This window comes from Equus quagga, chromosome 3, assembly GCF_021613505.1.
Source record: "Equus quagga isolate Etosha38 chromosome 3, UCLA_HA_Equagga_1.0, whole genome shotgun sequence".
Classification (NCBI taxonomy): domain Eukaryota; kingdom Metazoa; phylum Chordata; class Mammalia; order Perissodactyla; family Equidae; genus Equus; species Equus quagga.
In genome coordinates, this window is record NC_060269.1 from 42,111,473 (window position 1) to 42,183,561 (window position 72,089).

A 72,089-nucleotide genomic window follows, 5' to 3' on the forward strand; every position below is an offset into this window, starting at 1 on the left:
ATTTCCATCTCTTTCCCCAGATTTGGGAAGTTCTCTGCTATTATTTCTTTGAACAAGCTTTCTGCTCCATTCTCCTCTTCCCGCTCTGGAATACCTATAATCCTTATGTTCCACTTCCTAATTGAGTCAGATATTTTTCTGAGAGTTTCTTCATTTCTTTTTTGTCTTAGTTCTCTTTTTTCTTCCCTCTGAAACATTACTATAGTACTTTCCTCTAAATTGCTAATTTAGTTCTCCATATTGTCAGTTCTTTTGTTTAGGGAGTCTAGATTTTTCTTTATCTCCTCCATTGTGTATCCATCTCCAACAATTCTAATTGGTTCTTCTTTATAGTTTCAATCTCTTCTGTGAAGAAGCGCCTGAATTCATTAATTTGTCTTTCTATGCTTTCTTGTAACTCGTTTTCTTGTGATAGATAGTTTGAATTCTTTGTCATTTAGGCTATGGATTTCTGTGTCTTCAGGCTTGGGTTTCTGAGTACTTGTCATTTTCCTTCTGTTCTGGAGATTTAATATACTTTCTCATACTGCTTTATGGTGCGTATTTTTGCCTCCACATGGTGTTATTATCTGGTTGCAGCTGCCACGTGCTGCCACTGGGTGGGGACTAGATGCTGTGTATTCTGGGCCTAGCATGATCAGGGGCTTCCCAGCTCTGGCCACTGACTGCTTTTCTCTCTGTGTGATGTGCTGGCCAATGGAAGATCTTGAGCACTGGGCAGGGGGAGGGGTGTGCATCCCCCAGCCTCTGCTTCTCTTTCTGTGCAGAGCTCTGGGAGATCACAAGATTGAAGTGCAGGGGAGAGGAAGGTGCAGTTTCTTACACCTGTGTGTCTCCCCCAGCCACTGCCTCTCTCTCCCCTTGGTGCTCTGGGTGTTCACAGGGCTCCACTAGCCACTGTCTCTCTCTCCATACCATGTTCCAGGATATCGTGGGGTTGGAGTGCCAGCAGAGATGGGGCGCCTCTTTTCAACTGCGCATCTCCCCCAGCCACAGCCGCTCTCTCTCTGCACCACACTCTTGGTGACCGTGGGGCTCGTGAACTGGTGGGGATGGGGTGCCTCTCACCTGTGCACCTCCCCCAGCCATGGCCCCTCCCTCTCCACAGAGCCCCTGCCAATCAGCTTTCACTTCCAATGGAGAATCCAGCCCAACCACTGCCTTCACATAGATGGCTGCATGGGTCTCTCAGACATCCTATGCCTTATGTGTATGTCCTCTGTTGGTGTATGAATGTCCTTTTGGTTGTATTTTAGAGAGGAGAGTCCAAGGAAAGAGCTCATGATGCTGAAGTCATTCTGATATCTATCTTTTAAAATCTATGGAGACTTAATTTGTGGCCTAACTTATAGCCTATTCTGAAAAATGTTCCATGTGAAATTGAGAAGAAGGTGTATTCTGTTGTTGTATAGAGTGTTCTGTTCTTGTATATGTCTATTAGATCTGGTTGGCTTATTATATTGTTTAAGTCCTTTATTTCCTTACTATCTTCTGTCTGGTCATTCTATCCATCATTGTGAGTGGGCTACTGAGGTCTCCAACTATTCTTCTAGAACTATCTATTTCTCCCTTCAATTCTGTCAGTTTTTGCTTCATATATTTTGGTGTTCTGTCATGATGTGCATAAGTGTTTATAATTATTATATCTTCTGGCTATATTGAACCCTTTATTAATATGTAATGTCTTTCTTTGCATCTTGTAAATTTTTTTGACTTAAAGTTAATTTTGTCTGATATTATTATAGCCACTCCTGCTCTCTTTGGTTACTGTGCATAAAATATCTTCTTCCATCCTTTTGCTTTCAACCTGCTTGTGTTTTCTGGCTCTCAAGTGAGTTTCTTTTAGATAACACATAGTAGGATCATCTGTTTTTATCCATTCTGCTAATCTCTGTCTTTTGACTGGAGAATTTAATCCATTTGTACTTAAAGGAATTATTGATAAGAAGAGACTAACTTCAGTCATTTTGCTATTTTTCTATATGTCCTAAAGCTTTTTGTCCTTCATTTCCTGAATTACTGTCTTTTTTTTGTGTTTAGTTTTTTTTTGGAAAGAAATGTTTAAATTTCTTTTTTGTTTCATTTTATGTATATTCTACAGCTATTTTCATTGTGGTTACCATAGGAATTTCATTTGACATCCTAAAGTTATAACACTCTAATTTGAATTTATACCAGTTTAAGTGCAATAACATACAAAAATTCTGTTCCTTTATAAATTTGTCCCCATTCCTTTTGGTTGTTGATTCCCCCAATTTATAATTTCATATATTCTGTGCCCCAAAATATAAACTAATAATTCTTTTAAATGTAGTAATCTCTTAAATCATATAGAAAACAATATTTGGAGTCACAAACCAAAGTGACAGTAATAATGGTTTTTATGCTAATAAATAGAGTTTTTTTTTAAAAAAAAGTATTAGTCCCAAATCATGTAGAAAATAAAAAAATTAGCTATAATCCATTGTTACGATTCTACTAGCTTTGATAATTGCTCATGTATATACTTTTTGTGTGTGTGTGTGTGAGGAAGATTGGCCCTGAGCTAACATCTGTTGCCAATCTTCCTCTTTTTGCTTGAGGGAGATTGTTGCTGAGCTAACATCTGTTGCCAATCTTCCTCTTTTTGCTTGAGGGAGATTGTTGCTGAGCTAACATCTGTGCCAATCTTCCTCTATTTGATGTGGGATGTCTCCACAGTGTGGTTTGACCAGCAGTGCTAGGTCTACACCTGGGATATGGACCTGTGAATCCCAACCAGGTCACCAAAGCAGAGTGCATGAACTCAACCACTACACCATGGGGCCAGCACCCCCATGTATATACTTTTACTGAGATCTTTATTTGTTCATTTGGCTTTGAGTTACTGTCTGGTGTTCTTTCATTTCACCTTGCAGGACTCCCTTGAGCATTCCTTTCAGAGCAGGTATAGTGGTCATGAGCTCCCTCAGTTTTTGTTTATCTAAGAATGTCTTAATTTCTCCCCCACTTTTGAAGTTTTGCCAGATATAGGATTCCTGGTTGACAGCTTTTTACTTTTAGCTCTTTGACTATATCAGCCCACTGTCATCTATCCTCCAGAGTTTCTAATGAGAAATATGCTGATATCTCATTGAGGATCCCTCTTATGTGATGATTCACTTCTCTTTTGCTACTTTCAAGATTTTCTTTTTGTCTTTTTTTATTTTTTGAAAGTTTGATTACAACATGTCTCAGTGTGGATCTCTTTGAGTTTATCTTACTTGGAGATGATTGAGCTTCTTGGATGTTTATAGTCACGTCTTTCATCAAATTTGGGAAGTTTGGAGTCATTATTTCTTCAAATATTCTCTCTGTCCCTTCCTCTCTTTGTTTTTCTTCTGGAACACCCATGATGCATATTTTGGTCTGCTTGATGGTGTCCCAAAGCTCCCTTAGGATTTATTTGCTTTTCTTCAATCTTTTTACTTTCTGTTCCTCAGACCCAATAATTTCTGTTGTCCTGTCTTTAAGTTCATTGATTTGTCTGCCTGCTCAAATCTGCCTTTGAATTGCTCTAGTTAATTCTTAATTTCAGTTATACTTTTCAAATCCAGAATTTTTTTTTTTTGGTTTATTTTTAGGTTTTCCCTCTATTGATATTTCCATCTTGTTCACAGATCATTTCCTTGGCTTTCTTCACACCTTTTAGTTCTCTGAGCAGCTTTTTAACAGTTATTTTAAAGTCTTTGTCTAGTGTATCCGCCATTAAATCTTTTTCAGGGACAGTTTCTGTTGACTTGTTTCCTTTGAATGGGCTATACTTTCCTGTTTCTTTGTATGTCTTATGATTTTTTTTGTTGACCACTGGATGTTTGAATCTAATAATGTTGAAACTCTGGAAATCAGATTCTCCCTCTTTCCCAGGGTTTCCTGTTTTTGTTATTGTTTTGTTTATTGTTTTTGTTTTTATGATTGTTGTAGGCTGTCTCTGTGACAAGTATCAGCCTGAAGTATAAACTTAAGGTCTTCTCAGATCTTTTCTGAAGCTTTCTCTGGGCATGCACAGTCACTTTCTAGTTTTCTTCGTATAATGGTTGTTTTTGAATGTCTTCATCTTTAGTGTCTGGCTCCTGAAAGGGGAAAAAGTAAAAAATGAAGAGGGGAACAAAAAGGTGCTGGCCCTTTAAATTCCCTGGAAGTCACTTCAGCCAGAGATGGAGAGGCTTACAACAAAGAGGGGAGGTGCAACAGGAGTAGCTGCCAGCCCCTTTGTCTGTGCCTCTGTGATCAGAGGCAGCACCAGTGATCAGATCACAGATCCCTGATATTTGGAGGACAGGATCCTTTTTCCTCACCTCTGGCTCCTGCAAGCTGTGTGCAGGCTGCTCCAGAAACATGTGCACAGCTGCCTGCCATGTGGCTGAAGGTGGAGGATGGGCAGCTGCTAATGTGCTAAGAGCTGAAATAGATCAAAACTAACCACAATTTACTGTCCAAATCTTCCCCTGAAAGTCACAAACCTTCAACAGAACCCAGAGTTCCAAAATAGTTAGATCAGACATATTTTGCCAGTGCAATTGTTATCTGGATAGGAAGACAAATTCCTAGTGCTTCCTACTCTGTCATCATCTTAGAATCCTTCCCTTCAGTCATGGGTATTTGGACAAGAGAAGTGAAAATATATGTCCACAAAAGGCCTTGAACAAAAATGTTTATAGCATCTTTATTCATAATCACCAAAAATTGGATGCCCAATGGATAAATCAAGTATATAGTCACACAACAGAATACTGACTTGTATTCTACTCAGCAATAAAAAGGACCAAACAGTGATATATGTAGTGACATAGATGAATCTAAAAAATGTTAAATTGAGTGAAAGAAGCAAAAAATAAAAATGGACATACTACAGATTTCCATTTATATGTAATTCTGAAATGGCCCAAACTAACTGTGATGCTAGAAATCAGATCAGTGATTGCTTAGGAGGCAGAGAGAAGGTTTTTGGCCTGGAAAGGACACAAGAGAATTCTCTGGAATGGTGGAAATGTTCTGTGGGGTTGTCAGGAGGGTATGGTTGCTCCAAACCAATTAAATGATATTCTTAAGATCTGAGAATTTTATTGTATGTAAACTATACCTCAAAAGGAAATACATTTTTTTTAAAGCTCATTAAAGGTTACCCATGTAAATTGTATGTGATCTTATTTATCAGTTGATTTTGAAAAATATGTGTGGATGACCGCTACTTGTGAATTGAAAACGTTAAATAAAGGGGTCAAAATATGATTTTTTTTATAAGTTTGAATCCAAGTCATTCAGTATCTGTTTCATTCAGATTAGATGTGTATAAAGTTGAGATACTGATATTAACCAAACTCATTGTTGTCTGGGATGTCTGGAGAATAAATTAATTGAAGATCTTTAAAACACTTAGCAATAAAAGCAAATTATTCTTTATATGCTATCTAATTTAACGTGACATGTAAAATGAAAAGTCATCATTCTTTTCCACAGTTTTTACCTTAATTTATGCTTATCTTATCTTATCTTTATCTTATCTTTAGAGAGGTAAGACTGTGTAGGCTGTATGTAAAAGTGGAGAGAGGTCATTTTGGTTTTTTTTGCATAATTGCTTTTGGTCATCCTAGAATCTTCTTAGAGGTTAATTTGTGTAAATACTACAGAGTCTTGGTTATAAAAAATAGAAAACCAATTTATTGAGTTAAATAGCTGGGAGAAGGGGAAAAATTGCTTCACTGAGCAGGCAGCAGATTGGCATCAATTGCAAGCTTGTGGAACCATAAGAACATTTGGCCAAATACCATTTTGTATAGAACCAGAGGAGAGTACTGTCCCTAATACCAGGACACAGAACAATAGAGAGAAAACCTAGATAGTGACAGAGAGCAGAAAAGTAAAGAAGATCAGATGTGATGTACACCACAGAGCACATCAGAGTATTGCCCAATTCCTTATGAATTACATTCAGATAAAGCAGAAATATCTGAAGTTGTTTATACAACCAATTATTTAGAAACAAAGATAATTTCACCTACAATAATCCTGAAATTCACTCCAGGTTCTAAAAGGCCAAAGACAGTTGGCAGGTATATAAAGAAAAGGATATTTAGGAGGGAGAAACTGACATTCAGTCTATTTAAATAAGTGACATCAAAACACATTGTCAAGCCTGTAAATGGATGTGATATGATTAATCATTGACACAACATAGTTTCAGAAGTACTATTTAAAAATAGAGTTATGTCCCAGAACAAAGAAGGATTCCTAGCTCTAACACTTGTTGATCTGTTTTCTTGGGCAAGTTACTTAAACTCACTGAGCCTCTGTATCCCTGTCCTCTATGGATAATGATAGAGCATAACTCATAGCACGTTTGAGAAGATTAATGATAAGATACAAGCAAAATATTTAGCACTGTGCTTAGAATAAAGGTAGTGCCCAATAGATGCTAAAATCTAATATAAATATAGATTTAGGGGCTGGCCCTGTGGCCGAGTGGTTATGTTCGCACACTCCACTTCTGTTGTCAGAGTTTCACCTGTTCGGATCCTGGGCACGGACCTAGCACTGCTCATCAGGCTGTGCTGAGGTGGTGTCCCACATAGCAGGGCCAGAAGGACCTACAACTAGACTATACAACTATGTACTGGGGGGCTTCTGGGAGAAGAAGAAGAAGAAGAAAAAAAGGAAGATTGGCAACAGATGTTAGCTCAGGTGCCAATCTTTAAAAAAATATAGATAGATAGATATAGATATAGACATGCACATGTTGTTATTGTTAGTGCTGCCAACTCAATTCCAACTCCTAGTGACCCTGTGACCAGCAAAGCAGAACCCTGATCAGGTCTTTTTGCACTGTCCTCTCACCTTCCAGCACTGTATCAGACAATGCTCTGCTGCTTTTCATAGGATTTTCACTGCCAATTTTTTTGGAAGTGGGTGGCCAGGTTCTTCCTCCTTTTCGGTCTTAGTCTGGAAGCTCTGCTGAAATCTGTCCACCATGGATGATTCTGCTGGTATTTGAAGTACCGGTGGCACAGCTTCCAGCATCACAGCAACATGGAGCCACCACAGTACAACAACCAACAGATGGGTGATGTGGTTCCATGACTGGAAAACCAACTCGAGCCATGGCAGTGAGAGCACCGAATGTTAACCACTAGACCACCAGAGCTGGCTTATATGCACATACATATATATGATTACAAATATTTGGCGAAAGAAGAGATAAATTTGACAGATATACATCAAAGCTCTACTTGTTATTCATGGCAGAGACAGACTGAAGATTCTTCAAGTCTTCTGCCCTTTCCTCCTGGATCTATAGCTAGCTTACTTACCCTAACCTCCCCTGAAGCGAGGCAATGCCAGGTACTGAGTTCCCACCACCGGAATGGGCAGAAGGGATGTGCTCCACCACTTCCAGGCCTGGCATACAAAATCCTTCATGAATTTCTCTAAACGTTCTCTTTTCCTTCTGCCAGCTGAATATTAGGAATCGTTTGCTGAAGGATGGTAGAACCTGGATCTCTGACTGCAAAGACTGAGTGCCACAACCATCACCATCTCCACTCCCCTGACCCTGTGTCCAAGAGTTTTAAGTGAGTGAAGAATAAACTCCTACAGCATTGAGGCCACTGAAATTTGGGACCCAGCCTATTGGAACCAGCATTACTTTGACTAACATATTAGGATATACTGAATGCAAATATTGTGTCTATTGTGGAACATCAGCTTCACTTTTTTGCTGTGTGTATGAATAGCACAAGAGTGTGTCAGTCAGAATTCTATTTGGTTCCAAGTAATAGAAAGTCTATTTCCTGCAGCTTTAAAACCCAGGGGTTTATTTTTCTCATGAGAACATAGATCCAGAAGTAGCAGTTATTGCCTTATTTTGGCAGCCAATATATCCTGGAATCTCTTGCTTTTCCTCATGACTGCTGCAGCTCCCACCATCATGTCTATATTCGAGGCAGGAAGAAGATAGAAAAGCTCACTGCATCTGTCTCTAGTTATCAGTTATAAACTTCTCAGCAGATATCAACTCCAGTCTCACAGGCAGAAGTGTGTCATCTAGTCACCACCAGCCACAGGAAGGATGGAAGTCAGTATTTACCTGGGCACCTTGTTACTCCAGACATACTATGATTCTGTTATCAAGGAAGAATCGAGGAATAAATATTGGCTAGGTAAGTGGCATTGTCTGTAACTTATACGGGTAACAATGAACTCTAACTTGTCTGATTTTGGTTCTAGGTATTTGTCTATACAGGGGATACAAAAACTCAGAAAAAGTCAGAAAGAAGTCTACTTATACCAAATGCCGAAAGGTAACAAAAATAATCATATCTCTGGAAAGATTATATATTGTCACATGTTTGTAACTTCTGCTTCCATGTGGAAGACCACTTGCCACTGAAAACTCAGCTCTGTTCAAGTGCTTTGTTCCTGTTCTTCATACAATGAGAAAGTGATAAAAACAAATATGTGTACAAATGCTTTTAAAATGGTGGTGGAAGGAAAAGAAAAAGTACACATGAAAGTGTTCTGGGATAAAGCCTCGAAATCTCCTATGTATCTGTTCATTTAATCAAATTTTCCATTTTAATTTAACTTAATTTTAATTTTTAACTGATCAGTTAATAATCTCCCTGGTTACTTCGGGTGCATAATGGCAACAAAGAATACGCTAGCTTCTCTTTCAAATTTATCTTACCGGGAGTTTCCAATTAAGCAATTCTCCTGTATGATTCATAAATAAAACATACTTTTACCCAGTCAAAAACATCTGGAAGTAGCTTTTATATATTATATTTATGACAGATTTCACTTGCTTTCATGACTCATAGATGATAATTATCATTTATTTGAAAATTGACATTTTCTTTCTTTTTTTGATTTGGGGGTAGTTTAAGCTGAGACATTCAGCAACTAATGAAAATTTTAATGTAGTATGTATGAATACATAGTACTTATATATTCTATTTATTTTCCTTGTGTTTCTTTCAACATAAAAATTAATTGTGGATATATTTATTTAATACATTTTCTGTGATTACATGTTAATCTACAGTGAATTATAATTATTTAAATGAATTTCCAAATAGAAATATTTGTTACTTAGGGAATTTTATCAAAAGCTTTGCACTTTTTGTCTGTAAATATTTCAAGTAAACATTCAGTATTTCCAACTTTTATGGCTGATTAATATAAAAAAAGCAAGGACAGAAATGTGTAACATTGACTTGAAAGAACCTTGACAGACATCAAATCATTTCTATGATACACAGGCATTGCATTTTAATTTTATTACTCAAGATATTTTTTTCTTATTAGATTGTGCTCGCTAAGGTGGAAAAATACTAACATTATTGTCAGAATGGCATGGATAATTTTTATGTAAATTAGTTAATTTCTACAATATGTACTGCCTGTAAAAGCACACGTCACAATTCTTTTCCATTTTTGTTAAATAATTGTTGCAAATAAGCTATAAATTCTCCATGATAAAAACAGATAAACCCAGGCTTGACCCCACATCCCCTTCAGTTAGGATGCTTCCTCCCATTTCTCTGGTCCTGGACACAGCAAAGCATACTCAAAGAGTGGTTTCTACTTCTAACCTAGTGTCCTCTCTTCCCTCTTTCTTAGAAACATTCTAATCAGGTCTTCATCCCCATCACTCTGCTGACATCTTATTTTTTGGTCACACTGATTTTCCTTTTACAGGATAGGTCAATTGTCAGTCTCTTGATCCATCAGAAAGATTCGACGCTGCATCATTCCTCTTCTGGAAACATTTTACTCCATTGATTTCCAAGGAATCCACCTCTCCTGCATTTCCTCTTACCACTCTGGCCCGTCTTTCTCAGGCCCAGGTGCTGGACCTTTCTTCTTTCTGAGCTTGAAATGTTGGGTGGCCTTAGGGTCTAGTCTAGGACCTGCTTTTCTTTTTTATCTATACTCACTTTCTAGGTGATCTCACCTAATCCCATGACTCCACACCATACCATCTGTATGCTGATAATGCCCAAATGTACATTTCTGGAGCATCCCTCCTTTGATTTGAATAACCAAATCAAATAGCTACATGATCTCTCCTTTTGGAATTAACATTTACAGCAAAGAACTCTTCATTTCCCTCCCAAACTTGATTCTCCAGTGTTCCCATTTTGATAAATGGAAGCATCATTCACTCAGCTACTCAGCCCGTTCTTGATTCTTCTATCTTTTCCATATCCTCATCCAACTCGTCAGTAAATCCTGCAGCTTCTCCCTCTAAGCACATCTGGAATTTGATGACGTGGCACCTCTTTCAAGCACGATCATCTTTCTTCTGAACAATTGCAATAGCTTCCAAATTCTTCACTCTTCCCTCCTACAGTCCATTGTGCACCCAACTGTCTGAGGAAACTTTCCGTATCATAAGAACTTGTGAGGTCACTGTTATTAACTCTCCAATTTTATACCATGATACTTAATGTAAAACCAAAGTTGCTATCACACCCAGTGAGTTCTTACGGGTCCGAATGCTGTTCCTCGAGGTACACACATGGTTTGTCATTCACTCCTTTTAGGTTTTTGCTCAGACTTCTCTTCAGACAGACCTCTGATAATCCTTCATAGCAGCCTCTATCACTCCTCTCCTTACCCTGCTGAGAGGTTATTGTACTTGGAACTGATGGATGTGACATTATATATGTACTTGTTTGTTCAGTGTTTCTCTATCCTATTATAATATAAACTACATGAGGTCACAAACTTTGCTTTGTCCATTCGGGTATACTCATTACCTAGACCAGCACTTGGCACATCCAGTCCACTTACTGGGCTTCCATATTATGTAGACTCATTAATATTGCCCAAGACATCCCTATATCTCACAACAATGCTAATTTTTCTGTCTTTGTAATTTTTTATTGTTTGTCTATTACTCAGGGTGATTAAACATCTTCTCTTTCTTCTTTTAACAAAAAAAGTCACCATCGAAAACTTTGCCATCCACCTCTATAACTAGCATGGAGAAAATGAGTCGACCTGGACAGATCTTCTTTGTTCTAGAAGAATCACAACTCTGGTTATATATTTCTGAGACAAGAGACATCCAATCATGAAGAAGGGTAGAGCTGTGTTTCCCAAGATATTTCCTATGGCGTCAGAGACAACAGTATTATTATTCATGACCCTGAGTGTTTAAGGGTGCCTGTATCTGGTTTGGTTAACAAAATTAATTGTATTTTCTTTACATAAAAGTAAAAAATATAAATTAGAGAATAAATTAAATAATGAACTTGTATAAAGTTTCATAATAAAATGTTTTAAAATTTAAAATGAGAAACTTGAATTTGCTTTTGTCGACATGACTTTTTCCTGTCAGGTTTTATATTTGAGTTGTCCATATGCAATCCTTATGATGACATTTAAACAATCTCATCAAACTCTCAGTCATCCTTGTGGATGAGACATATTGTTAGCATAAATAGTTGATAAAATTTTTGAAAAGATATTTTGTGCCTTACAAATTGGTAATTATTTGTACTAATTTGATTGGTACATATCAAAATCTTACAATTGGAATTGTATTTAAAGCACCAAACTTCTTTTCGTTTTGAACAATTATAATGTTAAAATTTCTTGTTACAGAGTAAAGGGACTTCAAATCATATTGACTATTTTCATGTGAAATATAGTATATCAAAATAAACATGGAACTCTGGTTTGCAGAATGGCACCTGAGTGATTGGAATGGTCAGAGCCGTCACCCTGAAGTTAGATTGTACTAAAAGCTCACAGAAACTATGAAAGGGAGCATATAGTTGAAGACAGAACTGTGCCTCCAGGAGACTCCAACTGGCCTCCAGGCACATCCAACTTCCATTGGTTCTACCTGGGCTGCCCACCATAGTTGTGCTTCTTGTGTACCCAAGATATGGTCTCCTCCAGCAGTTCATGGACTCTTGTCCATGGGAAGGGGCCTACTATGCAGCTGGCTACTGAAATAGATTCCATATGGCTGAAGATCTTTAGAGTTGAGACAGAGCAATGACTTCCACTGTTCCTCACTGTGTAGTAATCTGCAGGTACAGAATGGCATATCAGCAAACCCAAGTCATCTTGTGGCACCCTCCTAGAAGCCCATAGGAAGTAGTCTGCACTGGAGATGATTGCTCAACCAGTGTTCTGTCCCAAGACTCCACTGACTGCCGTGACAAAGAGAGACAGACCTGCAGTATTCGTGCCACATCAGCGTGCTTTGGCTTATTCACATGTACCTTAACACACTAGTTTAGAATTTGGAAAGAAAACCACCAGAGCTCTTTCATTTGGACCTCACAGTGTTAATCAACTCTAAGAGTTTTGTTTGTTTAGTTGATGTAGTTGTTGATGTTGAGAAACACAAATTCATCAAATATGTAAAAATATGAATTCTGTTGCTGAGAAAGAGCCATGGTCCAAAAGTCACCTCATTAGCACAACAAAAGACATCTACGTTGCTCTCATCATTTAGTAAATCCAAGGGTTTTAGGAACTCTGTGGAAGAAATGTGAACTAAGACTGAATATGTATTTCTTATTATAAATCACAAATATCACATTTGTGAATTCAGTACTTTGTGAATCTATCAGCTATTAGCTCTGGAATAGGATGTTAAGTTTGTGTTTGTGTTTTGCTTGACAAACACTGATCTTCCCATATACTGATTGATATACAAAATTGGAAAGTTGCTGAAAAAAGTGAGAGTGAGAAAAATGCCACAGGGGCCAAGCAACTTTCTGGAAGTAAAAACATAGAGACACCATCTCTTTCATTACCCCTTGTCATGATACACTGAAGTGGCCCCTACTAAATATGGTGGGAGAAGACAGAAAAGGCTTACCAAACAGCAAGGGAAGTGGTGATTGGACTTATGATTGGGTTCAACACCAGGCATAGGTCATCATGGGATGTGATGGCTCCCTGCACACATCATGGCCCAGGCTAGCAGTGCCCCTTGAACTGAACCTTCTGGAATTGTGAGTGTGTCATGGGGTTCTGCATGGTATGTAAAGAGCAAACAGAGTCAGCCATATACTCAGGTCAATCAACATCTCCTTCCCCTAATCTCTTCGCTAGACTCTGAGACTTCTAGGACTAATCCCCTCAAATCTGTTATCTGCTCCCCACTTTTGCACCCCCAAATCTGTCACCTTTAAGCCTATTTGAGTGAAGGACGTCACCATCCATCTATTCTCTCAGGCTATGATGAAACCTTGAAGTCATTGATGATTTCTCTTTCCTTCATATCTCATATTAAATCCATTGAGAAAGTTTGTTTTTCTATCTCCCAAATGTATCTCAAATCCAACCACTTCTCATTATCTTCACTGCCACAAACCCAGACGAGGACTCCATCAATCTTTACATGGACTGGTAAAGACGCCTCCCAACAAGCTATCCCCCACATAGTAACCTAAAAACTTTTAAAAGTATGAGTTAGATGACTTCCCTCCCTAACTACAACCCTCTCATTACACTTAGAATAAAATACAGACTCCTTAAAATGGCTTCCAACTTGCTACATAAGCTAGAGTCTACTTACCTCTCTGGCCTCATTTCCTTCCTCTCTGCTCCTTGTTCATCACCAAGCCACGGTGGCTTTTCCCTCCTTGAAGCCTTTGCACTAGATGTGCCTTCTGCTTGGACTGCTCTTCCAATGTGATCCCAGTGTTGTTTTTTCCTCATCATTTTAGGTCACAACTCAAATGTGATTTACTCAGAGAGGGCTTCTCTAATCTTAATGCTAAAAAAAACAATCTTCTACATGCCAATCATGCTATAACACATTAAACCATCTTATCTTCTTCATAAAATTTATCAGAGACTGAAATTATTTTATTTGCATGTTTGTTTAGTGATTTTTGTTTGTCTCCTCCCAAACTGATGTAAATTCCTTGAAGGCAGGGATTATGTCTATCTATTATTATTATTATTATTATTATTATATGGCAATCCATATCCATAAGGTTCATAGAAGAGCCTGGCACATGGCAGCTTGTTCACTGCTTGATGAACTAACAGTTTTGATATCGAACAATCAACGTCTAGCAGCATTTGTGGAAATCGCAATCACAAGCTTTAAAGGTATAATAACTCTGAGCTCAAGATCTAGTAATGAGATAACAGTAGCCACAGAGCGACCACGCTCTCCACTCACCAGGTTTGACACATCACAGCAGAGTCTGATTTCAGCATCCACACTTGGGCATATCTGAATTTCAGCTCTAGTCAAAAGATAATTCTACTTGGGATTCATTCTTTAGACTGAGCCGTGGGCTGGTCTCCTTTTTCCTTCCTTCCTTCTTTCCTTCCTTCCTCCCTTCCTTTCTCTTTCTTTCCTTTTCTCTCCTTCTTTCTTTTGTTCTTTCTCTCTGTGTCTTTTCTTTCTTTCTTTCTCTTTCTCTCTCTGTCTCCCCCCTCCCTTCTTTCCTTTTTTCTTCCTTTCTTCCTTCTTTCCTTAACTTTCTTGTTGCATAATACACCACAGGAAGAAGGACACCAAGAAAGAAAGAAAAGAGTTCTCTCAATAGGGCTCAATCTATTTAATTGTAAATATTAGAATATATGTGAGTTTTTCCAACTTAATGCAATCACACACAATTTTCCATTTAAAAAATTTTTGTTTTTGTTTAGGACTGAAAAAAATACGTAGTATTTAAAATAAAATTTTAAACTATTTGCAATAGTTATTATAATACTCAATTTGTCACACCATTCTTATAATTACATCAAATACTAGAGTCCTTGTTCATATACATACTATATAGTCATCACAAATACACGTGCACTCTTTCATATTCTATTTTTAACTTGCTCATTTATCAGCCACGGAATATTTATCCAGAGCCCACTGATAAACTAGAAATATCAAGATGTATAAAATACAGTTCTTGTCCTCATAAAGCTCTTATTTAAAATGAGGAAATACATACATACACCTACAAAGCTGAGGCATCCAATAAGTTATTTGGGGTGAGGACACAGTGTAGAAAAGAGAGTAACTAAGTTACTCTGGGCGAGTGTAGGATGGGTTGGGCTCACAGTAGACTTCCCCCAAAGGGAATCCATGACTACCACAGAGTTAATTATTTTAAAAAGTTAAACTGCTACACATACAAAAATATAAGTGAACTTAGCCTTTGGAAAGGGAGTGGTCTCATCCTACCTTTTTCAAACCAACAGATTTTCTTATTGTGCCTGGTTACTGCAATTCTACTAAAAACCATAATTTTGCTTTAAAAGCTTAAAAAGAACTCTAAAGCTTATCTCAAAAATTAAGTGGGCAAGAATACCCAAGAAAAAAAACATTTGAAAGGAAGAGTTATTGAAAGCCTTAGTTGAATTGTTGCTTTCTTACTCAACATTCACTCTAGGTGTAAGCCATTAGCATATGATTCTTCTAGCAACTGTAACGGAATCAAAGATGTGTCATCTGTCTGAGCTGAGCAAATTGATCTGACAGACTAAAAGAAAAGACATATTCTATAATTAAGGGAGAAGTTTTCCCTGTATCCCTCCTATAGATGAATGAGTAAGCATTTTTGTTTGTTTTGCTGTGCAATTTTTTTAAATTGTGGTAAAATATACATAAGACAAAAGTTACCATCGTAACCATTTTTAAGGGTACTGTTCAGTAGTGTTAAGTACATTGACACTGTTGTGCAGTCAATCTCCAGAACTCTTTTCATCTTGCAAAACTGAAATTCTATGCCCGTTAAATGACTCCCATTCCATGTCTTGTAGTTCTGGCAACTTAAAAAGGTTTCTAGTTTTATTTATGAAATTTCCCTTATTTATCTATGGCACTAATGTGATCTTACAAAGTGATCCACGACCTCTTTCTTCTCTTGCACACACATTGCAGCAAGAAGGTTAATCCTCAAAGTGTGAAACCTGCTGAGGGACTATCTCACAGCCTACGCTCCATAACCTGCTAGGTTTTCTGACATTCTAATACTAGATACAAGACTGTTAGTTAGTTAGTTAGTTAGGAGTTACTGTGACTAACTCCTTAAATATTATGAATTCTTTTTTCATTTTTGAGATTTAATGAGGTTCCTCACATCTTAAAACAAGCATACCGACTACAAGGATGATGAATGGATTGTTACTTACTATAGTAAACATTTGTAAGGAAACAAACTGCCCAAAAATAGGTTAGTTTCAGCATCAAAGATAATTAGAAAGGTATAATAACATGAAAATATGTTCAACATATATTGTTGAGTGGGAAATCTGGTTACCAAACATGTAGTTTGATCTCATTTTTATTTTAAAGAATAAAAATATATATGTTTGAATATATGTATATATGCACGTTTGTATTTTATATATACATCATATACACATGTATGTACACACACATATAGGTAGCATGGGAGAGACAGAGACAGAGACACAGAGACAGAGAGACAGAGAGAAAAATAGAGGGAGACAGAGTGAACTGTATCTCTATCCTTTTCACTCCCAGCTGAATTTGAGCTTCAGGGAAACATGCACTGGAAACTAAAAACTGGAAGAGTACATAATACATTAACTGTGACTGTCTTTGGGAGATGACAGGGCAGGTAATTTTTGCTATTTGCATTTTCTAATTATTTGATTGTTATATAATTACATTACCTTTGTAATCTGTGTACTGTTCTAGGCAAAAAAAAGTTTTATATTTAAATTTTCAGTCATTTCTACTAAAAGGTATATCAACAAAATATGATTATTTCATCTTTAGCCTACAAATAAAATTCATACCACATTTCCTATCATTATGAAATGAAATTTTGGCAGTCAATAAATAACTTCACCCAATAAATCCTGAATGGTTCACTTTAATTAAGCATTACATGAAAATATGCTACTAAAAAGCAGACATTAAGTATATCTCCTTGAATAATTCTTAAAACATCCTAAATTCAATTCCACGAATTTAGTTCACACAAGTTCACATTATACAATTACATGTAACATATATGTTTCAAAATAATCGAATCACATGACATTTTAAAGTAAAAAGAATTCAGAGAAGTCTCCAGTTAAGCATTTACATAGCATTTACTATTTTGTCAACGTACCTAGGAAGCAGGAAAGCTTGTAACATCTTTGCTTTGTTTAGAATGGAAGCGTATGGGTTTAAATACTTTTTAATATAACACTTGAAATCAGAGCCAAGATTGAATCAGGGAAATTTGTTTCCTGTACTACTTTATTCTTGGAAACTATTTTGACTAACATGCAATTTCTCCCATTTTGTGAAATTCCTTTTTTCTACTGTATTTTAGCCCATGACTCAGGATTTAAGAAACTTGAGTATTTCCCCACACCTTAAGTAGGAGAGTAGGTGCCCAACCAGCTTAGATCCGTGGACAGTTATGGAGAAGGCAGTGGGAGAATAAGGAAACGTCTGAGAGGATAAAAATCAGCTGAAGTCAATAATGACCACAGTTACAAGAGCCGGGTGAAAGTTTTATCAGATTATCACATTTGTGGATGGTGGGCAGAGCACAACGGGGATGCCCGATGCCTGAGTTCTCACTCTCGATTTCTGATGCTAAGTCGTGTCTGAGCTTGAGCAAGTCAAAGGCTTTGGAAATCAGTTTCTTCAACTAAAAACAGAGTTTGGGGCAGGTTTGTTAAATTATTAAAATTCCTTTCTGATGCAGCGTTCTATCACTTTGAGGTACATACAACTGCGAACAACTATCAGGTCCTGCTTTGGCAACAGTGAAAAATAGCAGATTAGCGCTATTTAAAACAATGAGTGAACTACTCACATTTTCAAATGTGATGCGATACAAACCACTGGAATGTTGTTATCCCTGAACATTTCTTATTTTCTTTCATTAAGAAAACTTCAACCTTCTTTTGATCTAAAATGCCACAGTTTCTTTTTATTTACGTAACACTACTATTTTCTTCGTTATTATGGAACTTAAATTCTGTATAAAATTAATTTTTTTAGTATTAATATTTAAATTTCTAGGGAAATTGTTCTTTTCAGTAATAAAATATTCATTAAATTACTATTTCCTTTACTTTGAAGTGTCAGCATTCTTCAAGTTCAATACAATTTACAAAACTAGAAGTTTAATCTGAAAATCTATAGGTTTTTAGTGTCCTCAATTTGAATTAAAATTCCCTCATACTATAAATTAATGACAACTTAAAGAACAAATGTCTATATTGATATTTCATACTTTTTAAGGAAATATGGGGAAATCATAGCCCTTAAACAGAGAAATAGATTCAGAGAATATTATCAGGCTTGATTCTCCCCTTTGGATCCCAGAAAGTGAACAGTACTGCATTGTCACCCAGCTCTCAAAACTCAGTTTCCCTGCCAAAGGGGAAGAGATTTCATTCAATTACATAATTAAAGCAGCACAGGTTGCTGTAAACAGGAAATAAAATATTACTTATCATAGTAAGACAAAAATCCTCATTTGAGGGAAATGACTTGTTGGGTCTTTGCAAACACCTCAAATTCCCTTTTCATCCTTTCTCACAAGCAATGCTAAGAAACGAGTGTTTAGACTTCTTTTCAGGAAGTCTCTAATACAGGCAACCTCTCTATTCTCTTCTGAGAGCTACAGCCCAGATGGGCCAGAAAAGCAGAGATTTCTTCTTGCATGCTAAAAATGTGTAACATCAAATAACCCCATCATCAACCCCATCTATGTTTACCTTTTTTTCACACACATGAAAATGGGGAAATGTAGGGCTTATGGTGGTAAATAAGTGCAAACAATGAACATTTATCAAGTCATTACTATGTGCCATATGCTTTACGTTAATTAGCTAATTTCACTCAATTCTCACAAGTAAGAAGTGATAACGGTAAGCCACTAAATACAATAATGTAGAAGAAAATGATCAGAAGTTTAGGTAAATATTTACTGTGAAATTTATGATCTTACATCCCTAAAAGTAGTAGTACTTTCTTCCATTTTTCCTTTTACTTCCCTGGAATTTGAAAATGTCTTTTTAGCTCTGAATAGCTAATTGGATACAATCAGCATTGCGCTTGGCACTAAGGGGGACACACGGATGAATAAGAGAGGCCCTAAATCCCTTGCTGATAATACGTATTGTTGGTAATAATTACAATTTCATGAAGTATTCTAGTGTCGGCAATATAGAAAGGCTTCTAGTTTCATTTATGAAATTTCTATTATTTATCTATAGCACTAAGGTGATCTTACAAAGTGATCCATGACATCTTTCTTGCATACGCACTGCAGCAAGAAGGTTAAACTCAGTGTGAAACCTCCTGAGCGGCCATCTCAAAGCCTCTGTTTCATGACCTCCTGGGTTTTCTGACGTTCTAATACTGGATACAAACTGTATGACTAGCTCCTTAAATAGTATAAATTCTTTTTTCATCTTTTAGATCTCATAAGGTTCACCATCTCTAATAACAAAAGCTATTTCTTTTTTTTTTCTTTTTGGTGAGGAAGACTGTCACTGAGCTAACATCTGTGCCAATCTTCCTCTATTTTATGTGGGATGCCGCCACAGCATGGCTTGATGAGTGGTGCACAGGTCTGCACCCGAGATCTGAACCTGCGAACACCAGGTCGCTGACGTGGAGCATGAACTTAACCACTACGCCAGTGGGCTGGCCCCACAAATGGCTATCTCTTAAGGGACAGATAATCTCCAGATAGAAAACATGATTTTAGGATCTGGGAGGTAAAATATGTTTGTAAGGTTGATATAACACAGAAGTCTGGACAGAACTTACAATTCTCTGAGGCCACATGAGAACATGAAAATGCACATATGGATTCTGGAGGGAGATAGACTTAATCAGTTCTAATCTCGACTCAGTCACATGCTAAATATGTGGCAAGTTATTTGATTTCTCTGAGTCTCAGTATTTTTAACCACAAAATGAGGCTAATAACACCTACTCTGAATAGTTGTTGTAAAGACGAGAAATAACACTTGTAAAGATCCAGCAGAGAGGATACAAGAGATGCTTAATAGTGACTGTGTATTCTCATCCATCATTGCATTGCAGCACTGGTTAAAGTAACTGTTTTACTCCGAGAGCACACGTTTGGTCTGTGCTAAACTAGCTGACCAGTTCAAGTATGAGTCCCATTAATACAAGGACATGCAGAGATCAAACAAATAAATGAAGATTCTTTGGATAATGTCTACAAATTACCTTCCCATACAACTGTCTTCTAAATATAAGCTATAAGACTCTGGATTAATTAAGAAGACAAAAATTGCCTTTATCACCTATTTATGGCTTTAGTCTGCAAAATAATAATAGTGATAATGATCTTGACTAATGCGAAGTATATTACTATCATGAAAAGGATATCTTTTGGTATCACTGAAATAATAAAGTGAGACAGAATTTAGAAAGACAAATTTCAGAGGTCTGCTCATTATATAGTGCCTATGATTGTCACGTAAGCCTGGAACAGATAAAATACACTCATATATAAAATGTAAGGCAAATTCTTAAACAAAATGCCTCTACAATTAGAGTTCTACTGAACTACTGCCTCAATTGACCAAAATTCTATCTTTCACAGTGCAAATGCAACTGCTTTGAGCTAAAGATCTGTTTTAGGAGAAATATACATGCATACTCCCCAGCAACTATTCATTTTAAAACCTGAAGCTAGATGCATAATTACTCCCAAATTCAATTATTTCTATAATTATGGTACCTAGATGGTTTCCTTTTTATTATTGGGAATAAACATACTTAAATAACATGCACAGCTTAGTGAAAGTGATCATGGATCATCCAACTGTAAGAATTATCAGGACATGATAAAGGTTATATATTAACGGTAAGAGCAATCTGATTATTAGCTTTTCATTTGAGGCAGTTTATCTACAGTTCAAAAAATGCTTTCAGTGATTAAACTCCAAAGCATCTTTTTCACTGTGAGCAGAAGTAGTTGGCATTTAATTAAAATAGACTCCTCTAACGGTAAATAATTGAATGAATAGTTTTAAACCTATGGCTAAAATTGGCAAATTGATAAATAACTAAATGTAAGAATTGGAATTATCAAAACACTTTTGAGAACACAGTTCTGCTTGGAGGGCTCCACGGGGGAAGTGCCTCATTTTCAAGAAAGGAATGACGTTTCTTTTGTTTCCGTTCAATTCTTCCCTGCCTTTCCTTCTTTTCCTAAAGAGAAAAATAGAAAACTATAAATTTATATACATATATGAACATTACTTTCAAATTAAGTTGCATGCTGAAGAATAAAATAATCTATTAGAGGATATTTAAATGTCATTTCCTAGTTTAATTGGTTATAAAGGAACAGCAGCTAGGGAATATGGCTAATTACCAAGTATACTACCAACAGGTATTAATGCACCGCTTAATTTTGTCAATATTAAAAGTGATATTTTAAAATAATTATGTAAAATAGAAACAAAAGACCTATAATTCCACACTGCAACAAAAATAATTATTAGAAGTTAGTGAGAACGTTCTGAGAACACATTCTCAGAATTTACTGAACGCAAAGCTTGAACATGCCACAGCAGCACGGGATACTACAAATTCTTTTACAAATAGTTGAAAATTGAGCTTCCTGTTTCTTTGCTTATTATTGAGCTTGAGCACATTTTCATTACTTTAGCCTTTTTGTGAAGTTTTTGCTCAATTATTTGGCTCATCTAACTGTATGTGTATGAGTGCTTTTACTTTTTAGCAATTTGAGTATTTTCATACAATAAATATTATTTTTGCAGGAAACATTTTATCTATATTACTTTTAGCCCTTAATTTTAACAATAAAATTAAATATTTCAGCCTAGACAACTGTTCAAAGAGTAATGTAATGAAAACCTGTGCACCCGCTGTCTGACTTATGAAATAAAATATCGCCAACACTTTCAAAGCTCCGCGTCCACTCCCTCATCGCACCTTCCTCTCTCCACCCTACTGAGGTAGCCATTACTCTGAAGTTGATGCTTATCATTGCAGTGCATCTCTTAATACTTTAGCTACACATGTATTCATCCTCAAACCACAAATAATTTTGTTTTGCAGGTTTTCAGAATTCGTACTAAAATGTATCATGCTATATATTCCTTGTAACGTTTGTCATCATCATATTTCTAACATCCATCTATATGGATCTGTAGCTCTAGCTTACTGATGTACTGAATTCCAGCATATCAACATACCACAATTTATTAATCTTTTTTTTTTTGTTGAAGACCTGATATTCACATTTTTTTCCCCACACAAAGACAATGTCGCTATAAACATCCCTGTGTGACTCCTTGTGCTTAAAGGCCAAGATTTTCCCTTCATGTACATGCCTAGGAGTGAAATTCCCAGTTTGTAGGGTATGCATATGTTCAACGTCGCTGGACAATGATGATTTATTCTCCAAAGAGGCTACAGGAATTCACCCTTCAACCACCGCCTACACTGACTTTTTATTTTGCTATATGAGTGATTTTAAATTCAATATCTATTCATCTTTTCCTTTATTTCTTATAGCACTTCTAGGTTAGAATAGCATCTCATCCTCATGAGATTTGATAAATGTTAAGTTTAATATTTTCGTTTGGTTCTTCCATTGCTTGGCATTTTATATTTAATGCTTTAATTTTTCTGGAGTTTCTATAGCTGAGGGTAATTCTTTGAGGTGATTTTATGTCCTAATGTCACACAAATAATCCCAACTGTTATTTCCTTGCACCCATTAATTTGTGTTACTTTATTATATAACACATCCTTACTTGTAATTGGTCCCGAGGTGTCCTGTGGGTCTATTATTCTACTGATACTATACTGTTTCAATTTCTGTTTACTCATCCGTCTGTTATGAGCTGAGATCCCACTCTGGGTCCAGCAGCATAGTGGGCGCCATGCATAAGGTGATTATAAAACCCAAACACACTGATACAGTCCCTGTCCCTTAGGGAACTTTCAAAATGGACAGTTGATAAAAAAGTAAATAAATAACAGATAATTTTAAATTGTGTGAATCGCTATGAAACATATAAACAAACTGTTGTGATTCATAACGAATAAAAGGGAGTACTTACTTTCAAAGAAAAGTGGACTCAGGGAAAGCCACTTTAAAGTGAGACATGATGGGTAAGAGAAGCCCCTCATAATATGCACTGAGGAGAGAGCATTTCAAGCAGAGAGAACAGTGTGGAGGGCTCTGACAAGTGGAAAAATCTTGGGATGTGAGAGGAAACAAGAGTGTCAGTGTGACTATAATCTGGTGGGAGATGGAAGAGGAGTACCACGGGAGACCAAAACGGTAGATGAGTAAGATTATATGGAGCCTTGCAGGCCACGGCAACATTTAGAACACAGGTAAAAGAAGAGACGTCGACAAGTGATTCAGAGAAGGAAGGGAGAGGGGTGAGAGAGAGGCTGCGGGAATATGACAGCCAGAGGAAAAACAGTTGCAAGCAGAAGGGAGTCAACTGTGCAGAATGCTCAGAAGTCGAGAAAAAGAGTAGAAAAGAATACATTTGATTGGCTAGAAGCCCTGACAAAACCATAACTTTCAAAGTATAGTTCTGGGAAAGAGACAAGACTGTAGTGCGTTGAGGATGAAAAGGATATGGAGAACCAAGAAAGTATAAGCAAAACTTTCTAGTTTAGCTATAAAAAGAGCAGCAAAATGTGAGACCATATCTGGAGGGAAAGAAGGAATTGAGAGGGGTTATTTTTATTTAAGATAACGTATCCTGGGACGTGATGGGAATAATGCAGGAGGATAGAAGAATTCTGATTCACAGAGTGTGAGATGGTTAAGTTCATATTTTATTGTTTGATAGGAACAGTCTTGCTTCATATTATTTTGAAAATATTATCTTCCAAATTCTCACTTTTATTATACCAGGTGAATTTCAAACCATTTTCTTCCCCTGTACATACTCCCTTCAAAGAAATGAGTATCTGAGGACTCATATGAAATCTGAACGTTAATCTAGAATACTTGAAACTTTAATAGCATTTGGCCTTTCCATCCTGCAGCTTGGATTATCTCTTCATTTCTTTAAGTCTCTGCTAAAACGATAGAGTGGTGTGGTTACCTCGTATTGGTGATTTCCTCATAATCCTCAAAGAGCAGCAGTATCAGGAAATCTTGGACAGCCCTGCCTCTGCAGGCTGGATGACTTGGGAGGGGTGGTATTCTGGTAAATTATTAGGTGTCTGTGCTTCTTTCATCAGTACATATACAGCATTGATCAATGTCACAAGGAGACTTTGACAATGCAAGGTTTCCATTAGCATACAATGCTTCACATACAACAAAAGGAGTGAAGAGAAGTATGAGATTTTTTTTCTGTCTTAACATTTTGCTCCGTGTCATGAGAATGTTTGCATGGTTGCTACTCTTACAAAGCAAAGAGGGGGCCTCCTTTCAAATTTCCTAATTGAGGAAATAAGAGCTGTAATTGGATCATTGTCCATCATTTTAGTATTTGAGACAGAGGCAGACTCTTTAGCTAGGTGGGGGAAAAGCACTGACCAGGCTGTGTCCACAGAAACTGACTGAACACACCTCTTTCTGTCCATTCCATTTAACATGGGGAAAGGAACTCAAAAACAAGTTTGATCTTACAAGCAGGTGCTAAAAAAGGACACGAAACAAACAATTAATTATCAACCTTAATATCAATTAACATGGATTAATAATGTTATTTGGGGTAAGAATTAAAAGAAACTTGTTGAAAAGTCCTTCTGACTGTTCTCTGTTGGGAACAGAACCTTTTTTTAATTTTTTTATTTTTTAAGATTTTATTTTTTTCCTTTTTCTCCCCAAAGCCCCCCAGTATATAGTTGTAGATTCTTCGTTGTGGGTCCTGCTAGTTGTGGCATGTGGGACGCTGCCTCAGCGTGCTTGGATGAGCAGCCATGTCCACACCTACGATTTGAACCAACGAAACACTGGGCCGCCTGCAGCGGAGCGCACGAACTTAACCACTCGGCCACGGGGCCAGCCCCAGGGACAGAACATTTTACTTATTTTCTTATTAAAGCTAACTCTGAATTACTCCGGGAACCAGCACGAAGAAGAGACTCTTACTGATCTTTGGCTACAACTTTCCCCCAAATCAATGACTCATCAAATGCTCACTACACAAGCTAGGTTGTCCACCAAAATTTTGAGATATTAGTTTACATGAAAATTGAAGTCATTAGACTTTCTTACAGGGGTATTTTTCCATCCTATCTGTAAACGAATTCCAACAAGAAATTGGTAAAAGGGCAGTAGACCTGTAACACGTTGCATATGGATGCTTTTATAGGTAGCACTATATTTGTAGAGGTGATACTCCATATTGAAACAAGCTATTTTCGTCTTATGTCTGACAAATTTTTGTTCTCCAGAAGATTGCTTAGAATGAAAAAGTGACTAAACACTATAATAAAACATAATGTACCTAACTGTCACTTAGTCATTAAGGAAATTCTATTCCATTTTTAAGAGTATGTGAAATTAAAACTGAAAACTTAAACATTTACATTTAATTACTCTAAGTGATGCTAGCAGAGTCAGTACACGTCTCCTTAATATTAGAAGACTTCATTTTTCCTAGAACAAAGTATTATCTAAGAGCTTAATCTAAGGAAATCATCATGAAATACTACTTTCCTCATTTGGATCCCCTTATTACTATTTTTCTGCATGGAATTAGCATATGGCAGCAGCAAAGTCAACACATAAACAACAATAAATTCTGTTGGTAATTTTATTAGGATTACATTAAATTTTTAAATTACTTCAGGGAGAATCGACATCTTTATAGCACCATTATAAGATGGAGTGTTTTATCCAAGAGCGGTTTTGATCCATTTTTCTCAAGTCTTCCTTTGTGTCCTTCAGGGGTGTTCTCTACTTTTCTTCATATTGGTCTTGCACATTTCTTAAGTTTATTCCTAAGTCTTTCATCTTTTTATCCTACCTTTAAATAGCCTGTTTTGGGTCCCATATATATGCCTCTCTAGCTACTGTTGATTCTAAGTTTATGTGAAAAAGTAAACAGTAATAGTCAGAAATACTTTGAAAGAAGAGCTATGAAGGAAGATTAACTCAAACAGATATGAAGACATATCACGAAACAGCATGGTACTGGAACATGTACAATGAGACTGATCAATGGAACAGAAAGTCAAGAAGCAGACCCCAAAATCTGGGAATGTATATATAATAAAGGCAGTACCTGAAATCAGTGGGGAAAAGATGAGCTACTTTATAAAAGATGTATTTGGAAAAAATAAAGTTGGAACCGTATTTCCCACCATACATCAGGATAAATTCTAAGTAGATCAAATGTTAAGATATTAAAACCATAAAGTTACTAGAAGAAAAATGGGAGGACATCGTTTAACCTCAAGTTATGGAGAAGGTTTTTTCAACTATGCCTGAAAGTCAGAACCCAAGACTGATAAATTTGACATCATAAAATAAAATAAAACTCTTCATGGCATAAAACACTATACGCAAAGCTGAGAGACCAACAAAACAATGGGAAAAAAATTTGTAGCCCATATCAGAAAAGATAGGCTAATTTCCCTAGTACATAAACAAGCTTCTAAACATCAGTAAGAAAAAAACCAATAGAAAAATGTGCAAATTCCATGAATTGACAGCTTAAAGGAAAAAAAAAATAACTCTTATACAAATGAAAAGATGCTCAACCTCGATCCTAAGAAGAGAAATGCAACTACAAATATCCTGGATAGTATTTTTTAACTAGCAGATTGGCATGAATTCAAAAAGTGTTTGATAAATCCTATTGGAAAGAAACCCCAATGGATCCTAAACCCTGTGGAGAAATTTTACACTTTTGACTGCTGAAACCTGTGATATGTTAACTGCAGTATTTTGCTTGACATCAATGAAAGTATACATATAAGTACTCTGAAACAAACAAAAAAACATAAAAAAACAAAAAGTCCAGCTAGATATTTTCCTTGCAAACTTCATACTTGCCTTCTTTCATTAAAAAGCACCTAAACAAGACCTTCTCCTTGAGGTCATCAGAAAGATCAAAAGAGAATAAAAAGTGAATAACTTTCTTACCATTAAATTCAGTGTTAGTGTGTGTCGTGACCAAGTTCCACCGAAAATGATCTGGTGGAATGAATCTGTGACAGTGGTACAGTTATCAGCTTTCTATGATTTTTAGATATGAGAATTGTTAAGAGGAAGAACGGACATGACAGGTAAGTGACTAAATGTGGGGATGCAGGTGAGGAAGAATATTATGACTGAAGTTTTAAGCCTGAGTGCTTTCAGGAATAGTAGAAGCATTAACAGAAATGATGAAAGTAAAGAAAATATGATATATGTAGGAAGGACGAATTCAACAAGACAGCTTCCAGGTAGAAATGGACAGTAGGCTAGGACAAATAGAATTGGAATTAGGGACAGAAAAATCCCCCAAAAATACATTAAAAAGACACAAGTGTGTTAACAAATAATACCTACCAGCCATTTTTCATATTCATCAATAGCTTGTTTATCTTTATCTTTTTTCTCGGCTCTTTTCAGTTCTTCCTTTCTTTTCTCATTTATTTTCTCCTTTTCTTTTTCTTTGAAAAAAGCTTCCTTTTTTTCATTCCTATGTAGGATAGTACAAAAAACTGGGAAGTTAAAGGAGAATTTATAATACAGATTCCCTAATATATCTTTGCAATAACAAGATTGAGAAGCATTAGTAAATTTCAAGTAAATAAATATTACAAAAGCCTAAAGTGTTGTTAATTTTAAATCTTTCAAAATATTCCCTATTTTGGAGTACCATTTTTCAACAGCAGTTAAGTTATCTTTCCTTTTCTCAGCAACAGTTTCTTCTTCTTTCTGTTTCTTTGCTCTTTCATATTCTTTCTCCCTTTTATTTTTCTCTTTAAGGTATTCCATCTTTTTCTCTTTCCATCTTTCGAAAGCCTGAAAAAGTTCAGAATGATTTTCTTATTTACTGTGAACATTACAAAATAAGTGAAAACACAGTCACTAATTTAGATTCCAAGTATTTAAAAATAATTAAGAAAGACATTCAAAGCTGTTGAATACTTGTAGGGCTTCTCCTCTTCTCACTGCATTTTCTTCTTCAGTTTTCTTCTTGTTTTTTTCCTCAAGCCTTTTTTTTGCAGCTATTTTCTTTGCTTCCTTTTCTTTCATAGCCTTCCAGGCCTCAAATGATGCTAATGCTTCTTCTCTCTTAGCAGCTCTTTTCTATTTTGGAAAAGTAATAAACAGATATATGTATTATAAATAGCTGGACAAATATAGATAGATATCGATATACACCTATGTATTTATCTTTAATTCCCTTGAGACTCATCATATATAGAAATGAGGTTTCAAGGCAGATAATTTATTTAGAATGGTTTAGACCAGTTAATTTATAAAAAATGTTATCTGAATTATTCATTGCCATTTTCAAATGTCCTTTTCTGAAAGCACTTACTAGATATTGATATACTACTATCCATGGGAAGAAAGTCAACTTTCTTTTTGGAAATGTACTAAACAAATGTTAGCAAAATACACTGTAATAGGCTAAGCGGTACTGTAAAATGTTCATAATAAACTATTTCAGTAAAGGAAAAACGTGAGGAAAGTTACAGGCCTATAAAGTATGTCAGAGGAAGGTAAATTGACCAAGTCCCTCAGTAAGTCGTAGCTCTTTGCATTGAACCTGAGTTTTCTTGGCCATCAAAGCATGAATTTCTTACCAAACACATCCCAAATGTTGAAAAGGTGTGCCAGACTGGAAAATATGTAGGTGAGGGTGAGTATGTTATTACTTTACTTACTTCAATCTAATCCCATAATATCCTATGTTTGCTTTACAATATTACTTAACGTTAAATACTACAAAGCCTTATTATGGAGATACATAATTTAGAAGTAAAAATACTGCCTCCCTCACTGAGTGGTGGCGATCAGAGGGAAGGAGTCTGGCCCTGACCACAGCAGTATAACGCTGCAACACAGCCACAGGTGCACAGGCACTCCCCCTAGGGCGGCTCCATACAGTGCCACGCATTTGGGAAATATGTTTCATTCTAAATCAATTTCAGTACTGAACAGCACAAGAAGGCTTTTTTTCAGATGATTTAGGGGAAGATGAAGAGGCTAACAGGCGGGAGTTAAAGGCAGAGACTGAAAGTTCAGGAGGGACTAAAACAAGAGTCAGGCATCAGGAAGGATATGGGTCCAGAGCTCAGGTAGGGGCTGGTCTTGAAGATACACATAAAATTCAAGATGGGAAAGAGGAAAACTGAAGGTTAATGTCTGATGACCCTTTATATTCTTGGCTAAGTTGTAAGACTGAAGTCAGTTTTTAAAAGTGGAGTAAGTAGGTGGTTACAAGCAATAATGAGTTCATACTCAGTAGTGCCAAAGCTATTCCACACATATAAAAAATAAAATATCTGTGAGTCTGTGTTTCCACGTACAACAGGTATAATATATTCATATCAAAGTAAAATTGTTTAAAGCACCAGAGAAGTAAAAATCAGAAATCAATTCTTTTATATACAAATTACTTTGCCATTTAAAAAACAGTTAATTTATGGGGCTAGCCCTGAGGCGTAGTGGTTAAGTTTGCGTACTCTGCTTCAGCAGCCCGGGGTTCGCAGGTTCAGATCCTGGGTGCAGATCTAGCACCACTGGTGAAGCTATGCTGTGGCGGCATCCCACATAAAACAGAGGAAGACTGGCACAGATGTTAGGTCAGCGACAATCTTCCTCAAGTAAAAAGAAGATGGGCAACAGATGTGTTAGCTCTGGGCCAATCTTCCTCATAGACAAAAACACAGGAAAAATTTTAAAAACACAGCTGATTTAGAAATGTTAAATATTCAGAGATATTTTATTGACATAAAAATCCAGAATATTTTCTCTTCTATATTTCAGAATACCTGTTCATTTTGGATCCTTAAATTTTCACTTTCAATCCTTTTAATTCTGTGCATTTCATGTAAATACACATTTTTCTTTTCTAACCACTCCTGTAAGAACAAGAAAAAGGCCATGTGATATTCAAAGTTTCCCAAATGTTAGAATTCTTATCTATGTTTGAAATATTTGATTAAAACTTTAAAGAAGCAAAACACAAAATTTATAAATTCTATATACATTAGTATCATTTTTATTTTTCTGATAATATCCTAAAATATAAAGAGTACTAATTAAGAAAATCATAAGCATGCTTTCTTAGTATTAACATACTTCAAAAATTGAATATAATAGCTATACATATTAACATTTTTCTCTGAAATTAGATGTACAGTTTTCTAAATTGTACTATTCTGTATAATAATACCAAAAAAAGACCTTTTTTGGAATTGTAAAAAAATTAGTAATACCTTTTCCTGTGTAAGCCTAATTCAAATACAAAGTATCAAATTTTAAACATTTTAAGTTTAAAACATTTTAAAATTCTTTTTGTTCATAACAATATCAACTATAAGGATAAAAAGTATAGAAGCATATACAGACTTTGATATATTTTCTTTTGCTAGATTTTTATAAATTGCCATGGCATCTTCTCTTTAAGGAAAAAACAACTATGATAAGTTAAACAAAGCCTGGAAGAAAACGATTTAGTAAAAAAAGCTCTGGATTGCTCATAAAGGAAAATCTTTCCCAATAAATTAAGTATTAAATCATCATCTCTGATGGGCCATTTTATTCCTTGATGAGCAGGTAACATTATGCAAGTGATTAATTCCTCTTATTTTTCAACTTGTAATATTTTCCTTTTTACCTGATAAACAGCTGCCCTTATGTTATCTGCTCTGTCAGGTTCCATGTTCTGTTTCTGTGAGAGCTTCTGGTCCAAGACTTTCAAAGTCCCTAGATAGTGAGAAGAGGTAGTTGTCGATGGAGATTTCTTTACAGAACTAGATTTCTTCAAAAACTCAGAGGTCATTAATCTGAAAAGACCCAAACGAATCAAGATAAAATATTACAATTGCACTCAGTAGAAGAAAGATTCATCAGAATTTGTAACTACTACTTTTGAAAACTACATGATAATTTAATAAATTATAATTACTTTGAAAATGATACGTGGTCTTTTCTCAGTACTCAAAGAGCCCTATTCAATATAATTTAAATTTTATAACTAAGTTATATAGCTCCAAAGTGATTGCTGTTTTAGGTGTTTGTAATTAGAACATTTAGAAGAAACATGGACTGTATCTCAAGTTACATGGAAAACACAATATTAATAAAGTAGGTTTTAATAGTTTCTTGTATTATTTTGTTACATAAACCCTTCTAAACATCAAGTTAGATAGCATGCTCTATTTCAGGGGTTGGTGGGAAAATCTGGCCCACCGTCTGATGGGCAAGTAAACATGACCGCAGCACGGCTACCTTCATCCATCTATGTGCCGCCTATGACCGCTTTCCTGCTACAGCAGCAGAAGTGAGCAGTTCCAACAGAGACTGTGCGGCCCACAAAGCCTCACATGCATACTCACTGGCCGTTTACAGAAAAAGCTTGCTGAGCCTGGCTGTATTTGATTAATGAGCATTTGATTAATGATAATGTAAAAGATTCGGAAGGTTGTAATTAGCATGGATGAGTTAGGCATTCATTATCGTCAGTGTCAATGAAGCTATACAGATTCTCATCATTTTAATAAACCAATTTAGTCCATAGAACCTCAAGGCTTTAAGAACAACTTTTCACTGTTAGACAGAGACACTTAATAGAGAAGGATAATGCTGGATGTCAGCTGCATTGCCGTTTGATGTCTACCATGTCAGGAAAAACTGGAGAAAGAAATTCTATCCTGGGAGCAATGCAGAGTATGGAGAATCCTTAATCAATTCCTTTTTATAAAAGAATACAATCAACTGAGGGTTTTTATCATGAAGTAACTACGCCACTCGGCTCATGAGATGGAAATTAAGAGAAAATAAGTAACAGCAAATGAAATCTACTTTATGGAAGTTATATTAAAACAAGCTTTGTTAGAATGTAAACCCATAAGTGAAAGATATTGATAACATTATTACCTGCCAGAGGCACTGGATGCTCTATTATTTGTTGACTTTTTATTCTTCATATTCCTATCTTCTATTGTTTTCTATTAAACAGAAAAATTCATAGATGGATTGATTACAAACCAGAACTATCACACTTAGGCTTGGGGGCCAAACTGCCAGTAAATCAGTATTTTTTAAGCATCTACTACGTGTCAAGTACTGTAGGCAGTGGGAACAAATAAGTGAATAAACTGCCCTCAGGATATGACATTTCAGAGAGGGCTGACTGACAATGAACACACAAACAAACGTGACTCATGAAGGAGATAAACCAGGGTCCAGTGACGAGAGTGACTGGAGTGAGCTGGGGGCTCCTTTAGTGAAGGCTCAGGGGAGGCGACCCTGAGGGCTGACCTCAGAGCCAACAACACGATGATGGGTGGAGAGGGGCTGCGTGGGCTGCTGTGGAAAAAAAGAGTAAGTGCTGAGAGCCTGAGAGGGGCGAGCTTGACCTTTGTGAGAACCAGGGAAAGGTGAAGGATGCTGAAGCACAGTGCATGGCGGGGAGAGGAGGAATACACGGTCGGGAAGCGGTCTTTAGGAAGCAGTAAGGAGTTTGGATTTTATTCTCATGATGAAAATCCAACAGAGACCATAGCAGGGGAATGATTAGATTCCAACTTAAGAAAGATCACTCAGTAGAGAGTAAGAATAAAGCCAAGGATCCAGTTAAAAGAAATACGTTATGATTTTATATAAATTACATATAAATACATAAATTGTTATATACAAATTGTTCTAATTTAGAATTACCTCTACTAGACATTTCCAAGATCCTGTCTGTAAACTCCAGAATACTCTTCTTCCTTCTAAGGAATAACTTTTCTACTTTACACAGATAGATGCGTGTTAGATTAAAGTGACAGCACGGACGTAGACACATCCCTAATATGAAATTAGTGGGCTTTTTCTAAGCAAAACAGAAAGGACAATATACCTGGAATATGGTTTAATGAACCATCTCCATTAATTTTAATAAAAAGCTAATATTCTGTATTATAAAAGTCCCATTCAACCACAAGTTTTCAGCTATTATTATCGTCCTCCCCAAATACGAATATACACATAATCACCAGCTAACTGAGCTAGAAGAGATAAAGACTAAATTCAGGAGAAAGAAAGACTAAAAATGCTATGCTATAATTTTTTTTTTTGGTGAGGAAAATTGGCCCTGAGCTAACATCTATTGCCAATCTTCTTTCTTCTTTTTGCTTGAGGAAGATTGTTGCTGAGCTAACATCTGTGCCAATCTTGCTCTATTTTGTATGTGGGACACCACCAAAGCATGGCTTGATGAGTTGTGTGTAGGGCTGTGCCTGGGATCCAAACCCGTAAGCCCCATGCCACTGAACTTAACCACTATGCCACTAGTTGGCTCTAAAATTTAAAAGCATAGTGCTCGGGTGCAGTTTAGCATAGGGACAAGTAATCCTATACACCGCAAGTCTGGTTCTCAAGATCCATAATGTTCCTGATAATACCCTGTCCCTCCACTTAAATAAGCATGGATGTTGATAAACATTTCTTAAAGATTTTCATTAAAATTTTTTAAATGTTTAAAGATGATATCCAAAGGAATAACAAACTAATTCAGAACCTTAGAAATTGTTCCAGATAGCTTATTTTTATAACATGAAGACCCATAGAAACCTACACACTTATGGGTATGTATTTCTGAAATATTTAAAAGTATGTTATGGGGGTCAGTCCCATGGCCTAGTGGTTAAGTTTGGCATGCTCTGCTTCGGCAGCCCAGGTTCAGTTTCTGGGTGTGAATCCACACCACTTATCGGTGGCCATGCTGTGGTGGCGTCCCACATACAAAACTGAGGAAGTTTGGCACAGATGTTGGCTCAGGGTGAATCTTCTTCAGCAAAAGCAATAAAAATAAAAGTATATTATGATCATATACCTCAGACAATTTTTAATGAAAACATTGAGTTTTATTGTATTCACTGCAAACCTTCCCTGAAGTTAAAATTCTATTAAATTAAATAATAGCCATTTGACAATATAATACCACCATCAAAAGATTAGTTTCCACAGGTAATTCAGAAGTACATAACTTGGAAGATAAAATATTTAGTGTTCTATTTTGAGTTTTAAGCTGGAGTATAAAAGGTGTAATTTGATAGAAATACCTTTGCAGATTCAGTTGCATTGGGAGATATTAAGATACTCTGAGATTTCAGTAGTGGTGGATTAACTGTTAAGTCATCATTCATAATCAACTCGGTTTTCTCCTTTTCTTCTTCAAGGTCATCAGTAGTTACTTGACTTTCCTTGGATTTTTCAAGTGCAGTAGTAGCAAAGTCAATCAAAGATGAATTCTCTTCATTTTCATTTGGTTTCAAAGAATTATGGTTTTCAGTGAATTCTTCATTCTGATCTATTTTGAGACAGAGTAACAGTACTAAAAGTCCCTTCTGAATTAAGAAGGTGGATAATAGATCATTTTCTTTCCACTAAATGAAGACTGTCTATAATCCTTTTTTTCTTGCAAAAATATGAAGAAAACTATCATATTCAACTTGAATAAACTTTTTCCAAAGTGATCTATAAAAGAAAAAATAGCTACTCAATCTATTAAAGCATTTGAGATACCTAATACTTAAAAACAAATAACATATTAGTTGACAGAATGAAATAACTACCCTAAAATAAAGACACACCAAAAGAGCTTGTTGACGTATTATCGAAGTAAGCGACATGGTAAAAGGTTCTATTTGAAAGCCTGCGCTTCTCAGCTGGAACAAGAGGCTGTGTAAGCAGGATGCACACATCTCCATGCTACTACAGTTACTGGCAGTGCAGTTATAAAATTGTATGGATGCAGAGAGAATCAAGAATTCGTGCAATTTTAGAAGAGTCCACCACCCAGAGAATAAACCATCCTCTAGTTGGCTGTATTCCCACTAAGACGCAGTGCTGCCTCTGATCCCACAAGGGGCACTGAAGGCAGGCCAACTACACACCTTCTCAGTGCTCCAAGGATAGGCTCAGGCTCTGGCAGGAGAGGATTCAGTTTTGCTTTTACAGAACTTCTAATTCTGCTTCTAATATTCTGTTTCTTATATTCTGCTTCTCCCACACTTCAGAAGGCTCGACAGAAATAAACCAGTGCTTTCCGTGTTGATCACCAAGTTTCAGTTCTCCCAGGATCCACCTCCTGCTCAAATCTGTATCTTCACTGCCAAAGTCTTAATTCTGCTGCTTTCACTACAGTCGTTTTTTAGAACTCGTTTTGAGGTAAGCTAGATTTAAAATCACTTTATAATCACAGTTATACATTCACATTTGGAGAGTACTTATGACTCAAAAGTATCACTATTAGATTCTTTAAAGCTGCTAACCAGTGTATTCAGTGAAAAGAACAAAGACTTTGGAGCCAAAGATTCAAATTACAGCTCCATCACTGACCTTGGATATGTTTCTTAGTATCTCTGCATTTCAGCTTCTCTCATATGTAAAATGACGAAAAGTATACTACATTGTAAGCACTTAACAAATGTTACATATCCCAGCCTTAGACACAGCCACGCCCTTTAGCTCTCATTAAGCTACATGTCATAGGACTAACGAAAGAAATAACTAACAACTCACACCTTCCACTTACTGTGTGCTTACTATGGTACTATTCGAAGTGTTTTACATGTATTATTAACTCATTTAATTTGCAGAACCACCCAATGAGGTAGGTTGCTCTTTTGTCTCCATTTTAGAGATCAATATACAGGACCAGACAGGTTAGCTACTTTGCTCATATAATTGCGTCTGGATTCAAATCCAGCCTAGTCTCACTTTAAAAGTCCACCCAACTGTTACGTTGTACTGCAGATGATCGCAGCAACACATGCATAATAATAGTACATATTTAGTGCCAGGGACTGGGCTAGTGGCCAAAATGCACAGCATCACTTCAATTTCCACAACAGCTCTATGAGATAGGTCTTACATCTTGGGGGAAACTGAGGCACTGAGAGATTAAGTTCTGCATCTGATATCACATGGTTAGTAAACTGCAGAGCTGAGATTAAAACCCACGAAAACACAAACATATCATTCCTGTAACTTTGCAAAGTATTATTTCTTTTACAATGGGGATTCTAAGAAATACAGAGTTCACAAATAAAATAAGATACAATAATTAGGTATAACCACCTTTTATGGATGCTTTTTCCTCTGATCCTGGTGAAAAGGAATCTTCAACACTTTCTTTAAGGGATAATGATGATAGACTTGCATCCTGTTTTTAAAAAAATGTATTTACCATGTAAGTTTAGTTCTCAAGATTTGTTGGGGGCAGTAGCATTATTAAGACTATTTCTTAACTCTGAAATTTGCATTATTACGAATTTGCTGCTGAAATATAAAGGTGTTAAACCAATAGAGGCATACATGCTTTCCTTTCAAGCCTTGATGTTCTGATCATTAAAAGGGATCACTAAAAGAGCTATTCTAGTTCTTTAGCTGCCACTTCTATATTTGTTTTTACCAATTTTCAAAACTCCTGCTGCTTTAAAATCAAATCTTATAAATATTTAAGGCAAAGACGTGCTATCTTTTTCTCTAATTCTCCTTCCTAAGAAAGTATAGAGAAAACAGTAGTTAAAAACCTTTAGTTTCAAGCAAATGTTACTAGTTTTCCAAGTGAAGCAATTTATAAAACCAAGTAGACAACCACTATCAAATATTTTAGATAGGAAAAGCACAATGATTTCATGCACTTGAGTTTTCCTCAGAATTCTGAAATGAAATAATTATATTTGTATGACTAAACTAAACATCTTGTAGGACACTGTGGACATCACTCATTCATAGGGTCACCAGGAGTTGGAGCTGACTTGAGACGGTATGTAATAACAACAAATCTAGCCTAACAGTGATGACATTATAATGTAAGAAGCTTGATTTTGTTGCACAAATAATAAATTTTAATTTTCTTTCCTAACATATTTTATGGATACAAAGACAAGTATATGTCAAAGACAACAGACAGAAGTCATCTGAGAAGATGGCAGAAGGGCCAAGACATTGGAGCCTGCCTTGAGACAAAGCTTTGCCTGAGGAGATTTGCAAGTCAGTGGGTTTTTGTCTGAAGGCATTCCCCTAACTGTGCAGCTCAAGTAATAGAAGACTGCAGCCTTACTGTACTGGCTTTAGGGATCAGAGGACAGACTTTAGGACTGGAATATCAGCCAGGAAGTTAGGGGAAGAGCTGCAGAGGGCGTGACATTTAAAATCTGCATATAAAATTAATCCACAGGCCTTGGCTCATCTACACATGGCATGAGGAAGACCTCAGAGGGTCCTGTAACAATCATAGCACCCAGAAACTGAAACAACTAAGAAGAGATTTCAGTTGATATCCATGGCAGGGGAGACAGAGTGGGGAATTTGAGTTCAGCCATAATATCTCTGTGCTCAAACACATGTTCAGCAGAACACAAAAGAATCCAGAATCTCTACAACATATCATTCTTAATATCTAGTATTCAACTGAAAGTTACTAAACAGGTGAGGAGACAAAAAATGGTGACACATACCCATGAAAGCAAAAACAAAAACAGTTAACAGGAATCAACCCAGAGATGACCCAGATGTGCAATTAGCAAATGAGGACTTTAAAGTAGGCATTATAAATATGTTCAAGCACTTAGAGGAAATACATGTGTGGTGAAAGAACAGATGGAGGATCTTACCAGAGATCTAGAAAACACAAAAAAACCAGAGTTGTTTTGAGTTTTAGAGTTGAACACTACACTGCTGAAATAAAAAATTCACTGGATAGACTTAACAGCAGACGAGAAATAGCAAAAAGGCCAGTGACCTTGAAGACTGAACAATACAAATTATTCAATCTGAAAAACAAAGGGAAAAGATTGAAGCAGCACAAACAGAACTTTAAAGATCAGTGAGACATATCAAAAATTTCAATGCAAATATAATTAGAGTATTAAAAGGAGAGGAAAGAAAAATAGGGCAGGAAAAACTTTTTAAAAACTTCCCATTTTCATGGACAGTATCAGTTTACAGATCCTGAAAGTCAGTGAAGCCCAAGCAGATAAATATAAAGGAGACCACACTGAGGTACCTTACAGTCTAACTGTAACTAAAAGAAAAAAGACAAAAATCTTGAAAAAATTCCTGAAAGCAGCCAGAAAAAAACCCAACATGTTATATATAGGAGGACAACAAAATGAATTACTATGATTTCTCAACAAAGAAGAGAGGCCAGGAACAATGGAAATCTATAATGAGCTGGGGATAGGAGAGGGAACTGCCAGCCCAGAAGTATACATTCAGCTAAACCATCCTTCAAAAACGAAGATGAAATAAAAACTTTTTATATAAGTAAAGACTGAGAGCATCCGCCACTGGCAAACCTGCTACAAGAAATGTAAAAATAAGTTCTGAAGACTGAAGGGCAATAACACTAGATGGTAATCTGGGTCTACAGGAGGAAATGAAGATTCCCGGAAATGGTAGACATATTTAAGAAAACTGTAAAAATTTATTTTTATCTTCTTTTAATTCTTTAAAAGTCCAAGACAAAAAGTTTAAAAGGCTATTTAAAGAAAATTTAAAACACTGCATTGTGGGAACTATACCACCTGTAGATGGAATATATAAGACAACAATGGCACAGTGGATGAGGGAGCGTATGGAACAATACTGCTGCAAGGTTTCCATATTAATCGTGAATTAATGAAATATCAACTTTAAGTAGATTGTGATAACTTACAGGTGTATCTTGTAATCCACAGAGAAACTACTAAAAATATAATGCAAATAGGTATAACTAAAAAGGCAACAGAGGAATCAAAATGGAAAACTAAAACATACGTGATTAACTCTCAAAAAAGTGGCAGGAAAAGAGTTACAGAGGAACAACAACAAGAACATCAATTTGAAACAAGAGATAAAGAGAAAACAAATAGCAACAAATTGGGCCTACACATACTTATATTAAAAGTAAATGAATTAAACACTCTGCAAGATCAGGGAAGAATTACCAGAGGTTGAAACATTTCAGAATGCTAAATAGGGTCAAGACATAATAATAATAAATGTGTATGTGCCTAATAACAAAGTTATAAAATACTGACAGAACTAAAGGGGAGTACAGAGAAATTCACAAACATAACTGGAGATTTTAATAGCCGTTAGTTGGTAATCAGTAAATCAACCTGACAAACTCTCAGTAAGGAGGCAAAAGATCTGAATGACACTACCAGCCACCTTGACCAAGCTGAAATTACAGAACATTACATGCAATGCCAGCAGAACAGATATACTTTGGAACTTTCACAAGAACCATTTTGGATGGGCCATTAAAAAAAACTCAACAATTTTTAAAAATGTGAAATCATGTAAGGTATATTCTCTGACCGCAATAAAATTAAATTATAAATCAATATAAAAGTATATCTAGAGAAGATCCAAATATTCAGAAATAAAATCATTCACCACAAAATGACCAACTGGTAAAAGAAGAGATCACAAGGGAAATTAGAACATATATTTAAAGAAATGATAATGAAAATGAAAGGCATCAAAAAAATTGAGGGTTGCTAAAGCAGTGCATAGAAGGAAATGTATAGCTTTCAATGGTTTTAATAGAAAGGATGACCAACTTAAAATCAATGGACAACTTGCCCAATATAAAGGTAAGCAAATTAAACCCAAACAAAGCAAAAGAAAGAAATAATAAAGAGTGGAAATTAGTGAAACTGGAAACAAACAATAGAGAAAAGTAACAGAGCCAAATTTGGTTCTTAGAAAAGTTTAATAAAACTGATAAATGCCTACCAACATTTAAAAAGAAAGAAAGAAAACACAAACTATATATTAGAAATAAAAGATGAAATGTTAGGATAATCCTATTGTCCTCCTAAGGACAAAGGAATATCACAAACAAACTTTGTTTATATATTCAACATCACACATGAAACGGACAAATTTCTCAATAAACATAAATTACCAAACTGATGAAATAGAAAATCTGAGTACTGAAATATTTATCAAAAAAAAGATTTAGCGTCCAAGACCTCTCCACAAAGAAAATTCCAGACCCAGATCATTTCACTGCTGAATTCTCTCAATTAAGGAAAAAAAGACAGCAAACCGTTTTTTTTGGTGAAGAAGATTGGCCCTGAGCTAAAATCTGATACCAATCTTCCTCTTTTTGCTTGAGCAAGATTGTCCCTGAGCCAACATCTGTGCCAATCTTCCTCTACTTTGCATATGGGACACTGCTTCAGCATGGCTTGATGAGCAGTGTGTAGGCCTATGCCCAGGATCCGAACCCACGAACCCCAGGCCACCAAAGTGGAGCATGCAAACTTAACCACTACACCACCGGGCTGGCCCTCAAACTTTTGGTTTCATACCCAAAATACAGATCAGAAGTCTTAACAAAATATTAACAAATCAAATCCCACAATAAAATCTTATACCATAACCAACCAGATTGTATCCCAGCAATGCCAGGTTAGTTTATCATCTGAACATACATATGTGTCATCATATACACACACACACACACACACACAAAGGAAAGGTGGGAGGTGAGGATGTAGTGAGAAAGCAAATGCCACCCTTCAATATCTGGCTGTGACATTTCAGGAAGATAAGGCAGTAGGGGGAGAGGTACAGCGCCAAGTGAGAGTATATACAAAATTAAAGAGGTTTGAACACAGTTAAATGTGGATGGGAACAGACCCTTCCCGTCTCGATTGCAAAAAGACCCTTCCAAAGACTCTTCAATGGAAGAGCGAAAGATTACAGACACAGGAGAGAGAAGAGTTGAACAAAAAATAGATGGGAAATCCCTGAGAAGGTGGACTAAAGAAGATTCAGTGCACAGTCAGCATGATTTTTACAATGAGGAATACAGAAAATTTAAATTATTAAAAATAGAAGTATCCAATATACCCAACAATAAGATAATAGTTCTGTTACAGTCATTAAAGTGAAAGTAGTCTGAAGATCACCCAGCAACATGGAAATACGTCATGATCCATTGCTAAGAGACAAAGAAAAGGCATGATACCAAACATTATTAATGTTATGATGACAAATATGATAAAACAAGTATAGGAAAACAGGCTAAAAAGGGGAAAAGAATAACGAGTAGTTGTTATTACATGGTGGAATTATGGGTAGATATTTTTCAATTAGGTCTTCTTTCATAATATGTTACTTTAATAATTTTAGAAACATTTTTTTCTTATTGAGGGACATAGAAATGCTAGCAAAGAGTGTTTAAAGTTAGGTATCTGTACCAGTTTGAATATTGTCCCCTCAAAACTAATGTCTTTCTAGAATCTCAGAACGTGATCTTATTTGAAATGAAGGTGTTTACAGATGGAATTAGTTAAGACGAGGACATACTGGATGAGGCTAGGTCTTAAATCTAATGACTCATGTCTTTTTAGAGAAAAGAGAGGGTGACACAGAGACACAGGGCAGAAGGCCACGTGATGACACAGGCAGGGACTGGAGTAGTGCAGCTACAAGCCAAGGATTGCCAAAGATTGTTGGCAACTGCCAGAAGCTGGGAGAAGCAAGAAAGGATTCATTCCTACAGCCTTTGGAGGGAACACGGCTCTGCCTACACCTTGACTTTGGACTTCGGCCTCCAAGACCTAGAGAATGAATTTCTGTTGTTTTAGGCCATCCAGTTTGTGGCAATTCACTACAGCACCCACAGTAAACACAATATCCTCTTCACTGGATAATTTTACTAAACATAAAATAATGGTTTGGGTTTGATAACACCCTCTTTTCTTCTCCTGATTTTCAGAACAAATTAGGAAACAGCACAGTGCAGTCAGGTAGATGTATATATCAAATTGTCAACTTTACTGGTAAAACTGAACTACAGAACAAGGTTTGAATCAGCTGCCCATTGTGCTCGTACTTCCGGTCTGAACGAGAGGGATTCAGCCATTTAGCACAAGTACCAAAGAGTTCCTCCCAGCTCTTTTACCGCCTCCCAAGGAAATCCCTACCCACCAATACCACAGAGGAATGAGCAGAAAAAGCAAGCAGCTTAGCAGGTACCATTCAGTTCCTTTTCCCTGAGCTGCTCAAGCTGATTATGGAGGAGGAATGTTCTTCTGAAACTTATTCCTTCTGAAATGAGGGGTGGAAGTTCAGTAACCACAGCGAAATGTACAAAGAGGGGGCCAAGCGTTCTCCCCCAATAAGAATACACAGTAAACTCCCTGATGAAAATCTGAAGAATCACGTTTACTCCTATTTTGGCACACACCAAAGAATACAGGCCCATAACTATTCAATACACATTTGCTGAGTGAACGAAATCAAAAGAATGACAGACTTTACTGTCCTTAGGCATAAATTATAGAATTCAAAGATACCTAAATAAAACTATAAATTCTTACAATTAAAGATGTACAGTACTGCATAGATTCAAAACGTGACCTTTTTTTTGCATTTTACTTTCTCTGAAACCGGACGCATCTAATTGCTGGTGTGTTACAGCTTAGTTGTCAGTTTTCTTCTTTCTTAGCAGCATGTAAAATAACTATCTTACAAATGGAGTTTTAGACTGAATGGAATACAGTATATTAAAAAAACTTAACATTATTTTCTTACCAAGCGTCTGAGAAAACAAGTAAAACACATGCACACATGCATTCACACAAATATTTATTTTCTTTCTCTCTCTCAAAATCAGATGCAAAAGCCTGAATTTAAGAACACACTGCAGCAGTTCAGCCGTAGTGCTAACCTCAGGATCAGGGTTTTCAGAGAAGGCCTGCTTCTCAGCTTCCAGGTGTCCGCCATTCAGCCTCGGGAGGGGTAGAGGCGCAGAACGTGCTGCTAATTCTTCATGGAGGGCCGCTTCTTTGTCTTCTCCCAGCCCTGCTTTCTCCTCCCTGAGGCTACGCTTTTTCAACATGCTCCTTGGCCGAGGTGAAGGCTTAAAGTGGTTGTCTGCCTCAAGGCTGCTACTATTTTCTGCTGAAAAGTAAAATGTTTTAAGGTGGGTGTACAAAAAAATGACCATGGCTTCAACTACACCCCAGCATACCACCACACTTCCCTCCTGTGCCCATGCACCTTGGCCCTCTGTCCTGGAGAGTCCAGAAGCACAAAACCCTTCCCTACACAGAGCTCCCATAAGCACAAATAAGCCATAGTTCAGAATCAAAATTTAAAAATAGCTGCCATCCTGGAAATAACTAGTATACTTTGGTTGTTTTTTTTTTTTTTAAGATTTTATTTTTCCTTTTTCTCCTCAAAGCCCCCCGGTACATAGTTGCATATTTTTTATTTGTGGGTCCTTCTAGTTGTGGCAAGTGGGACGCTGCCTCAGCGTGGCTTGATGAGCTGTGCCATGTCCGCGCCCAGGATCCGAACTGGCAAAACCGTGGTCTGCCAAAGCGGGGCACACGAACTTAACCACTCGGCCATGGGGCCGGCCCTTGTGAGAAGTTAACTCTTCAACTTTATGAACTCTCCTAATATTAAAAAAAACTTTTTAAAATAAATTAAACAAAATCATGTCCCAGTTTCAACCTCTATGAAATGAGGGGTTCATCCATCGAACCTCTGCTGAGCGTCTGCTGCTAGGTCCTGTGCATTACTCACACTATGGACCTCATAATCAAGACAGTGACAACCGCCCTGTCCAAGGACTTTACAGGTTGGAAAGGGTGACAATTCTAAAGAAATAAAATGGCAAGACAAGGGTAAGTGCCGCTGTAAGTATGAAGATGACAGTGTCAGTACAGAGCATCAAAGTGCTAACTCCGACTGGAGGGAGGAATGAAGAACCAGATGATTTGTGAGTCACTATTCATTGAGTCCTTACAACTTCTTTAGCAGTTATTAAAATTTCTCAGTTACTGTTTCCATTCCTTCAAAGTTTAAAACAAGAATCTAAGGCTGGTACGCTTCCAGCCTTCAAAACACTATATGAAAAATTTTCACATAACCTTTTTGCATAAATTTTACCTGTTATACATATTCATTTCTCCATTATTTTACCAATGCGTTCTGCTGACAAAATTTCACAACCAAACTAATTAACATCTTCTTCCTTTTACCTATAAATGGGCTTAGCAGTGCTGCTAGAAGAGCCAACCACCATACCAAATCGTTACCACTATCAATGCTTCATTGCCAATTTTAGTTAAGTCCTAAACTCTGGCCAAAGGTTCAGTCCCAAATCCAGAGTCAACCTAGAGTCCACCCTCTGTTCCCTGCTATGCCCAAAGCATCACTATACCCTACTGATTCTACTTGCTAAATCTCTCTCATTTACCCCGCTTCCTACATCCCCACACTCAGCTCCTCATCCACTCTTGCCTAGATTACTACCGCAGCGATATTTACAAAATGCAAATCAGCTCACATCACTCCTCTCCACAAAATTCTTCAATGGCTCCCCATCACCCAATCCTACAGAATAAAAGCTTAATTGCCTCTGAACAATACAAAAGGTTTCGTGGTTTTGTCCCTGGCTACACGTGCTGCCTTGTTCACTGGCACACCCATTTTGTTATCTGTGTTCCGGAAATGCTGTGCTAACTGCTGTTTTCAGCTATGCCACCATCCTTGCTGCTGTCACACCTTTACCCAAGCTGATCCCTCTGCCTAGACTGTCCGCCTCCTGCTTCTCCTCCTGACAAATGGGTGCATGTCTTTCAAGCCTCACTTTAAGCAGACTACTGTAAAATGTCTGAAAGAAGGTATGGAGTCAATTTTTTTATTGTGGTAAGAACACTTAACAAGAGATCTTCCCTCTTAAACTTTTAAGTGCACGATATACTATTGTGAACTAAAGGCATAGCGTCGCATAGATCTCTAGAACTTACCTTGCATAACTGAAACTTTATACCTGTTGAACAGCACCTCCCCATTCCCCTGGCCCAGAGCCCCTGGCAACCACCATTCTACCTCCTCTGTGTATGAGTTTGACTCTTTCAGATATTTCGGATTTGAATCTTGGCTGTGACACATTAGCATTGTAACCTTACACAAATCATTACCTCCACGTACCTCAGTTTTCCCATTGGTAAAATAAATTCATAATTCCTAAGATGCCTGTGTGACTTGAGTGAGATAATATATATAAAGTGCACAGCACAGTGCCTGATACATGGTAAATGAACATTAACTTTTCTTTTTACTGGTTTGTCTATCACTCCTATTTTCTTTGGGGAAGTCTCTCCTTCTCTCCATCCATGTGATTCTGGTAGATTAACAAGTATCTCCTCCATACCTCAGTGAGAAGGGTGGGCCCATGATGCACACCCCTCCCCCAGCTTATCACAGAAACTTCATTTCCCCTCGCCACAGCAGGTGGTCAGGCGGTGAGTATTTTTCTATTTGGAGTCAAAGGGTATGCCTTCATAGTCATGGAGCTGGAAGGATGTGACTGGAGACTGCTAGTGGCATTCTCCCCTGCTGAGGGAAGGGCTGTTTGAGACACAGACCAAATGACAGAAAAATAGGACCCAGGGATGGAGTAACTGGGGAGTTGACAGTTGCGGGAGGAGAGAATGAGAGGGTCAGGGAGTCAGGGAGGGTGGGCAGAAGTAAAGAGAGAAAATCCAGGTGACATGAAAGTACTGAGTCTCTAAACTTAATGACACCTAAAGCAAGGCCTCCTGACATCCACGCTCAAGAAGGCGATGAATTCCCCCTTCCACCGAAGTTTGCTTGAGTTGCATCATTTGAAACCAAGAGTCCTGACTACAGATACTATTATTTGTCAGTTATTGCTAATACGGCCATCTCCTCTAGGAAGCCTTCCCTGATGCCCTCAGGCAAACTTAGGTGCCTACTTTCCTGTGTTCTTACTAGACCTTTTGTCCACCTCCCCACTAAACTGTAAAGTCTTTGCTATGGTCTGAATGTTTGTGTTCCCCTCAAACTCTTATGTTGAAATCCTAACCCCAAAGGTGATGCTATCAGGAGGCAGGCCCTTTGGGAGGTGATTAGGTAATGGGGGCACAACCTTCATGAATGGGACGAATGCCCTTATAAAAGAGGCTCCACAGAGCTCCCTTGCTCCTTCGTCCACGTAAAGACACAATGAGAAGTCTGACCAGAAGAGGTCCCTACCTGACATGCTAGCACTGTGACCTCAGACTGCCAGCTTCCAGAACTGTGAGATATAGGTTTCTGTTATTTATAAGTCACTCACTCTGTGGTATTTTGCTACAGCAGTCCAAATGGACTAAGACAGTCTTGGAGGATTGGTACTGAATCTTTTTAATGTCATATTCTTAGTTACCATCACAATGCTTCTAACATACTGAAATATATTGTATTCACAACAAAGATGTGTGGATAAATAGAATGATCTGCTTATGAACAAACACTAAATAATGAAATGAATAATAAAAACATTTATAGAGTGCTTAATTCACACCAAGATTGTCCTAAGCACTTCAAATATATGAATTCATTTAATTGCTTCAAACCCTTAGTGGTGGCTGAACTACTATCCCCATTTTACAGATAAATAAAACGAGGAACAAAGAGGTCATGCTCCCACGGTCATAAACTCTACCTTGTGCAATTAAAGGAGCAGCATCCTGACTCCAAAGTTCATGACTTTAGTCAGTTTAATGTTAAAATAAAAACAACATATCCTATAAAAATCACTTTCTACAATCACTACCCATGTGACAGCTGCTCAATAAAGTGAAAGAGTCTGCTTATTGCACTTTTTACAAAAGACAAGCAAGAACAAGGGGAACTTTCAGGTTCTAATATTCTTATAAAGTATTAATTGCTACTCAGCAATATCTCACCATATTAAAAATATTAACTTCCAAACTCTGTAAGAAAAAAAAAAGTCTAAAAATTGAGAGAAGAATAAAGCATGAAATACATTCCTTCTTTCATGAATTATTCACTTATTCATTTATACATTCAAATACTTAATGAATTCTATATGCCTAACACTAACCACTAGCCTCAATTCTTTTCTTCAACCTGAAGAATCTAGGAATAACGATTTTAATATATTTTATACTAAAATTCCACTTCCAGAAGTACGGTTGAGTTTTCAGAAAGAAAAAAAAACATGCCTGTACTCTTTCAACATGCTTTGTCTTATAATCAAACATAAACAATTACCTGTTTTGGTGATTATTTTTATATTACATATACTGAATTGCAAATGGCTAATGATTGTTTAAAAATACAGTATGTACTGCATATTTGTGTATAGCATTTAGAATCCTGGTGCCATCTTGTGGTTAAAAAACAGTATTTCTCTCTTCATTTTAACTTGCCACAGGCTAAAAAAAATGGTATTAAACAGGTGGATTATTGCCGATTATCTACCATAAAGTTCTAATTATATACTTCTACCTATATCTGACCAATTTCTAGCTTCTATATGCTCACATTTTATTAACCTAATGAAAAGATTTTCAGAATCAAGACGAATAGGATAAATAGAATCCACAAAAATAGGTTTCTAAACTCACCTAGGACTAGGAAACGCTGCCTATTCTGTCCTTCTTGAAGAGTCACTGTGCATATTTCTTTATTAATGGTTCCATGAAGTTCTCTCATAAAGAAATCAGTTTATGGGGCTGGCCCTGTGGCCAAGTGGTTAAGTTCGAGTGCTCCGCTTTGGCAGCCCAGGGTTCGGATCCTGGGCGCGGACATGGCACTGCTCATCAGGCCATGTTGAGGCGGCGTCCCACATCCCACAACTAGAAGGACCCACAACTAAAATATACAACTATGTACTGGGGGGATTTGGGGAGGAAAAAACAAAAGAAGATTGGCAACAGTTGTTAGCTCAGGTGCCAATCTGAAAAAAAAAAGAGAAATCAGTTTAAAATTTCTGTAACTTTGTGATTTCCCCATAATATCAATTAACAAACTGTGGAATGCACTTTGGGAAATGGTGAACTATTGGACTATTCACCAAGTTCAATTATGTTCCCCTTCTCTCCATTTTTGATTATACTCTATAAACTGGAAAGGTACATTTTAGCAAGTTAATTCTGTTTCATTATGCCTTGCAAATACATTTTTGGAGAATTTTATAGTTTATGCGACATACCTCAATAGAGTCTCAAAAAAATTCTTACAGCAGGAAAAGCAGGTTTTATCCTCCTCCTCACGAGAACAGTAAAGCTTACACTATTTGCTGAGGTCACACATAATTAATATACAGTGGCTTTTTTCCTAGTATTCCCTGCTCTGTTCATATCTTCTCCTCATTTGAAAGTTAATGGGAATATGGGGGTATGGGAAGGAAGGAGTGGTTCCCTAATACATGTCTGAAAAAGTTTTGTCTGATGTTACCAATGATATGTAATTTGCCAAGTACGAAATATTTACCAGTACAATACTTAATGATGATGTAAATGGAAGAGATTTTTATGAGGGTTAGCATCAACTAAAATTTTTCTATAAAATAGAAAAAGAGGGGCCTGCTCCATGGCCTAGTGGTTAAGTTCAGTGTGCTCTGACAGAGAGGCCCAGGTTTGATTCCTGGGCATGGACCTATACCACTCGATGGCTGTCATACTGTGGTGGTGACCCACATATAAAAAAAAAAAAAAGAGGAAGACTGGTACAGATGTTAGCTCAGAGAAAATCTTCCTCAGCAAAAACAAAAACAAAAACAAAAAAACCAGAAAGAGAAAGACAGGAAGACACCAAACTCTTAACCCTCTATACCCACGTGTCTGTGTGGGGGTCCAAGGGACCTTGGAGGGGTTGGCTCTTGCTTCACTCCATTTTTGCTCCATTGTGCCTAGAGTTTAGAATAATTCTAAAGAAACTACTATGATCCCAGGTCTCACCAGGAAGTTCTCCTCAGGAAAGAGAGTTTTGGTGGATTTTCCTAGGGATAGAGAAACCGAATGGAGATTCTCTTTTCTTAAGGAAAGTCTGGAGGGTTAAACGACAATGGCAACAACAAAACTCTCTCCCTTTAAATATACAAATGTCAAAAAAATATTCTGGCAAATAGCGGCACGGAAATGACTGTTTTAAGGGCTAGTCCCCATGCTGCTATAACTCTAACCTCTGGAGTGAGTTGGATCCGAAAGGATTCCATTGCAGTTCTAGCCTTAAAAATGAAACTGAAGCTCACAGGCCTAGGCAAGGCTGGACCTAGGAGCTTCGGGGGCCCCAGCTGTGGACGACTGAAGGTACTCTGGCCTTCTACCAGCACAGATGCAAGACTGAACACACAAGTGTACATCAGAATTATGGGTTTTCTCTATGGTTCTATTGTCTTGATTTATATCTGTAAAATTGAAAACTTAAGTCCGATTTTTTTTCTTAAATACTTACAAGCTACCATATGAAGGCACTTTGTGATTGATTATCTTAAAAGAAACTTTCAAGAAATGCAGTTATAGGAACCTAACAAATTACCTGAAGATGTGCTTTTGACTGGAAGAATTCGGGGTTTAGGTTTCATTTTAATTTTCTCTTTCTCAATTGCTTGACGTTTATTTTGAGATTCAGATAAGGGATTTATGACCACGTCTTCAGAACCAGCAGGTGCCACTTGCTCATCGTTTTTGATGGAGAATACTGGCTCATCTTTTGTTACGTCCCTGTTCAATTTTTTGGTTTTCAAAAAAGACCGTTTTGGAGAATTCTTTTCTTCATCATCTGATATATGGAAATCATTCATTTTTTTCTTAACTGAATTTTCATCTACTGAGGTGTCAGAAAAATCACCTAAGGAAACCGCAAAATGGAAGAGAAAAAACGTTTTCATTAGCATATTTTAAAGTTTTGAAGGTTACACTAATGAAAAAGATTACCTTAAGGACTAGAAATGAATTTACAACCATGAATAGATGCATTTGTAAAATAGATCTGCAGCTCTGAAAAACAGCTGAGACAGTTTTTATTGGCTATTTATGAAATAAAAATTTCAATTTCATTAATTTATTCAAAACACACTTATTGAATGTGAGCACTGTGCCAAGCACTGCGCTTACTCGAGAAAAACCATCCAAAGGTTCATGAAAATAACCTTCAGCCATGGGACAGTTAAATAAGATTCTGGACTGTAAAGCTCTTATTTGCAAACTTCATTACATAACGTCAGGAACATTTGTAAATGGACGAATTTAACTAGTTATTTGCTAATTACATTTTTTTCTGTAAAAACTTTGGAACTACAACTCCATCCATACTAGAATATTAGATTTTACTATGAAGGAATAAGAAAGAACGCTAACTTAACTACATAGCAATGATTTAACTATTCTTCTGATTATTTTTACAGAGAATATTGAGTTATTCACTGAATATTAAAGCATAAAACACTGAATTTCAAGTTTAGAATTCTGCATTCTTACACCTGAAATCTAATATGTTAATATTTTTATATAATCCAAAGAAACTAAATGAACCATATCAGTACTAATAGACTGGGTTATTAAAACTGAGCCCCTATCACAGCCAAAAAATCTGATTCATAAAAAGCACTATAAAAGTGACTCTGATGTGCACCTAAGTCCAGTTCTACGGGCCCCAGTTATTAACTTGCTGTAGGGTCTCATAGGGTTGATCCTAAAAATGAACTTCTTGTCTCCAATGTGGTTTCCCACTGACTGGCATCCTTTTACTGCAAAGTTGCTGTCAGTTAATGTACACATTCAGAAACAATCAAGGTCAATCATACAACTTTTAGAAAATTATAAGTGGCTTTCTACTCATTAAAACTTTGGAAATCAGGCTGGCCCTGTGGCATAGTACTTAAGCTCAGCTCAGTTAAGCTCAGTGAAGCTCCACTTCAGTAGCCTGGGTTTGCAGGTTCGGATCCAGGGTGTGGAACTACACCACTTGTCAGCCATGTTGTGGTGGTGACCCACATACAAAATAGAGGAAGACTGGAAGAAATGTTAGCTCAGAGCTAATCTTCCTCAAGCAAAAAGAGAAGAAGAGTGGCAACAGATGTTAGCTCAGGGCAAACCTTCCTCAGCAAAAAACCCAAAAGTTGCAAATGTAAAGTCAGTGAATTCACAGGTATTATTTTAACCCAGTGATTTTTTTTTGGAGGGATGGGTTAAATGTAACTAAGGAAACAGAAAGAAGAAAAGTGGTTTACTTTTCCATATTCTCACATACCAATCTCATCACTGTCAAAGTCATCAGAGTATTCGGAACTCCTTTGTCTGGCTGAACGAGCTGTAATTGCTTTTATTAGCTCATCCTGAAATGAGAGAACTAAAATCAATTTCCACCCAAATGTGGAGGCCTCATATTTAGGGTTAATTCTTTAAACAAATGCTTGATTAATAACTGCTGCCAAACTTAGGTTTCAATCATCTAACTAATACCCACCAAAAGCCTAGCTTATGCCATGCACCCAAGCCCTCAGACTCATCAGGGCAGAACATCACAGACAACATCCCTCTCCTCAGGGAGCTCACAATTAAATTGGAGGAGACAGACAATATCAAATAAATTAACTGAGGGGACTCAATTTAGAGAGATTTATTATAAACTGACATTTCAGAAGAAACTGCTACCTATTAAGATCTTTCGTTTCAACATATTGCAGTAACGGATCTCTTCAAAAATGCAAATTTAGAGGCTGAGTTCAAAATTATAGTCACTGGGTACAGAAAACTTAAATGTCATTAAGTTACAACAGAAAAAAAATAAACACTTTATATGGAAATAGCAATTTAAAGTTGCTATTTAACTTGTAAAAGCTGATTTAACTTCTAACTTAGTAAGAACCTAGTATTGCAGCTAGTTTGATAGAAAGCCACACAGAAGAGTTGGTAACACTGGAGCTCAAACACCATCATCTACAAAATCTCAAAAGGAATGCAAGATTTACTCCTGCTTGATAGAGACTGTTCCTAGAATCACTCAGGCCCAGCACTCCTAATACAGTGTTTACCTTGCGAAATCATTCAAAATAAAAACGCTTTGAAATACTTTACCTGGAAAGTAGTTCTCTTGGTGACTTTTGGACTCTTTGTATATGCCAAAGTTGTGCTAAAAACTTCATCAGACATAGTGTTTTCGGTTTTTGTTTTAACTCTTTACCTTTATACAACGGCTAACAAGTGACAGGAATAATTTAACTTCTGATGGGAGCTGAAATATACAAAAAACAAGTTAAACTTTTTTGCATGCTTGAGAATTTCTATTACTACACTTAGTGCCCCCCCAAAAAGCCAAACGAAAACAAGAAAAGCATCACATGAACACTGAGCTACATCTTCACTTAAAAATGTAAAGCGAGTTCTTGCAGAGAAATATAAAATTCTCCTGAGTTTGTTTTCAAAAAGAAATTTTAATTGAAGTTATCCTAAAATAATGCTGCAACTGCTTTACAGATGAGCAAATAAATGACTGCAATAGGTTAAAACAATAAAATGATGCCAATTCAATTAGAAACTGTATTTTTCACGTCTCTGCTATTCAAGAAACATAACATTGCCTCGGAAGCAGTTATACTTACTCAAAAGGCTACCACGAGGATAGTCCTCATAAAAGATATAACTAAAAGCACCGCCAAAAAAAGGAAAAACATTGCTTGCGTACAGCGCTAGGAAAGAAAAAGATCATACTGCTAAACCACAAATGGTAATATTTTTTCCCAGTCACTCTTCCCTCTCACCAAAGCGTTCATAGGACTAGATAAAACACAGCGAAGCCTCCGCGATGAGCTGCATTAAAATCCCTGTGCCAAGGGGCCCGCGATCATCTCTTGCGCTCGGGGCGGAGGCCAGGGGCTCGGCCGCCCGCCGCAACGCGCCCCGGGGGCCGCTCCGGGCCTGGCCGGTGGTGCCCAGGTCACCGCCCGCTCCGCATTGCGCTCCGCCGAGGACCCGGCGCTCTCAAGCCCAAGCTCACCGGGCGCCGTCCCCACCCCGTCCCTCCCCGACTCCCCGTCCCCTGCTCACCCCGCCACTCCTGCGGCGGACTCCCAGCGCCCGTGATGACTGAACAGCTGGCCTTGGGCAGGAACCCCGCGCTCCGGCCTCGACCTGGCGGCCCCGGGAGACGCAGCCCGCAATGGGCGGGACTAAAAACGGAGGTGGGAGGCGGTTGCTAGGAAACAGCGTCTCCGGGAGGAGGTGACTTCCCCACCGCCAGGTCTCTCAGGTACCCAACGCAGTGCTTCTGCCCAACGCGTCGCCCGGCAACCACCCAGACGAAGGAAATGACATCACCGTTCTGAGTCTGCGGAGACGGGTGCTTTATCGGCCGCCTGTGCTTCAGCTCTGGCCTGGGAGCCGGGACCCGGCCAGCACCGCCGGGGCGCCTGGAGCCTCTCGCTCTCCGGCCGAGTGAGCGTCTTTATCCGTAGAGGCCGCGTAAGCCAAAGCACAGTCATCGTTTTGCCACAGTTAAGACATGAAGTTCTGTGAACAGGAATAGTGTACTGACAGATGGGACAGAATAGCGCGATAGCGACGTTTGCAGGCTCGGGAGTGAAACTGCACGTTTGGATCCTGGCGCCCATTCTCTATACCCATGTGATGTCGTGCAAGTTAACGTCTCTTTTGCCCTAGTTTCTTCTTCTGAATACAGGGAGATAATAATAGCAACCTTTAGGGTTGCTGTGAGTACTGAATGAAGTAATACAGGTGGAATACTTGCAAGAGTGCCTGGGACTGCAGTCAGTCAATAATAGATACGCTCTTTACGCAACTCAGCCGCAAAAGACCGGGACGGAAGTCGTCCCCTGTCGATATAGCTGAAAACCCATTCCAAGTGTTTCTGTAGTGTGAAGATTCTCTCTTTGTACACGCAGTGGATAATGTAGTTAAAATCAAACCAGTCAGCAGACAAAATGACCTAATAGCCCCCAAGATCGTGTGTTACTAAAGTCACCAAAATTAACATCATTTAATTAGTATAGGTAATCCTTAAAAAAATAGACAAAAACGCTTCTTTAAAGACTTTGAAATAACATGGATTTCTACTATTTTTAATTTAAAAGAAGCTTAATCTTAGCTAAATTGTCTGAATGAATTCATTGACTAGTAATTAAATTCGCTCCTGGTATTTTTCCCCATATCTCTAAAATTTATTAATTTTCACTTATTCGACAATTATTTATAAGCAAATCACATTGAGATATAAATTTAATAAATCAAAATATTGAAGAACTATTGTGCGTAACAGGAAATGTGAAATTTTGTTGAAAATGTGCTTTTAACAATATTCGCAATGCAACTTTTTAAAACGTGTTCAGTGTATGCTCCACTTGTTGTTGATTGGAAAACTGTTTGATCAACATTTGCTAAATTTTGATGTTTTCAAACATTTTTGAGTCTCTGTATAAAAGAAAGATTTTCCATTCTCACCAGTTACTATCTTTCTGATCATATAAATTGTTAATCAACAAATATGATTCTGTCATAGTACCTGTGCCCAGAGTGAGAAGACAACAGCTATGTTTTCCTTATATGTGAAATACTCATTTACTCATGTTCAAATATTTATGTTTATTCAAAAAAATCTCTGTTCTATTCATTTTTTTCAATCATTTAACTAATATAGTTTTCCTTTAGATATGACTTAAGAAAATAGATTCAAAAAAGTTAATGAAAAAAGCCTTTAGTAGAAGATTCTGTCTTTTCTACAGAACCCACTATATTTTTATTTTCAACTTAATACAAAATAATTAATAAGTGATATCAAGTTATGCCTTACAAAGCTACAGTAAACAAAAAGTTAACCTGAGGTAGTTAACTTCTCCACAAGACCTAAAGAATGGTCTTTCTACTATTCTCCTATCTTAAGTAGAAGAATATTAAATACTTTATTAATATTTTCAGGTAGCTTCAGTATAATATGTTACTAATAACATTGTATAATACCTGAATTAATAGTATGATTTTGTCTAATGTATAGTTTGCAATAAATATACAATTGCTGAATAAAAGAACTCGTGAATAAACGAATAGAATTTTAAAGTGAAAAATGATTTCTGAAACATTCCAAAAGAAATTCACAGATGCTCACTTAAAAAAAAACACACACACACAACATAAAATTTCAGTGACTTATGTAACATTTCCTGTTTGTTTTATTTTTCATTTTTCTAGTATATATTTGATCTCAGATCAAATTTTTGAGCAACCGTTTTCTGAGTTTAATCCCCTTTTCATTTCTGAACCTTGCCTTCACTCACTCATTCATTCATTCATTCGTTCGTTGAGTTCACCTATGTCAATAATATTCAGGGTCAAAGTTCACAAGATTGAAGGTAAATGAGATGAGATCCCTGCCTAAGGATTTTATAGACTAGAGATAGCTGGAAGGCTAAACAAATAATGACTATACATTTTGGTAATTTCTCTGTAGAAGTACAAAGTAAGAAGCTCTCAAGAGAGAGGGAAGAATTCTTCCTGGAGGCTCTAGAAAGTTTTCATAGAGAAAGTAAGTTTGAGTTGGTAAATGAGTTTAGGAAGGATAAGGAAGAAGATAAGGAAGAATCAGAAGTACACTTAAACCAGAGGAAATGGCCTAGGAATATTGAGCCTACCACAAGCATTGTGAGTTTAAGTGTTTGAGCAGAGAGATGCTAATGGTGCTCAGACTGTGCCGCCTAATGGGCATGAGAGGAGACTGAGAAGATCCGTTTCGATATCACAAAGCAACTGAGAAGTGACTCTTCTTCAGAAGTTCCCTGCCCTCACCTCAGCAGGAAAATTGTTTATTGTCCTGTGACTGGCAGCACACTTAGAGACAAACAACCTTGTGCCCACAGGCAGCCCTGGTTGAAAAGATGAAGCATGTGTCTAGCATTTTGAGAAGTGCACTACGGAAGGCAAATCCCCACGGGTGTCAATTGATAACGACTATATTCACATTAAATGTTGAATGCTCAAGTCAGAAGAGAATGAGAGTAAGCACCCAGATACAAGTGCATTTACCAATACCAATGCCGACTTGTGGGATGAGAACAGCAGGAGACTTATTATAGAAGGGAGACATTGGAATCTTGAGGAAAGCCAACCATGACCAACTACACCAGTTAAAAGTGTTTATCAGCTCCTTGTGAACCATGGAATACTGGCCATTGTCAGTCAAATATAAAATGTGTATTCTTTTGGGTTGTTACATAGAGATACATGAATTATTATACAGCAAGAGAAAAATGATTCTTCATTCAAACTCAGAACTTGTCATTCTGAACAAATTGTTTTTGCATCAGAAAAATGTCTTCAGTTAAATGCTCCCTACAGATAGTCTTCTAGACAAAAATGCATGATGTGGGTGGACACTGTCTCTACTACCTATGTATTGCTAACTATACTGTATCTAGTATATTCTTCAACTGTACTCATATTATTTAATTTAGTCTTTATAAAACTCTGTAAAATTGGTCCTTTGTGTCTACATTTACAGATGGGAAAAGGAAGCTATAGAAAAATTAATATTTTTCCCAAGATATTGCAGGTATTAATTGACAGAACCAGAATTTGAACCTGGGCAGGCTGACTCATAACCAGTGCTCTTAACTAACCCCTGTGGTAGGCCCCCCAAAGTCCATGTGCTAATCCCCAGAACCTGTGAATATGTTACCTTACACGTCAAAAAGGATTTTGCAGATATGACTAAATAATCTTAAAATGAGGAGATTATCCTGCATTATCTGGGTGAGCCCAATGCAACCACAGGGGCCCTTACAAGAGAGAGGCAGGAGAGTAAATCAGAAAGAAGATGTGATGACAATGGAAAGAGAGGTTGGAGTGATGCAGGCCCATGCACCAAAATCTGTGGGCAGACTCTTAGAAGCTGGAAAAGACCAGGAAAACACATTCTCCCCTAAAGCTTCCAGAAGATGCACAGCCCTAGTCACCCTTTTAGACTTTTGACCTCCAGAACTGCAAGAGAATAAATGTGTGTTGTTGTAAATTTGTGGTAATTTGCCATGGCAGTAATAGGAAATTAATACAACCTCTATGCCATATTTTTCTTTTCATATCCATGATATTTTCAGGCAAGTTTCTTCTTCTCAGAATGGAAAAAACTAGGCAGTATTTACATAACTCTATGTTGTTATGTCTTATTTCTGTTGGCACCTGCTACACACTGCAGGACAGCAGGGACAATTATGACCTACTCTGGGGCTAAATGCTAGCGTCAGTGTGAAACATGGCTCCCTAGGACATTGACTAGATAATTAATGAATTGCCTTGAAGTAATTGCTGTGGAATTCATATTTTAGTCCATAAGAAAATAGGAAAAACAAGAAAATATCATCACTTGACTATGCTTAAAAAAAGGTAATTTTGGGGGTCCAGCCTATTGGCGCAGTGGTTAAGTTCGCATGTTCTGCTTCGGTGGCCTGGGGTTCACCAGTTTGGATCCTGGGTGTGGATCTACGTACTGCTTATCAAGCCATGCTGTGGCAGGCATCCCACATATACAGTAGAGGAAGATGGGCATGGATGTTAGCTCAGGGCCAGTCTTCCTCAGCAAAAAGAGAGGGATTGGCAGCAGATGTTAGCTCAGGGTTCATCTTCCTCAAAAAGAAAAAAGTAATTTGGGCAGTTAGTTGAAGGATGAATTAGAGGCCAAAGAACTTAGAAGGAGGCAAGAAGGAAGATATCACCCAGGAAGCTACAGCATTTACTCAGGAGAGATGTGACATGTACATGAAATAAGGCAAAGGCAATGAAAATGGAAAAGAGTGGATACATTTAAAAAGTATTTTAAATAATGTGATTGAAAATTTAGCAAAAGGTGTGTGTGCTGGGGGAAGCAAAGAGGAAGGAAGGGCAATATGATGCTGGGTTTGGACTTGGTGAGTTTGAGATGTCTGCGACATATGGGAGTAGGTGTGAGGCTGAGATAATGAGGAGTGAATACAGAAGGGAATGGAGGCTGGTACCCTGGGGAACATCAACCCAGCATGGACAGGGGCTGTAGGAAGCATAGGAAGAGAAATGACTGCCAGAGAAATCGGGAAAGAAACAAAGAAGGAGAATGGTTCATGAATAAGGTAGTGGCCAATGCTGCCTAATAGTCACATAGCTAGAGGTGGAAACTATGAGTTTGCATTTGTCAGTTAGGAGGCCACTGTGACCTGCACCATGCATAGGGGAGAGCAGTTTCAGGAAAGGGTGAGACACATGTGCTGGGACCTGCTCTTACCTTCTCAGGAGAGTCTATTGTGCACATTTAGTCCCAATTCTGTGTTCAGCAACATCAAGTGGGTAGCTTGAAATCAGTCATGACAGAATTACTTAAAATTTGCAAATGCTACAATGCTACAAATCAGGGCATTCTCTCTTACCCACCCACTCCCAGAGTTAAACATTTACCAGCCCTCCACTGGGTGAGAAGGCAGGTGAACCATAATTGCATTAAATCTAGAAATGAATGGGAGATGAGGAAGTGGGGTGGAGAGAGACCAGTATTTTTTCCAGAAGTTAGCGGTAAAGAGAAGGAGAGAGGTACAGTAATATCTCAAAACACAGGTCGGTTTGAAGAAATATTATATTTGTTTGTGAAATGTCCCAGCAAGACTGATTTGGCGTATAGTCTTCATTATGTTTTGAGGTTTTAAGAAATCTTCACATTTAATAGCGTTTCTTATATACAAAACCAAATTATTCTTACTTAGCTCATCTAATGTTTCCTTTCTTTCCTAGTAGCACATGCTGCATAAGATTTCTTTAGGTGGTATTTCTTCCATGTCCTCCTCCCCCTTTCAGTTACTTTTTTGGAATTGCTTGATACCTTCCTCCTTTGTACACTGTCCCTTTGAGACAAATCTGTTTTTGGGATAGAGAAGAAAAATCACTCATTTTCATGTTTTTACACAAACCTTCATGAGTTTTTCTCCTTTGGGAAATCTTTTCCAAAAGGGGAAGGAAATCCTATGGCATGCATTAAAAACTAAGTACCAGAAGATGGCAGCAAAAGATTTAGCACCCGAGAATACAACAGGAACATAGTTATTAATATTTTGAGGATATTTTACTTTGTTTAGAGTGATTAAAAATTACATTGAAAATAAACTACTTTTAAAATCATTTCACTTGTCAAGACGGCGGTGTGAGCAGACGTTGAACTCATCTCCTCCCAAGAACACAACCAGGTTACAAGTATTTTTGGAAAAATGACCCCGGAGAGAAAACTGAAAACTGGATAAAAAGAACCCCCACAATAAGGGACAGTCCTGACTAAGTCAGAAGAGGCAGAAATTCCTGCTGGAGAGGAAAAAAGCCACCTTTGGGAGGAGCAGAGCTTCTTAGCTGGCAGGCGGGAGCCACCCTAAGGTACACAGCCTTCCCTGGAGGAGTAAGGTCCGGAGCTGGGGCGATACTGCTATAAGCATCCTTCAGATGCAGCCCAACTGAGACGGGGGTCTTACTGTCTGGCTTTGCTGGCTGTTAACTGCAGAGAGGATACCCCCAGAAGAGCTATTGGCTGAAAGCTGAAAAGACCCAGGTCTTAAAGGGCCCACGCACAGACTCACTCATTGCAGCAACCTAAAATCACCAGAGAGAGGGCTGACAGTCCTTTGGTGAAAGGAGACTCACCTGGTGGGTTCTGGGGGCATCTTGGTCAGAGGAGGGACCTCTCCGGAGACTGAGACATTGGCGGGAGCCATTGTTCTGAACTTCTCCAGGTGTGCTGACACAGACCCCGGTGGGCACCATTGAGGTTCACCCCTTGGCCTGTTAGCCCAGGGATCTGCCACGCCCACTAGAGCACAGATTTAATCCAGTTCAGCCAGGGCCAGCAACCTGCCCTAGGGACTGGCCCCACCTAACAGCAAGCCCTCAGGCTGCTTTTCAGCCTGCATTGACTAGGTGTCTTGATCCTCTACAGGCAGGCAAGGGTGTCTGCCTCTGTGGGGCAAAGCCTGTGTGAGGACCAGGTGAACTGTGGGGGGCATTGGTGGAGAGGTGGGGGCCTCTTCAGTGCCCCATTGGGGTATGCTCCAGGGGGTTGAGAAGTGTGCATGGACCAGGACTATGTTGACAGTGTGTGTGGTCCTGTGGGGGATGAGGCTTATCAGTGGCAGAAGACCTGTGCTTCACAAATAGCCATAAAAAGGATCAGCCCCACCTTCCAAAGCCTGAAACAATTGAGTGCCTAGGGCCAGCCCCACTCAGCTGCACTCCTAAGAGAACTGACAACAGCCTTGTAGGCCTGAGGCCTATCACAACTGTAAGCCCCTGAGCCTAGCAACCAGCTACACTGGATACCAACCCAATTAAGAGGAAAACTGCAATAGGAGTGTGCTGATAGACTTTGTAGCCAACAGTGCTGAGGCTCCCCAAACCAGATTTACAAACAACTGGCCAGGGAAGGAAAGACTAGACTCCTGGGTACCTGCAGTGGGAGCAACCCTGCCACAGCAGAAGAACACAAGTAGCCCACAAAGGGGTCACACCTGGATCTTCTGGGCTGGTGACGAGAGCACAGCACACTGCTGGGCCTCATAAGGCATCTCATACATAAGGCCACTTCTCCAAGATCAGGAGACATAGCCGACTCACCTAATACATAGAAATAAGCAGAGAGAAAGAGGCATAATGAGGAGACAAAGGAATAATTTCCAAGCAAGGGAACAGGACAAAACCCCAGAAAAAGGACTAAATGAAACAGAAACAAGTGACCTACTCAACAAAGAGTTCAAACAAAATATGAGGATGTTGACAGATATGCGGAGAAGACTGGATGAACACAGTGAGCACATCAGCAAAGAACTGGAAGATATTAAAAAAATTCAGAAATGAAGAATACAATACTGGAAATGAGAAATTCACTAGAGGGACTCAATAGCAGAGTAGAGGATGCAGAAGAATGGATCAACAAGCTAGACGAAAGACTAGAGGAAATCACCCAAGCTGAATAGAAAAAAGAAAAAAGAATTAGACAGAATGAGAACAGTCTAAGGGAACTCTGGGACAATATCAAGAATGCTAGCAATCAGATTATAGGTGTCCAAGAAGGAGAAGAGAGAGACAAAGGGGCAGAAAATTTATTTGAAGAAATAATAGATGAAAATTTTCCTAATCTGAGGAAGGAAACAGACATCCAAGTTCAGGAAGCACAGAGAGCTCCAAACAAGATAAGCCCAAAGAGGCCCGCAACAAGACACATTATAATTAAAATGTCCAAAATTAAAGATAAAGAGAAAATCCTAAAAGCAGCAAGAGAAAGGCCACAAGTGACATACAAAGGAAAACCCATGAAGCTATCAGCGGACTTCTCAGCTGAGACCCTATAGGTGAGAAGAGAATGGCATGATGTATTTAAAGTGCTAAAAGGAAAAAACCTACAGCCAAGAATACTCTATCCATCAAGGTTGTCATTCAGAATAGAAGGAGAGATTAAGAGCTTCCCAGACAAGCAACAATTAAAGGAGTTTATCACCAAGAAACCAGTTCTACAAGAAATGCTGGAGGGACTTATTTAAGTGGGAAAGCAATGACCACAAACAGAGATTAAAAAAAAATTATTATAAGAAAACAAAACAAAACAAAACAACAGGCAATAAAATCACTTGTAAAGGTAAAAATATAGTAAAGGCAGCAGATGAACTACCTGTGAAGAAAATATGAAGGTTAAAAGACAAAGGTACTAAAATCACCTATTTCATTGATGAGAGGGTAATGGATAGATATGCACTAAAGAAGAGACTACATATGATTTGAAAAACAAAATGTGGGAGGAAGGGAGTGAAAAAGTAGAGCTTTTAGAAAGAGGTCAAGCTAAGGAGTCTATCAACTTGATATAGACTGTTCTATACATAGAATATGCAATAGGATCCTCAAGGTAATCACAAATCAGAAACCTATAATAAGCAAGCAAAAAAGTAAGACAAAAGAAATCAAACGTATTACTAAAGATAGCCATCAAACCACAAGGGAAAAGAGCAAGAGAAAAAGAGAGGAACAGAGAAGAACTACTAAAACACGCAGAAAAAAAAGGTAACAAAATGGTAATAAATACATATTTATCAGTAGCTACTTTAAACATCAATGGACTAAATGATCCAATCAAATGCCATAGGGTTGTCAAGTGGATAAAAAAACAAGACCCACGTATATGCTGCATACAAGAGACACACTTCAGACCTAAAGACACTCACAAACTGAAAGTGATAGGATGGAAAAAGATATTCCATGCAAATGGCAAAGAAAAGAAAGCAGGAGGGTAGCAATACTTATATCAGACAAAATAGACTTTAAAACAAAAACTGTAACAGGAGACAAAGACGGGCACTACATAATGCTAAAGGGAACAATGCAACAAGAAAATATAACACTTGTAAATATCTATGCACCCAACATAGGAGCACCTAAATATATAAAGCAATTATTAACAGACATAAAAGGAGAAATAGACAGTAACACAATAATAGCAGGGGACTTTAACACTCCACTTACACCAGTGGATAGATCATCCAAATGGAAGATCAATAAGGAAACGCTGGCCTTGAAGGACACATTAGACCAGATGGACTTAGTAGATATATACAGAACATTCCAGCCAAAAACCACAGAATACACATTCTTTTCAAATGCACATGGAACATTCTCCAAGACTGATCACATATTAGGACACAAAACAAGTCTCAGTAATTTAAGAAGATCAAAATAATACCATGCATCTTTTCTGACCACAAAGGTATGAAACTAGAAATCAACTACAGGAAGAAAAACAGAAAAGCCACAAAAATGTGGAGATTAAACAAAATGCTACTGAACAAAGATTGGGTTAATGAAGAAATCAAAGGAGAAATCAAAAACTTCCTGGAGACACGTGAAAATGAAAATATGACATGCCAAAATCTGCGGGATACAGCAAAAGCAGTTCTAAGAGGGAAGTTTATAGCAATTCAGGCCTGCCTCAACAAACAAGAAAAATCCAAAATAGACAATCTAAAAGCGTATCTAAAGGTGCTGGAAAAAGAACAACAAACAAAGCCCAAAATCAGCAGAAGGAAGGAAATAATAAAAATCAGAGCAGAAATAAAAGAAATAGAGACTAAAAAAAAAACAAAAATAGAGAAAATTAATGAAACCAAGAACTTGTTCTTTGAAAACATAAACAAAATTGACAAACCCTTAGCTAGACTCACCAAGAAATAAAGAGAGAAGGCTCAAATAAATAAAACCAGAAATGAAAGAGGAGAGATTACAACACACATCTCAGAAATACAAAAGATAATAAGAGAATACTATGAAAAGCTATACACCAACAAATTGGATAATCTAGAAGAAATGGATAAATTCTTATACAAACTTCTAAAACTGGACCAAGAAGATGTAGAAAATTTGAATAGACTGATCACCAGTAAGGAGATCAAAATAGCTATCATAAACCTCCCAAAAAATAAAAGTCCAGGACCAGATGGCTTCCCTGGTGAATTCTACCAAACATTCAAAGAAGACTTAATATCCATCCCTCTCAAACCCTTTCAAAAAAATTGAAGAGGAGAGGATGCTTCCTAACTCATTCTACAAAGCCAACATTATCCTGATGCAAAAACCAGACAAGGACAACACAAAAAAAGAAAATTATAGGCCATGATCACTGATGAACATTGATGCAAAAATCCTCAACAAAATTCTAGCAAATAGAATACAACAATACATTAAAAAGATCATACATCATGATCAAGTGGGTTTCATTCCAGGGATGCAGGGATGGTTCAACATCCGCAACTCCATCAACGTGATACACCACATTAAAAAATGAAGAATAAAATTCACATGATGATCTCAATAGATGCAGAGAAAGCATTTGACAAGATACAGCATCCATTTATGATAAAAACTCTCAATAAAATTTGTATAGAAGGAAAGTACCTCAACATAATAAAGGCCATATATGACAAACCCACAGCAAATACCATTCTCAATGGAGAAAAACTGAAAGCTATCCCTTTAAGAACAGGAACCAGACAAGGATGCCCACTGTCACTACTCTTATTTAACATAGTATGAGAAGTCCTAGCCAGAGCAATCAGGCAAGAAAAAGAAATAAAAGGTATCCACATTGGAAAAGAAGAAGTGAAACTGTCACTCTTTGCAGACAACATGATTTTATATCTAGAAAACCCTAAAGAATACACTAAAAAGCTTTTAGAAACAATAAAGGAATACAGTCAAGTCGTGGGATACAAAATCAATGTAAAATATCCGTTGTGTTTCTATACACTAACAACCAAGTAGCAGAAAGAGAAATTAAGAATACAATCCCATTTACAATTGCAACAAAAAGAATAAAATGCCTTGGAATAAACTTAACCAAAGAAGTGAAAGACTTGTGCACTGAAAACTATAAAACATTGTTGAAAGAAATAGAAGAAGACACAAAGAAATAGAAAGACATTCCATGCTCTTGGATTGGAAGAATTAACATTGTTAAAATGTCCATACTTCCTAAAGCAATCTATAGATTCAACGCAATCCCTATCAAAGTTCCAACAACATTTTTCACAGAAATAACACAAAGAATCCTAAAATTTATATGGAACAACAAAAGACCCTCGAATAGCCAAAGGATTCCTGAGGAAAAAGAACAAAGCTGGAGGTATCACACTCCCTGATCTCAAAATATGCTACAAGGCAAAGTAACCAAAACAGCATGGTACTGGCACAAAAACAGACACGCAGATCAATGGAACGAAATTGAGAGCCCAGAAATAAACCCACACATTTATGGACAGCTAATATTCAACAAGGGAGCCAAGAGCATATAATGGAGAAAGGAGGGTCCTTCAATAAATTCTGTTGGGAAAACTGGACAGCCACATGCAAAAGAATGAAAGTAGACCATTCCCTTACACCATGCACAAAAATCACCTCAAAATGGATTAAAGACTTGAATGTAAGACCCGAAATCATGAAACTTCTAGAAGAAAACTTAGGCAGTATGCTCTTTGACATTGGTGCTAGCAGCATATTTTCAAGTACTATGTCTGACCGGGCAAGAGAAACAAAAGAAAAAATGAACAAATAGGACTACATCAAACTAAAAAGCTTCTGCACAGCAAAGGAAACCATCAACAAAACAAAAAGACAACCTAACAATTGGGAGAAGATATTCGTAAACCATATATCAGATAAGGGGTTAATATCCAAATTATACAAAGAACTCATACAGCTCAACAACAAAAAAAAACAACAACCCAATTAAAAAATGGGCAAAAGATCTGAACAGAGATTTCTCCAAAAAAGATATACAGATGGCCAACAGGCATATGAAAAGTTGCTCAACATCATCAGCTATTAGGGAAATGCAAATCAAGACTACAATGAGGTATCACCTCACTCTGGTCAGAAAGGCTGTAATTAACAGGACAGGAAACAACAAATGTTGGAGAGTGTGTGGAGAGATGGGAACCCTTGTATGCTGCTGGTGGGAGTGCAAACTGGTGCAGCCACCATGGAAAGCAGTATGCAGTATCCTCAGAAAATTGAGTAGATCTACCACGTGATCCAGCTATCCCACTGCTGGGTATTTATCCAAAGAACTTGAAGATGCAAAGGCATAAAGATACATGCACCCCTATGTTCATTGCAGCATTATTCACAATAACCAAGACTTAGAAGCAACCTAGGTGCCCATCAAGGGACGAATGGATAAAGAAGACGTGGTATTTACACACAATCGAATACTACTCAGCCATAAGAAGTGATGAAATCCGGCCACTTGTGACAACATGGATGGATCTTGAGGGTATTATGCTGAGGGAAATAAGTCAGAGGGAGAAAGTCAAATACCATATGATCTCACTCATAAGTAGAAGATAAAAACAATGACAAACAAACACATAGCAATGGGGAATGGATTGGTGGTTACCATGGGGGATGTGGGGGAGGGCAAAAGGGGTGATTAGGCCCACATGTGAGGGGATGGACTATAATTAGTTTTTGGGTGGTGAACATGACAGAATTCAAAATGTATTATGATGTGCATCTGAAAGCTATATAATGTTATAACCCTATGTTACTGCAATTAAAAATAAATAAATAAAATTGAAAAAAATCATTTCATAAAGCTTTTTAAGTGGTCAGGTTTTTTTAATATGTGAAAATTTGAAATTTAGTAGTTTAAAGTGACAAGAAAATTTTTTTTTTTTTTTGAGGAAGGTTAGCCCCGAGCTAACTACTGCCAATCCTCCTCTTTTTGCTGAGGAAGACTGGCCCTGAGCCAACAGCCGTGCCTATCTTCCTCTACTTTATATGTGGGATGCCTACCACAGCATGGCTTATGCCAAGCGGTGCCATTTCTGCACCCCAATCCGAACCGGCGAATCCCGGGCCACCAAGAAGTGAAACATGGGAACTTAACCGCTGTGCCACCAGGCCAGACCTAGAAAATTTTTTTTTAGGAAATATTTTTAAAAAGCTTTGTAGAAGCTGCTCACTCCCTAATCTGTTCCCTTCACTCCCAAACTCAGCCATGATCGTGTTAATAGTTTGGATTCTTTTCCATACTACTTTTTCTATGAGCAGAAAAATGTTCACATTATGTGTATTCTTCTATAACCTGGTCTTTTCACCTGAATATCCTTTCATGTTAATTAAAATTTGAATTACTCTATGCGTTGCTCTATGGTTATATAATCGTGTATATTTTAAAACCATTATTGATGACCCTTTACGTTGTTTCCAATTTTTCTGAGCAGCCTTGAGTAAACATTGTGTCATACTTAATCATTTATTTTGAATAAAATCCTACAGGTGGAATCACTTTGTTGGGCTGAAGTATATGCACATTAACTGTCTGTATATATATTGCCAAATAAGAATAGTTTTCACCTAAAGTTATTCATTAGATAACCTTATTGCATCCTTATAAGATATAATTTTGTTTGCTAAATTTTTTTGTCATTTTATTCCGTGCAACTCTATTTATTATCTCTTTTATAATTCATTCATATATTGTCTCAAAAAACTACATATCAAATAAAAACATAAATATAAAATATTATTTTCTTCCATTTTTAAAAGGCAGCATTAAGGGTTAAAAATAAGAGGACTTATTTAAATGTAACTTGAAAATGTTTCTTCTGTGGGTAAACATTAAAAATTTCAAATTTTCTTAATTATGTAATTATGCTTCCAAGCACTAGGAAGATACTATTTAATACAGTTCTCTTAAGAAAATCAATTAGGCCACAGGAACTAAAAAGAACATAAATGAAAGTTCTTCATATGTACAACAGACCATGAGGAATGCTAAGGCGCTGCTGAATATTTTAGGGAACTTCAAAGCCCTACACTTGCCCAATCATGGATTCAATTTTAGGCATTTTATACACGTGTACTGTAGCCAAACTTAGAGTAAACTTTGATAAGAACTTTCTGTTATGCAAATTTCTTAACCTTAAAATGAGCTTTTTGTGATTCCTGAGTAAATATCTAGGGTGATGCTTTTATTCCCTGGCCTGGATCCAGATGGCAACTTTTCATTTAATAGCCTGTTCATACAACCTGTAGTCAACTGATTTTTTCTATTATGGAGACAGAATACAGAATGTACCCTGTAAAAATCTTATACAGACTCCTTTTTCCTGCATTAGATATTACACTGTCTCTTTTCCTTCTATAATTAAAGCCCACAAGATTTTCCCTTGAAAAGCCAATACCATATGTGTTAGATAAGACAAATTTTACCTATTAGGTGTTAGTGAATCTGGTTTTATTACTCTTTTTTGTTATTTTTTTTGTTTTAAATTTTGGAGGAATGTATGTCTGGGATTGATAGGTCTTGGATAAAAAATTAGTGACTTCTGAGAAGTTATGGATAGTAAAGACTTTGGGTTTTTTTTGAGAGAGCTGATATTGTAAAATCCAAAGCTTTTGAAAGTTTGGACTCACCTTTTTAAAAACGAAATTTCACTATATTAGATGAAGTGAGACGATGAAGCAGTGAGATGATTTTGCATCTGGCTTATGAACGTCAGTTTTCAAGTTTATCTTCAAGTGTGTTCTAGACTATTTTCTTTTAGACAAGCAATTCAAGAACATCACGTTTCTATGAGAGAGCTCTACTGTCTAGTTGCAGCCGTGCTACTCTTGTGAGATACAGTTAAATCCCAGAATACCATAGAAATAATAATGTAATTCTTGGTGCATGAATCCTTTTGTCAATGTTATGGGAAAACACCTGTTTGAATACTTCCAGTGACACAGACTCAACGTATCAGCATATGATGTGGGTGTTCCATTGTTGCACAGCTCTCATTATCACAATTTTATTCTTCATATTTAATCAAAATATGCTTCTATTTTCTATACATTGATCATAGTTCTATTCTGTAGAGTTACAGAGAATAAATCTAATCCTCCTTTCACATGACAAAACTTCCATTTTGGAAAGATTTAGTTCTCATAGTTTCAGAAACCCATTATCATCCTGGTTGTTTCTTTCTGGACAATATAATTTGATTTGTCCTTCAAGAGTTTTGTCTAAAGCTGAGCAGAAGAACCTGGACGTAGTTTAATCTGTGCAAGGGAATAATCTCTTTTTAACATATGAACACTGCTAATACAGTCTGAGCTTATGTTAACACTTTTCTAGGAGATGGATTCCACTCTTGGTTCACGTTGTGGCCTTATAATCAGCCAAATACTGTGGTTTTCCAGGTACCATATGACTCAGAAGATTCTTGGAACCTACATGCGGAATTTTATATTTTAATGTGTTAAATACCATCGTCTGATTTGGGACATCTGTTTTCAACCTTCCAATCTATAGAAAACTTCTTGAGTTCTATTTTGTCATCCAGCATACATTTTTCATTTTTGTATTATCCTTAAATTTAGCAAGTATAAGTACTTGGCATGTGTTCATACAAGTCGTTACTAAATATCTATTATTAAGATATTTAATTTATCCACATTCATGGATGCCTTTCTAACCAAGGTCAATGCAAGGTGATTTTGTTATTTCCCTATCCAGCAGGGTGTAGGATTAGAGAAATGGACTCTACATCTGAGCTACACTCTTCACTCTATTTCCCAAGGCAGCAGTAACCACATCGGGGCTCCCTTAGATTTGGTTCTCTTGTTCTTCAGCAGCCATTGCCAATGGCAGTTATAATATTTACTTAAATGATAGTTTGTTAATAGGTTCAATAGTCACATAATATGAGTGGAATCTAGAACACTGTTTAGAAAATTATAAATGCCCGTTAAATGAATGACACCTCAATAGGAATTAATGCAGCATGGATTTTACCTCTCTGCTGTGATTTATTGAAAATTGTTTTTCCTTTCTAAAACTTCCTCAACTCTGCTATATTAAAATTTGATTAAGATGATTTGGGGAGCAGAACTGAATTACGAAAAAAATCACTATTAGCAGACATGTCAATTTTTGAACTACTAAGAGAAATATTAACATTTTTTATTTTAGCAGATAAAGAATTTAAGCATAGAGTTAAAGTGAAAAAGGAAATAAATAGTTCTAAGATCAATTTGGAGACATTGATAAATTAGGCTGACTAAATTTCATGGAATGTAAGCATTCTACTTTTGAGTGTTGTGCATTGAATTATCCAAAATCCTAGGATAAGCTTGCGTTTCTATTATGAGAAAAACCAATAGACATATTTCCATTTATTTTATTTTTTAACTTTAGACATTTAGTTATGATGCAAATATTTATCTCTGCTTGACTTCATGGCTAAGCTTTTGTTGCACACACACACACACACACACTAACACACACACACACACAGATTTTAACAGTTTTTGAATACGATTCAAACTCTCCTTGAATAAGGTCTGTTGTCACTTTGGGCGTTGTTTTTTTATTTTCTGGAATTAGATTCTGCCATATTGCTATTATACTCCTCTCACCACATTTATTCCTCTAAAATCTCAACCATATGTTCTATATCCAGGTCAATATAAAGCTAAATCTTGAAAGAAGGAAATATATGGGCGATTTCCATTTCCTAAACACTTTCAATGTGATTAGAGTTGGGGGGTATGCAAGGAGAACCACAAGATAGTTGCTGCTACACAGTTTGGTAGGGCAATGAGGTCATGTACAGAAAAAAATAAACCCGAATTGATAATTACATCAAATGTTGAACAAATAAATTGGAAATTAGATTAGCCTGTACATTTCTAAAATGGAGGCAGTGTGAGTATATGTAGAGAGGAGGGGCATGAAAACCACGCAGTGATGCCCAGAGGGTGGAAAGAATGAGACACGGAGGGCAGTAGCAGGTGCTTTAGACGAAATCAGTGGGTGTTGGGCGAGGAGCTCCAACATTGTCAGACTGTGAGCCGTGATGCACTAGTGAGTCATCACGTGAATTTTATTGCAATCAAAATTAAAAAGAAATTTCTGGCATAAACTGGACTAGAATAGTACAAAAATACATACTACATTAACAATTGGGAAGATACGTGCTATTTCAGGAAGGCTTTGTTTCTGTATAGATTGTATATGGAAAATAGATGATGTATATTTATATGTTTATATAATGTATTTTTTGTGTATATGTATGTTGGGGTTGTGGTATAAAATATATTTATAAAATACGTTTTACAGTAGATAGTAGCAAAATTTTGACCACCACCAAGGTGTTGAGTCTAGACTGCTCTTTTAGGAAAGAGAGCCAGAGGGAGAAAGATGAGAATCTCCTAAGGTTCTTGTGAAACCTGAAAAGTACTGTCCCTAAAACCACAGTACTTAATTTATCCACGTTTACTGGAAGACACTCCACTTTACATGACATCTTTATAATTGAAAATGGATTAAATACCCTAAATAACTAATTTTGCAGAAGTCGATATAATTAATACTAATAAAAGTGTGAGGAAAAGTTAAAGAAATACAGAACTCCGTGACTCCACAGCTGCTTCAGAGCCCCCTTTGCACTCTATCCGGGCAAACCTATGCTTTATTATTACCCATGCACTTCATTTGGGAAGCATCTTTTGAACAGAAATGTCACTTCTTCCAATCTTCCCACATACCATCATTCAAAACCCTTTCTCAAAATTTCATCCTCCACAAAACCTGTTTTAATTAACCAACTGCAATATAATAATTTCTCATTGTGTATCTACCTTTATTCCTCCCTGTCCTGATCTTAAAATAGAGAGACTGCATCATTTACTTTCTAATATAGGTGGGCATTTACAGAAGAAAGTAAAGTAATTCTTGCATATTATCTTATATGCATGCCAAGTTAGGGATACTGTATGCTCAGGGTGTGTGTAGATATGATATAAATCTCATATAATTATAAAGGTCGCATTTATTTCCATTTTTGTATTTTTTGTGGAGAGGGATGAAATTCGTTTAACTAAAAGTCTTTTCCAAGGATAATGCAATAAATGTAAGAGAGTTTCAATACTTTTTGATTCTAGTAATGATAATAATGGTGCTAATTTTGTCGTCAAGAAACAGATTGTCTCTTGAATCAGCTACTATAACCTGTTTCAATATCGTATTCCAGATCTTTTTCAGCATGGAGTGTTTTACAGTTTTTTTCACTATTCTCCAAGAATAGTACAAACCTTGACAACTTTATGATGTATTAGAAGTACATGCTAATGTAATATTTAAAACACAGTGAGGAAGAGGCTGCTTCAAAAATTTCATGCATTTATGTTAGAATAAATCTGTGAACTCACCTTTGCATATCTTCTTGTATTCTGGCTTTTTCTTCTTGGTTCATAGGTAGAAATATTACTCTTTCTGTGGGTCGAGATTTTACAAGACTAAAGTGTGCGTGTGTGATTCAAAGATGGCACTAATTATTGACATTCCCTATAAGTTTAGAATATTTTTATTGTTGGACATTTACAAATGGAAGATAAATAGAGGAAATACATTTTTGGAAGAGAAAGAATTCAAAATATATTTTAGAAAGGAAAAGATCAGAAGCAAGATAACATGCAAGGATGGGAATCAATTCAGTGGGGGAAGAATTTTAGTCAATCAACAGGAATAATGTTGTATTGATTACATTCACACCTGTGGCCCTCTCATCAGCTTTTTTGTTTTAAATCATTGAGCAAGTCTCATGAATTTTCTTAATGCCTGTTCAAACTACAT

General features: G+C 37.1%; 1 protein-coding gene across 2 annotated transcripts; it reads right to left on the reverse strand.

The window, feature by feature from the left end:
- Positions 1–16,845: 16,845 nt before the first annotated feature.
- Positions 16,846–53,190, reverse strand: MAP9 (microtubule associated protein 9). Of its 2 annotated transcripts, none has more exons than XM_046657298.1 (14): positions 52,970–53,190; positions 52,001–52,157; positions 51,174–51,258; positions 49,461–49,772; positions 42,823–43,052; positions 36,222–36,306; positions 34,202–34,449; positions 32,031–32,101; positions 30,769–30,937; positions 29,921–30,010; positions 28,065–28,226; positions 27,793–27,938; positions 27,480–27,612; positions 16,846–21,178 (listed from the first exon to the last, which is right to left on the reverse strand). In XM_046657298.1, exons 2-14 carry the CDS (start codon positions 52,073–52,075, stop codon positions 21,056–21,058), a joined length of 1,929 nt encoding a protein of 642 aa, XP_046513254.1. In that variant the 5' UTR covers positions 52,076–52,157; positions 52,970–53,190; the 3' UTR covers positions 16,846–21,055. The 2 variants fall into 2 exon arrangements, with proteins under 2 accessions (XP_046513254.1, XP_046513253.1); XM_046657297.1 differs by having other exon boundaries at positions 42,823–43,055.
- Positions 53,191–72,089: the final 18,899 nt, after the last annotated feature.

Bases quoted from the DNA above. Each gene is read 5' to 3' on its own strand.
- MAP9 (XM_046657297.1), bottom strand. From the start codon at position 52,075: ATGTCTGATGAAGTTTTTAGCACAACTTTGGCATATACAAAGAGTCCA. The intron at 32,102-34,201 runs GTATTTCTATCA...TCTGTTTAATAG, and splicing joins ATGCAACTGAATCTGCAAAG to AAAACAATAGAAGATAGGAA. The intron at 21,179-27,479 runs GTAGGTATTATT...TTTTCTCTTTAG, and splicing joins ATGAATATGAAAAATGGCTG to GAAAAGAAGGAAAGGCAGGG.